Genomic DNA, 56091 nt, shown 5'->3' with positions numbered 1-56091 from the left:
ACTCGATAGAAGTGTCTAGGGGAAGCTAGAAGGCAGACTCCTGAAGGATGGTTTGGCTCTTCTCCACCATTGTCACCTATAACAATAAGACAAGAAATGAATTGGTAAGAATTAATATTAATTAAATTTTGTAATATTTGGAAGCGTAAAATAGGAATTTGAAATGAAGTTGTACTTACGTGCAACTTTCGGCAAGCTCATCCCCTGGCAGAACATAAACATCCTTAAAGACGTCTATCTTGAGGAATTTAGAATCCCTGAAACAAAAAACAAATTAAAAAAAAAAAAAACATTAAGACAACAGAAAATAAATTGAATATTTGTAAGAAATTGGAATTGTAAATATTAAACACTCATTACTTGTTGTCACGCCTTCATCCTATAGGAGAAGGGTCTCGAACCAGAATGGTGGATAAGAGCCTTCTTCTCCCAGTTGATCTTGTTCGCCTTCGCCTTCTTCTGTTAACATAAAATAAATGTATTAGTGTAATATTTAAAGAAAATGAAACAAATGCATAACTCAAAGTGGGAATAATTTAAAAAAATTAAAATTAAATAAGTAATACATATGTAAAAATATACCACATAGGCGGGCTCCAGAAAATGGTCGTCGAGCCACGCCCACTCGTCCGATTGATCTTTCAACTTTAGCAGGCAATCCTTCTCTAGAGCGACCTCTGGATCATCAAACAAGTCAAAATGTTTGTGGAGGTTGCTCTTCCACTGCTTGTACTGCTCATAAAACAACCTGTCCAGGTAGCTGTTCATCGACTCGTTTATGTCGTCAAAATTGTAGTCTGTCCACAATTTACCGAGTATTAAATTAAAATAATAATAAAAAAACCAAAACTAAAATTAAAGTTAAAGTTGAAAAAGGAAAAAAAAATTAATGTAAAAATAGTGTTAATCTCAATTTACTACTGCTTAAGTTTCTTGGTTTTCAACATTTAGTACTTCAAGTTTTTTTCATCCCAGAGTAGTACCTGAAGTCAAAATTTTGGGACAATTTCATACATCCGTTAAGGTTGCTATTAAGTCAGCCATTAACTGGTGACGTGACACCCACGTGGACAATAACTGGGCATCATGTGAATATAAACAAAGTTAAAAAAATTAAAAATTAAAAAAAAGAGTAGAAAAGAAATATTATTTTCTCCCCTTTAATCTCTACCATCACGAAGAGAGTCTTTCCACTATCCACCATCTCTCCCACCGACCCACCCATCCCTTCCTTCTTCTTCTCATCTCTCTCTCTCTTCCACTTTTTTCTATTTCACCTCTCTTAAGTTCGGGAAGGACAAAAGGTACAATCGTCGATGAAATCACCGACTGGTGATGGAGGTGGATGGTTGCTATGTGATGGGAGCTCGCGTTAATGGCGTGGGGAAGGGTAACGGTGGATTTTCTTCCATCCCCTATCTCTTTTTCTAGGGTGACTACGGTCAAATCAACGGAAACCCTACTTGCTCTTCTCGTTGCAGCCCCCCAGTTACATCCATGTCAGATCTCATCTGCAACTTCTCGTTCAGAACCCTAAAACTGAAGACGAAGTAGCATGAGCTCCTGATGGTGGAGATCCAAGGGCGATGGTGATAGAGAACTTGGCGGCGTGTTCAATTAGAGCGGGCTTTGTAGGGAAATTTAGGTCGGAATCGAAAGTGGGTTACTGGACGTAAGGCGTGTGTTGGGAGGGTTGGGTTCTAGCAATAGGTGGAGAAGCATGGGTCGGCGGAAGTTCTAAAGGCACAGAGCTAGCGTTCTCTGACGGCACAGTAAAGGGGATATTAATGGTCATGAGTCGGTGAATTTCTTCCGCGAACTAGAAGGACTCGACCTTGAGTCCTGGTACAGGGGATACTAAGGGTGGAGATCAAAGGGGGAGAGAAGAAGATTTTTTTATATATATATTTTTGGTACTTTTAATTTCTATTTTTTTTTAAATTTTTTTAATTTTTTTAATATCCACATGGGCACCACATTATCAATTAAATGCTAACTTAATAACAACATTAATGGATGTATGAAACTGTCCCAAATTTTTTACTTCAGGTACCACTTTTGGGATGAAAAAAACTTGATGTAATAAATGTTGAAAACTAAGAAACATAAGGGTAGCAAACTGAGATTAACCCATAAAAATATTAACTTGATATATAATTGAATAAACCAAAGTTAGGAACTTACCGACAAATAGTTGTGAAGCAGGTAGGGGTGGGTTCGATTTGAATCGGTTCGGTTTTTTGTCAAAACCGAAACCAAACCGAATTTTCGGTTTGATTCGGTTTGGTTCAACTTTTTTTGCTATTTTTATTCGGTTCAATTTCAGTTCAGTTTCGGTTTTTTTAATTATTTTTTTTTAATCTTTTGTCCGTTCATGCAGAAATTATGCACAAAACAAACTGCAAGTCAAAACCTACATAAAACCAAATTAAAGTCAGATCTCTAATGGCATGCAACACTAAGTAAATATAATCAAAACAAGTTGAAAGAAATTTCAACCCGAATCAAGTTAATGTGATATTTGGTCCCAATCTTTTGTTTAATATATACTTCAGATATAAATAAATATAAAAAAAAAGGAAAAAAAATAAAAAAGGCAAATGAGAAACAAAATATCAAAAACGCGACAAACAAATATGAGAAATATGGAAAACCCCAAAATATGAACAATAAGCAAAACCCCAACAAAATAATTAAAAGAAAAATCCATTTTAATTCAGCAAAACCACAATATAAATCACATTTGTTTTGATTCAAAAATTACCTGTGAGAGATTGGAAAATTCAGATTAGAATCTTCCAATTTGGATGGGGTTTAGATTCGAAAGGGGCGAGGGAAAATCATGGTTTGGAAGAAGGAATCCATGAGGAGGGCATGAGAAGACTGGAGAGAGAGTGTGTGTGATTTGGAGGAAGAGAGGAAGAAAGGAGAGAAAGAGAGAGATTGAGAAAGCAGAGAGGAATAACGCAGAGGAGATGAGAGAGAGAGTTTGAGAAAACCAAGAAGTGAAATGGGAGTGACGGTGAGGGTTTGTAAACTTTAGAAATTTTATAAAGCATTAAATATTAGAATACCTATAAATAACTTACTCGTACAATTATAGCAACACAAAGCCTACAGTCAAGTTGACTTGAAGCAACTATTTGCAACCTAGAAGGAAGGGGTTAGAATCCTCACGCCACCAGGTTTTGAGTATTTATATATGGTTTTCATATATTGGCTCAGTTTAATTTTCGGTTTGGTTTTTTTTAGTTTCGGTTCGATTTTTTGAACCCACCCTTAGGACCATGGTCTTCGTCTCCACCGAGATCTCGCGCCACAATATCCACAGCATAGGGCACTCACTCTTAACGACATGTCCCACGTCGTGGGCCAATGCACTATGTAGCTCCGCTGTAGGTGTAGCCCGATGCCTCTTGTCGTATCCTGTCGTGATACGATCGTTTGTCACCTGAGTGACCTGCTCCGTCTTAAGGTGTCGGTAAGATCCCCGAGTGTTTTTCTTAGCTGCAAAACAACAAAACAAACATCAAACATACAATTCAAAATTTACTGAAATTTCGGCAGAACCTCCCCTACATTTATACCAATTCCCAAAACCTGCAAACAGTAATAAACAATAAAGCACAGACAAACAACATTGTCAACAATTTTATAAGGGAGGAAAATTGGATTTAAATCTTACACAAGGTTATAATCTAAAACTCATATTTTTTAAGATAAAAATCAAAGTTTTGTAAATATATTTAACTAGTCATTTAGCTAGGTTCAGATTTTTCTTCTCCAATTTTTTTTTTTTTTTTTGGTTAAAGTGGCTAATAACTTCATTTCATTTAGCAAAATTGAATGAATTTTGTTATTTTATTTGGGCGTATGGCCTTAGATGCGGATGCAGATGCCATGTCGGCAGTCTGGACACGCCGATGAATATGACATGCACTAGGCGGAAGCGTCACTGAAGATGTCGGTGATTCCAGCGCCTGTGCCACATCAGGTCCTCCTGACGCAACCACTGGAGGCTCCACTATCAATGGAGCACTCCTCGCAGTAGGAGGTGGTGGAGGTGGTGCGGGGGACCTATTGCTCGCAGCCCTCCAGGTAGATATAAGGCGAGACATCTGCAAAATTAAAATTAAATTGTATAGGTAAACAAATTAAAAACTAAAAGCGTAATTACAAAATAATATTATATAACTATCTTGTACAAATTGAAATTAATCCACTAGATCCGTAACCTATTCTCCTAGAACCCTAACCTAATCCGGTCACTAAAAACCAACCCTAACCTTAATTTAATAAGTAAGATTAACAATTAAAACCAAATTTTATAATTTTCACAATTTGTCTAAGTATAATTAAAACTAGAAGTATTAATTTTAAAATTAAAATGCTCTAACTATTATTTAGAAAAATAAACTAAATGTAATTTTAATATAACGTTCCCTTAACCCTAACCCCCCAAATTACATTCTCTATTAAATTTCCCCTAATTAAAAAGTACCCCTATTACAAATTAAGCCCTAATTAAAAAAATTAACCTTAATTATATTTCATTCCCCTGAATTAGAAATTTTCCTTAACCCTAATCTAATCTGTGCCTACCCCTAACCCTAATCCCCCAAATTACATTCTCTAATTAAATTCCCCCTAATTAAAAAGTACCACTGATTACAAATTAACTAACACACCCCGACTCGGAAAGTCGACTAAGACCCTGAATCGAACTGTACTGGCCGACACTTGGAAGGTCACGAGGCCATAAAGTATGATAATGTATAAAATATGAATAAATTAAAATCTAAAAAATGCTAAGTACACGAGTGCACGATGAGTGGATTTGGACCCATTTCACTCGTGATACAGGGCATAGGTATAGTACAGTAAGGTAAGATAATGATCATACCATTATAACAAGACATCTGTATTGAAAAGTGCCACGAATCCAATTTCAATTACCCAAGGCAGTAGCCCCTCGTCGTTATACTTGTATAATTTCCCAGAAAATAACATGCGTGACTATAACTCTAAAGTTTAACCAAAGTAACAGTCTCACAGTTATGCCGTGTCAAATATCTCAACAAGAATAAGTAACCCAGGTGAAATAAATCAATATGAAATGGTATGTCAGCCGAATCCACTTATTATGGTCTGTATGGCTAAACCAATAGCTCATCAACATGCTAGCAAGAGTCACCTCACGTGACCTGTACGACTTATCCATATCTCATCAATCAATGCTAGCACATAAGTTGGGAATCACCTATAGTGACTTGTACTACTTATCCATATCTCATCAATCAATGCTAGCACATAAGTCGGGAGTCACCTATAATGACCGGTACCACTTATCTATATCTCATCAATTAATGTTAGCACATAAATCGAAAGTCACCTATAGTGACCTGTACGACTTATCTATATCTTATCAATCAATGCTAGCACATAAGTCGGGAGTCACTTATAGTGACCTGTACGACTTATCCATAACTCATCAAACATCCCTGCACACGAGTTAGAACCACCTATAGTGGTATGTACGACAGGCCTCTGCACCTACCTTGAGTCTAAGGTGAGCGTAAGGTGCGGGAGGTGAACATCACGTGAATGACTATGTCCTGGCCACAGGCGGGAACATTAACACCAAGATGCAGGTTTATGAGCTCTCAATGCATCTCAATATAACATGTATAACTCATGGGCAACCTGTATGACAGTGTCGAAGTTTCCTAACACATAAATGTAGTCATGCCATAACTCCAACAATTCAACTAATACCATAAACTCACCTAAACTTACCTGGGTGTCTTGCATCTTCAAAGCATTCACAATAATTGTGTGCATGTAATATACATATGGATATACCATGATGCAATCTAATACTCAACCATGTCATAGCATTTTCGATTATATACATATATATAATACGCCCGAACTATTTATTTTCGGGGATAATCATCGGTGATAAGACCAACTAGACACTAGTTTAATTAACTATCACTACTTATGTTTCCTTACTTTAATTTCTTGATTCTTCACACATTGATTTATAACCAACATTTAACCACCAACACATAAGCTTAAATCTCACATTTTACACCAATGTCCCTCACATTGTTCAATTCCCCAAACAAAGCTATTGTCTCAATTATTTAATCTCACTTCTTGTATAGCTGCATCTAACGTCTGATTAGACTGCCTACGTACCCCAAATAGGGATCAAGCCATTTGTAGTTCACACACACGAATATCGAGACGTCACGAATGATCCTCACCTAGAACAATTATTCAGTCACGTCTCAGAACTCTTATCCATAGAACCCATAATTTACATAAAACACATCCCAAGGATTTTCTAGAATGATTTGAGATCCATTGACCAAAAGTCAACCTTCGGTCAAAGATCAACGGTATGGTCCACGACCCTACGTAACTCAAATCGAAAAATCCGTATCTCGGATTTCCGATCCAAAACTTGATCCAAATTATACTTCTAGAACATAATAATAAAGTTTCATTATGATTCAACGGTTGGATCTCCGCCAATTGCCAATTCAAGTGGCGGTCAACGTTTTATTGTACGAATTTACAATTCCAATTTGGGAAGATTCGTACATCGGATTCCCAATCCATAAGTTCCTACATTCTTCAAATATTACATACTACAATGTAACAAAGTTTGGTGACGATCCAACGGTCGGATCGTCGATTTATATAAATACCTATTAACGTATCGTAAAGAATTTGGGTTCCAACGATCAACCTACGTCATTCAAATATAAAAAATGAATTCAAGAAATTTAACATAGCCTAAAAATAGCATTGGTGGCCCACTGGCCATGTGCCGCTGTACCCGCCGCCGTGGGTGGCGGTCGGCCGCCCAGACTTGCTGGAAAATCCAACTATTTCTAAAAATTCTCAAAAATTATAGAAATGAAGATCTCAAAGAGTAGAGAAAACTTTACCTGCAGCTAAGGCCAATTTGGGCGGAAAAAGCCCCAATTTCTCTCAAACTTGTCGGAAACCCTAGAAATGGGTGTTTTCAATTCGACTCCAAAACTGTTCCAATGCCCCAACCACTGCATGGGCTTTGTTCCAGAGCTCAAGGGGATGCTAATGATGGTGGAGATTGACGAAATTTCATTCAAAAATGGCGGATCGCCGTCAATGATGTCTTCGGCATCATGCTTCTTCTTTCACGAAATTGAACTCCAAGACCCTCAAATTTGAGCTAATGTGGTAGATAGGGAGTTGTGGAGTAGATTTTGGGTGAAGGAATGGTGAAATTCGACTGAAATATGGCGGAAATCAGCCGGAATCAAACTGGGTCACCGCCGGGTACATGGGTCGGCGGCTGAGCCCGTTTCTCCCTTATTTTCTTATCTTTCATTTCCCTTATTTCTTCTCTTTCTGATTGGGCAGTTTCTTCCTCTCCCTTCTCCTAATTCATCCAATCCTCATCTCCTTCTTTCTGATAGGGCAGCATCCCTTTCCACTTCTCTCTTTTGGTTCTCCCTTCTTCTTCCTCCCCGTATACCCCCTTTTCGTTTCTTCCTCCCTTTCTTTTCCAACCACCCCTAATAATAAATATAATAATAAAAATATGAAATGAATGAAATAATAAATAACAGTCTTTACCAACATACTTTTGGAATATAGTAAGGTAATCGTTCATACGTTTCATGAACTAGCGATCAACGAAAATCAATACCTTCGCTACTAGGGTATTCTCGTAAATTCACATGTTAAAATTTATAAAATCGTAAAAATTAGGGATGGGTTTTCACATTAACCCTAATTAAAAAGTAACCCAAATTAAATTCCTCCCAATTAAAAACAATATGCACTTATAAAGAACACATAACACTGTACGTGACGAACCACTTGGTTGCGCATTGAGGACTAGAAACTCGTCGTGCAAAGTACGAAATAAATATGCAATAAATGATACTTCAACGCCGCCGACCATCGCTTTGCATGATGAAATCTCGTCCCGCACCTGTTTGCGTGACCAAAATTTCGTCGCCTAATTAAGTGTTGAATACGTAATAAATATGACGACTTGAACGCTGACTGACCGTTTCATAGTGTTTTTAGCAACAATCTTTTTGCTGCGTAAAGATTTACGCAACTAATTGTACATATTTATTTTATTCCGTCTCAAAAGCAGTTTTTAAAAATATTAATGTCAATATTATAGTATTTTGAAAATCTGTTCGCGAGACGAAACAAAATAAATACAGTCCATATAAATTTATTCTTCCAAATACTAATTGAGTGTCATTATTTAATAAACCATAAGGACCCTAATAAAAAAAAAAAAAAAACTATTCTAATCATCCGCTGGTCCAGCCACTCATTACCGTTCTCCGTCACGCTCAACATTAAACTTCAACTCCCGAAAACGATACTTGAACACGATGTCAATGTACTTCATCAATTTTGCGTCACTTTTGTCAATGTCCCAATCAGGCTGATATGCAAAAATAAATAAATTATACATATCACTAATATGTTTTATCTAAAGAACTAAAATTATTATTTAACTAATTAATAATTAACACGTACTGCTAACGCATCGATCATGACCATCTTTATTTCATCTGGGATGCCTCTCCAAGATTGCCAATTCATTTCGCATCTGTCACGCACCAATACCCCAACGTCGACCCTAAACTTTTGACCATATCCGACTTCTCATATCCTAGTAATTCTGCAGAAGTGTATCGAACGAATGTCGCAACTCTCTTCTTCTTCTTGTCTACCAACAAAATAAACACTTATAATAGTCTACTTAAATATTTAATAAATTTACACAACCAACAAAAATTAGTATGTATTACCTTTCCGAGAACCTTCACCCTGAACTCTTTTTGACGAATGACCACCAGAGTCTGCCATCGTGTACAAAAAAAGAAACAAAAATTGGAATAATAATTCGGTAAAAGTAAAGAGTTTTCGGATTGAATTGTGAAGAGGAAGAGCAAAACTGTCAATTTAAAGGAAATATGGCTTCTTTGCACGACGAAACCTTCATCATGCAAAACCATGTTGTAAATACCACATTCAACACTTTGGCTAAACAATTGACAGTTTAGTAAATGTTTGAACCTTTGCGCGACGAAGAGCATTTTTTTGTTTTGCAAATAGTTTTTGCGCGACGAAACAGGGCGTTGCGCAAGTTGTTTAGCCCATTAAATTTTGTCCAACAACCTAGCGCGACAGAGTGGTATATTCATTGCGCTAACCTATTTTATGCGACAAAATTCCTTTCGTCGCATAAAGTTTTGTCTCGCAAATGGTTTTTTCTACTTGTGTAACCCATGTGGCACTTTATATTACTCCAACCAACTCTTCAATCAACTCTTCAAATTTTACTTTTCACTTCAAAATATTAATATCTTAAGTTTATCTAATCTTATGGGGCCCAAGTTTTATTTTCAAACTTTTAGAGATTCATTTTTCCTGCCCAACATAGTAAATATAACTTTGCTACTCAATTGCTATATTTGGTAGTTTCATTTTTTTTTTTAAATTACAAACGTTAATACTATTTTAAATCTTCAAAATTACCCTTTTGTAAATATCTCATTTTTCTATCAGCTTACGGTAATCCACACTTATAATTTGATTAAAAAAAAACTAAAAAGGTGAATCAAATTCATGTGATATTTAGTTATGTCTCAGAGATGCCTATGTATTGCATGGTTTGAGATACAAAATTTTTGTATTACAAATAATATACAAGTACAATTGTCGAAGATTCATGCAAAGAGACTACACAAATTATTAGCAAGCCATCGCGTCAGCTGCGTGTCATTTGCTGTCCATCTGTTGGTACTTGTTAGTTATGAAGTTGCACTCGATTGCACTTAATTCCGGTCAATTTCGATTGCTTTATCTTAATCATTGATGTGCAGAATATTCATATACCAAAATGTTGAAACATTTTTTGATAGGTCCAAAATTTTGAAAAGCCGACGGCTTTAGTGGATTTTGTTTAATTTTTATTTTGAGAAGTGCTAATTGGACACAAACAATTAATATTTGATCAGATTGTTAATCTTACATACAATGAAATGACTTATTTCTAGGAGAAAGTGTCAACAACGTTATCAATTTTGTCTCTACTATTTAGAGGAATCAGACGGTTTTCGTTTAATATTTTTAACATTACTGCTAAATTAGTATGAGTTCAATAATTGTGAGAGTCATTCTTCAACTAGTTTATATCACACTCAAATTTTTTAACACACTCTGAAGTGAAAGAATATGATTCTTATACAAACTCAATATATTAGTATTACACTAACTTTTTCCGGCCTAATGTAATATGATAACATTTTTTTTTTTTTTTTTTTTTTTTGGGAGAGGGCGATAAGGATTTCGAGGAAACAAGGGCTGAGAGTGGTAAACGCTTATGTAGATTTACACTCAAATTCTAAACCCTCAAGTAAATGAGAAGTTAGTACCAATTTGCAAACGCTTTTAGTAGGATCTTTATGAAAATCCAATCGTTCACGTACATGTTCGTAATCAATACGTTTATCTAGTACGTTCCAAAATATGAAGACTATTTTAACAGTGATTGTCGATCACATATTTGTAAACTCATGTGAGTGACTAATATCATAATTTGTTGTTTGTTTGTCAAAGATGGAATAATTGAAATGTAGCAATAGTATTGCAACTTTATTCTTGGATGTAGACTTTTAGGTTTCTCAATATTCCAAGATGCCCAATAAATTGACAGTCTAGCAAATAGACTGAGTTGCTTCATTATTGAGAAGCCGTCAAAGAGAGAAATCATGATTCAAGCCGAGGCTGGTTCCATGTTTTTACCTAGATTGAAGATATCTACGGATCACCTTAGATTCAATTAAAGCTAGGCAACTATAAAACCATTATGATGAAGCATTTTGGAAAGAGAAATTTTATTTGAACTCAGTTTTTTGATCTCTACGCCCAACTAAATAAATTTGTCTACTAAACTTCCAAATATGTCCTTGAATAAATAAAAAACAAAAATTAATTTTATGCCCCTAAGACCATCTCCAATGGTTGGGCTAAAAGCCAAATTTTTTAGCCTAGAAACAACTTTTCTGCTCCAATCGTTATGGCCTAAAATTTTAACCTGAGATTATTAAAGAATGAACTTAGGCTATTTTTTTTCTTAAATTAAATTTAAAAAATAAATAAATATGTAGACTATCGTAAATTAATTTTATGAACATTTTAATCTAAAAAATTTAAATTCCGATAAATATTGAAAAATCACTAAATTTTCCACAAATCAAGCGTTCAACTTTCACCAATCTTTCAACCCTGGACTAACGTTCAATTCACCAACCATTCAACACCAAATTTTCAATTCACCAACCGTTGAACACTAAACTTTCAACTTTCATCAACCGTTCAACACCAAACTTTCAACTTTCACCAACCGTTCAACTTTGTTGATAGTCTTCCACCGATTATAAACACCACCACCATCCCGCCCGCCGCCGTTGCAGTTTTCTTGAAACTTTGCAATGATTTTATCTCACAAAATTTTTTTATTTTGATTTGTGCCAACTGCACCATCTTCACTAACAGAAACCCATGCCAAGCATAAAGCAACATCTTTCTCACAGGTCCAATTACGACCTCTAATATGCTCTCGCCATTCCTGGGCATTTCATTTCCCTTTTTTTTCTTTACCTATTATCCCTATATTTAGGCATTTATTATTCATCTCTATGCATTTTTATTGTTTGTTATAATTTTTTTTTAACATGGTAGAATATTAATAAAAAAGAAAAATTTGTCATATTTGATTATTTGAAAAAACCCAGCTCATAATAAACATTTGTTTGATTCTATAGCTATGTCTAGTTACCTATAATATGGACATATTTTGTTTTATAATGTATTTGATTTTTTGTATTTCTTAATACATTTGGAATGTAAATGTACCAAAAAGGTTATCTGATAGAGAAATTTGATTTTGTGGTACATTTGGGATTTTTTGTACACTTCGTTTTTAGGTACATTTGGATTTACACTAGATCCACTAGGATTTACACAATCAGATTCATAATCTAATAAGACTATAACACTCCCTCTTGAGTGTGTAAAACTCAAGTAAATGGCGTATCAGGTCTTCAGCGATAAAGTAAGTACAGTTGATGAAGTCGTCGATACAATGAGCGAATATGAGTCTCAGATCAACAGAAGAAGGCATAAAAAGGTAAAACTCACAAAACCTCAGTATGGTAAAATCCAAGGTGGGAGAAAAACTCATAGACTAAGGAGAAATGTGAGAAGTTACATTGAGTCAAAACTATACGTTTTCTAGACGCAAGTAGAAGAGCTCACAATGGTATGATCAACCCAGGATGGGTGCCTCGTCAAAACCTAGTTAGGTAGCAAAAACTCAGTGGAAAAAATGCTCCTAATTGTAGGGAAAAAAAGTACATTAAGATCAAGTGAGTATACTTCTGGATACTCTTCCTGAGTTTGACAGAACTTTCAAATGAGAACTAGAAGCATTGCATATAATAGTTAGGCATACCAATTCCTCGGACAAGGTTATGGAAAGTTGACTTCGGTAGTGACATCGTGTAGAGGTCGGCAAGGTTATCTGGGATCGGCTTGCATGACTTTAATCTCCTGATGCTTTGCTGATGTAGATGTAGATGCAATATGTCTTGGCATTGACTTCGTTGATGTATTAAGGCTTGGCCGGGTTGATACATGTGGCATGGTCTTCATGGATCGTTGTTGGGACTCAACGATATGTGAAAACACAGTAAGTACTTCGAATATGCTTAACCAGAACTCATAACCATGTCTCACTTGTGGCGTAGTGAAGTATGGTGAGTCTTGAAATGATTCGAAGATTTCGCAACCAAGGTCATATTGTGGACCTCCAAGATATTGTGATATCCCTAACGGTAAAGACATAACCATTCAGGGATTTTGCCTTGTACGAGTTTGATAAGTAACCAACGTCAGCATAACAAACAAGACAAACATCATTCTGAGGATCAGGGGATTGGATCCGTTCAAGATACGTTGGGATTTACCCTCATAGTACCTTTAGGGTATGCCTTTAATACCAATTAAGTGGCTGTATGTAGGCGTGGTGCTGTATCTTTACCAATAGATCAACAGCGAATGAGATGTCATGTCTAATACAACGAGCTAAGTACAACAAAGCACAAAGTTGAACTTTAGATATGGAATTTCGGATTCCATAACCTCTTCAAGGGTCTCATTTGCATATAACGTATAGACGATCACATGTATACTTAAAAGTAACACCTCCAGGGTGTAGTTTGACTGATAGACCAAATTATCCTTAGAACAATGCTTCAATTTCAGGTCAAGGCATAAACGAGTTTTCCCAAGATCCTTTATCTCAAATTCCATCTTTAGGTGCGAGGCAGTTTTCTCAAGCTCTTTCGGAATCTTAGTGAGATTCATGCCATTTAACATATACTGTAACTCTAGCAATTCAGAATAAGACTTCACAGTTTAACACGCAAGGCATAATTTATATCCCTAACTGATCAAATAATCACTTAAACGAGTATACCACATCCGTCGGATTGCTTCAATCTATAAGTGAACGCCTCAAACAAGTTAAGAGGGTCTTCCGTGGTTTGAAACTATTTGAATCAGTCCATGTAATTCTTTGGGAACTTACATGTAAATCTCCGTATCTATATCCTATAAAGAAACACTAACCACATTTCATAATGCCACAATCAATCACAGGGCGTTTAAGAGAAACCTTGCGTCGTAAGACGTGCATCATATCGCACAATTTCATTCATCTCATAACGCTTCATTTCCTACTTGTAACACAACAGGGTTACTTTAGGTAGTGTAGGAACGATAGGTCCAAACACACTTTGGTAAGGAATTTAACCTGGATTGTAATTTCAGTTGTCCAATCAGTTCTACGTTGCCACTTTAATCAACGAAACATGGTTCAATATTGTCGCTTTTCATTTATGTCGGTAGCTACCATATAAGTGAAAACATCATCAATGATAATCTCATTCTAATTCCATTATCTCATCCAAACTAGTAAACTAGACTAAGAACTTCAAGTTTTGGTAGTAATCTGGATTAATCTCATGAGATGGAAATGATTTGAGACAACGATTGAATATGGATTCATTGTGTGTCGTGCCTTCCTCTTCTAGGGAAGTGAATCTTATAAACCAAGTGATCTGTCATTCTTTAGACCAAGACAAATTGATTGGCTATTCGCCGGTGTACCAGACCGTCCAACAGAGGCAGGACACCCTTCAAGGATGTTGACTTAATGTTCGCTAAGTACATATATCCTTGCAAGCATGTTTGCAGCTGGTATATGATCTCGTCACTTTAGCTAGATCAAAGGAATAAGTCTGGAGCAACATTCTGAAAGTCAGAATACATCGCATGTGCTTATCACACTTATGCTGTACGGGGATCGAGATAAGACATAGTGGGCAACGTCCACGTAAATTTGCGTCGTTTTACAGGAACGTTGACGAACTTATCTTCCTATAACAACGGGAAAACTGTCTCATTAAAGTGACAATCCACAAATGAACGATAAAGAGATTGCGTGCAAAGGCTCTAAGAGAGCTAATATGTCACATCCCAGACCGGCTCCACTGAAGCACGATATTGTCCGATCTGGGCTTACTATTCCATTACAGTTTTGTTTTTGGGAACTCACGAGCAACTTCCTAGTGGGTCACCCATCCTAGGATTTCTCTTGCCCGAACTCTCTTAACTTCAGAGTTCCGATGGAATCCGAAGCCAGTGAGTTCCCAAAAGGCCTCGTGCTATAAGGAGGGGAGTATATACATATAAGGCACATCACCTCTTCTTCATTGGTTGATGCGGGATGTTATAATCCATCCCCTAAGGGGCTAAATGTCGGCACAATCGCACCACACGGCAGAGTGGCTCTAATACCATTCTGTCACATCCCAAACCGGCTCTGCCGGGGCACGATATTGTCCAATTTGGGCTTACCATCCCTCATGATTTTGTTTCTAGGAACTCACGAGCAATTTCCCAGTGGGTCACCCATCCTAGGATTGCTCTCACCTGAACTCGCTTAACTTTGGAGTTCCGATGGAATCCGAAGCCAATGAATTCCCAAAAGGCCTCGTGCTATAGAGAGGGGAATATGTACATATAAGGCACATCACCCCCTCTCTGTTGGTCGATGTAGGATGTTACATAGTGTGAAGGAGAATCATAATCGACAAAGGTTCACATTCTTCTTTGAGGACCAATGTCGGTATGTTGTGGGGGCGCAACTTGGCACATGGAATGCACACCCAAATGCATAAATACGAAAAGTGTCAGGTTCGTACCCGGTAACCAACTGTAACGTCATATAAGTTAAATGGCAATGGGCCGCAAGGCGGACCAACATAATTGTGTACAAGATTCCATAGACCTAGGCATAAACCAAAAACTTGGTACATTTACCAAAATCCGAGCGATCATTGAAATTGTGCTTCATGATTGCTAGGCGAGGCTATTTGGGGTGAACATAGAAATTTGATGTTCAATTATAAACCCAAAAGACATGCAATACTTTATCGAAACATCGTCGATATAAACTCTTCGACATTATCCAGTCTCTCAAACTTTATGGGATAAGTATGGTGGTGAACCCTTAATCGGCCAAGAGGTTTAGCAGCAATGTGTGTGGACAAACATGTAACCAGTTTGTCGATTCATCAACCAAAACCATAAGTATTTATATGTTCCGCATTTTGGTTGGATTAGTCCACATATATTCCCTTAAATCCACTGTCAAAAGAGGGTCGTTTCATATCTTTGCAAGGAATGATTAGAAAATCAATTTCCCTAATGAGCAGGCTTGGCAAGGTGTGCTTAGAAGCACAAGATCCTTACTTCAAGTAAGGAAATGCATTGTAGTATCATTGTTCAACCTAAGTGTCCTAAAAGGTCATGCCAAAACAAGTAAACTGCTTAATCACCAGGCTCCAAGCTGGCCACATGTGATGTGTTCCCAGTTAAGAGACAACCCATTGGCCCCAAATCAAAGTTTCACGGTCATTTTTGGAGGTGGTGCAAAGATATTTCACTCTATTTTTGTCAGTGGTTTCATTCATGATCATTGTCATCTCGAGTATCCTTTAAAACTCAACGACATGGAGAATTTAAGGTCCTTTAAATGGTAATTCAGTACCATTTATACAACGAGAAGCGTGCCAATGCTCTTAATTAGGTTGGATAAACCTGAAGTCGTTGTTAGAGATGTGATTTAGGTGTAAAATTAGTGTGCGTAGTCTCGCATTCATCTAGACAACTAACTTTCTCACATTCTTACCTAATCATGTGTTTAATTGAATTCGGTCACATGTATACAAGAAACATGATTCAATTAACTCATATTCGAGGACAATATCAATAAGATTATCCATAAGTAAACCAAACACTAAACGTGAATCCAAGAACATGGAAAAATGTTCACAAAGTAAATGGTTTACTAAGGGATTCGGCCAACAAGGCCATTCATATCAAAATTCTGCTCTTCCAAAGATGTTTGGTGGAGCACAATTAGTCTCATGTATTGACTATGAGAATGGTACTCCTTAACGACATTGGTATGGGCACGAATAAGTGCATAACCAATGATCTATTTCATTGAGACGGAAGTAGATTCTGCAGGGTTAAGGCTTGGGAATACTATCATTTCTTCTTGAAGTTTTAGGTCTTAGGTGCCAAAGATCATGCTTTGGGCATAATGCCACACTTTGGCAGGCCCTGATTCTACCATTTGCTGTAAAAACAAACTCAAAATTGGATTATGAGAAAGACAGACCCCGAATTGGGTTTGGTAGGGTGAAGCTGAAGGGGTCTATTTGGTAGGTCTCTGCCAAAGTAGAGTAGTACTATTCGGTGCACCTCTACCGAAGCAGAGCATGCCCTTCGGTGCATCTTTCCGAAATAGGGCATCACCATTTGGTAAGCTCTGACTGAACTAGGTCGAGCTATTCGGTAGACTCCAGCCTAACTGAGTCTATACCGTTCGGTAGACTTCAACCGAACTGGGTATATACATTTCTTTCACGTTTGTTGTAGTAATCAGATCCGAGAATTTGGTAAACTTCCATTTTTTCACTGCTGCTTCAGAAGCGAGTTTGAAACATGGAAGGACGAGAAAAATATTCTCCAGTCAAAATTCAATCGGATTTATAAACTTTAGAATCGTACTCATTCATAAACGTAATCATGTTGTGCTTCAAGCAATGTCTTGTATGATTAGACATTATGTAGGAACAAGCCAAGGAGCCATGGAATCCTTGTTCGAGAGGTACTTCCGTTTATAATGCTTCGGGCATAAGTCTTCAAATGAAGATCATGGTAGAGGTTTATCCAGCTCTTCCATGCCATTGTTGGCTACAATGGTTTCTCAGCTTCTTGATAGTCAAGTGGAGATTCACGTCTTATACCCCACATAAAATGGTTTCCATTAGAAACGTCCAAATAAGGGAAATTGAACTTGTGATGGTTCAACAATCCATTGAATTAGAGGGAACAACATTGTGATTGGTGCTATGGAAATGAATCATCCATAAGCATCAAAGTTAGAACATTCGAGTTCTAAGACATGGTTTTCATGAAAAACGTCGGGCTTTCATAGGTGTATTTGTTTTATGAAAACTTCGAGTTTCAAAGGCACTAAATTTGAAAATACAGGTTCTATTTGGTTTATGAACGTTTAGTTCATAAAAAAGAGGTTCCTGCAAGAACACAGAATGCAATATGCTGATTTAAGTGTAGTGGATTTGAGTTGCTTCGGAAACTTAAGTGTGAGCGCTTCGGGACTACGAAAGTGAGTCAATGGTTCAAAGAAAATAAATAAAATATTGAATCGTTAATGGCCAAAAGTGATCTTCAAGTCAATGATCTTCAAGTCAATAATTTTGGATATCTTGTCAGACTAAGGGACTACAGGTCATTTTTAATTAATTCAATAGATCGGGACCATTCGGGGTCGATCGTAGAAGCAAAAATAATGACTACGGGTCATATTCACTTTAGATGGCTTCGGGCCAAATAATTAAGAAAATATAGCCTAGTGTGGCTTTAACCAAAAACGTCAAAAAAATATTTGGGTATGGTTATGAAGCAAGAATGCTAAAAACAGGATATTGGATTAAAAAAAAAAATCATAGCTCAACACGTGTGGGTTGGTTGTGTGAAGCACGGCCTTGCAGCAACTTACAGGCCTTGGTCTACATAACATGGCTGCACAGCAGCCCATAAAAGCACGCAAGTTGTAGACTTGCAGCAAAGGAAAACAAGCCTAATAGGGCTGTGAAGGAAAGACACCTCAACCTTAGTTAGATGTGGGTCGAGTGCGCAAGAAAAGCCCAGCTGCACTAGCTTGGTTTTGGCATGGGCCGCAGTGTGATAGGCCTAGCGAAAAAAATTGCTAGTATGTGGGCCAAAAGTTGCAGGCCTTCAGTAAGGAGCCCATGCATATGCCTGATTCTCACACATATGCAGCAAACCCAAAAAGGCTGCTGCCTTACTGTTCCAGCGTCCAAGCCTCGAGCTGCAGGCTCAGCTTAGGGTAAGGTTAGTGTGGTGGTGTGGCTCCAAGCTGCGGCTCAGCCGTAGATTTCCCAAATTTGAATTTCCTCTTTTTATCTTTTCGAATTCTAGGGTTTGTAAAAAGAACCAAAATTGCTTCTATTTTCTTTCAATTCTTTGACTCACAAATTCCACATAGCGATTTTATAATTGCGTAATGCATGAATGTATGTATATATATTGACAAATATATGAAACATATGTAATATATATATCCGAAGGTAAATATAAATGTAGGGGGTTCATGCATCATGGGGAATGTTTTCATGCTTCATGATGTTTTCAAATATCTTCTTTTATTTTAAGCATACCTGATTGGCAGAAAACAACAAAAGCCTTAGAATTTGTAGAAGATCCTTCTCGAAAAGCCGGAATTGCATCTCCAGTGCGTTGTATCACGTTCAACATAGAAAAATTAAATTGAATCAATACCATGTAGATCAATTTAATAAAATAATAAATTAATCATAAAAAGAATGATTAAAATGTAATACTCTCCTAATTGAAGATCAAACTCTCTTTAGCATAGCGTCAAGAACGTGTTGTAGGCATAATTTACTAAACAATTATGGAGACCATAAAGAGAGGGGTGTGGCAATAATAGAGAGAAGAGAAAGATGTGTAATTGTGAGGTATGTTCTATTCCATCCCATTGTGCCTTTATTTCTAGTAGTAGGATAAGTAAAATCCTTGCTCTTTTAGGATTACAACTCTTCATAGGTAATCAACTCCTAATAGGAAGATAAAAGATATTACTAGATCCACTAGGATTTAAACAATCACATTCCTAATCTAATACGAGTGCAACATTATGAGACTTTTAAATAAAGAATTGATAAAATTTTATTTAAGACTTATCATGTGGCGAGATTTAATTGAATTTTAATGTTACTCAGCAAATCTAGTGGCAAGCAAAGCCATACACAACTTTTCCACATCAATAGAAAATAAACACGTTAATCAATACTTAAATAATAATTTAATTGCCACTTAGTACTACGATCTAGTAATATTCTTTTTTACTTGTAAGTAAAAGATTTTAAATTCGATTCTCGTTAAAAGAGAAGTTAAACCACGGATTTCGTTTGCTATTCAACATCACACATTTTAAAATTTTTTGGTCAAACGAAATCCATGCTTGTGACGTTGCATTGATCCTGCATCTTTTGTTTATTCTTGCAAAATCCCGACTTCTGTGCCGGGGTGGCCGTTGCCCTTTTGATCAATTCAAAATGTATTATATCCTTCAATTATCTAGAAGGAAAACTGCTATTTGTCTTCGATCTGATAACACGAAATGTGCTTACAGCGTACGTCAAGCAGATTAATAAATGAGAATAAAATAAAATGTGTACACCGTAATTATGTGAGATACTGGGACCTTCAATTTGTTATATAATGGGGTGTTTGATGCAGAATGAAAAAACAACAATTGTAGTCTTGGTAGACTGCAGGAGTGAAACTGATAGAAGGCTAGAATAATAGCAGGCAGTGGTTGAATTGTTTTCCGTTTTCTTCAACAGCAAAGAAACCAAAATATATACAAATATATCAATCCAATCATGTCCTCTTCTACGGCATAGAAAAAGAATAATAGCAGGCAGTGGTTGAATTGTTTTCCGTTTTCATCAACAGCAAAGAAACCAAAATATATACAAATATATCAATCCAATCATGTCCTCTTCTACGGCATAGAAAAAGTAATGGACAAGGATTGTCTTCCTTCCCATTTTCGATATTCTCTCGTGCTTTTTTATTTTGTGTGATCACGGTTAAGTGACATTAACATTTTATATTATTTTTTTATAGAGATAATAAAACAAAAATGAATAGTAATATAAAATATTGACGTGGTTTAACCGTGACTACACAAATAGAAAAGCACTGAAAGTGGGATGACAAACAATCCTTATTCAAAAGTAATCCACCTAAAGTGGGATTTGACCAAACTAATATAAGAAAGTAAATATTCTATAGTAATGATGATATATTACAAGGATTCTACAACATATTACAAGGATATTTCTTAATAGAACTCCCCGATTTTTCCATGCGCATGAGTACTAGCTACAAGGTATGTGTTATAGGCGGTGCAGGCTACATTGGTTCTTGGCTTGTCAAGCAGCTTTTAGAAATAGGATACACTGTCCATGTAACACTCCGCAACTTGGGTACGTGCGCGATGTTTATAATTGTCAGATTATGAATTAGAATCGTTAATTCACACTCCTCTTAGAACATAATACATTTCTTGTCTCTCCTGCTTTCTATTTTTGTGTCTCCTAAAATGAATTTTGCTTTTATGATATATTGACAGATGATGTGGCCAAAGTGAGCCTTCTGAAGAGCCTTCCTGATGCTGATGCTAGATTAGTGCTGTTTGAAGCTGACATTTACAACCCAATTGGGTATGAGCATGCAATTGAAGGCTGTGTGTTTGTTTTCCGTGTAGCAACTCCCTTACAACACACTGAAAATTCCCAGGTTTCCCCCTTCATGATCTTGATATACAGTCCTATAGTTTAGCACATATTTGATCCGAAACCTATTTTCAAAAGGGGTAATTTGCTCGAGATCACAAATATATTTTCAATATTAAGATTGGGTCAATCAACCTTTTGTGGTATTGACCTTAGCTCTGCTACCCTTACTTGAAGAGAAGAAGTGCTCGTTTGACAGTTTGGACTGTACTGACTATTTCTGTTGGATAGGATAAATACCGGATAATATTGACTAAATTAATCGGATATTTGGTGCAGTATCAGACTATAACCGTATTATTCATACTGTATCGAATATAAATATGTAATTATCTAAAACCCAAATACTTTTCAAATCCTAAACTTCAAAATAAAAACAAATTAAAAAGCCCCAAATTAAGCAAAATCTAATTTAAAAAAAAAAATAAAAAATTGCCCAGATGAAATATTGTTCAACAGTCAGGGTGCAGACAACCAAATGAACAAAAATAAACAAATTAAATGTTGAACAAAAATACATAAAAATACCAAAAAATTGCCCAGATGAAATATTGTTCAGCAGGCATGATGGTAACCCGCTTGGCATGGATGGCGCATAGGTTGGTGTCCTCAAATAGACCCACAAGGTAGGCCTCAGCAGCCTCCTGCAGTGCCAACACCGCGTGGCTCTGGAAACGCAGATCAGTCTTGAAATCCTGGGCAATTTCACGAACAAGCCTCTAGAATGGCAATTTCCTGATCAAGAGCTCAGTACTCTTCTGGTACTTACAGATTTCACGAAGAGCGACAGTACCAGGAGAGCAGCAGTCCGGCTAATTAAATTAATCTGACAACTATTTAATACGAGAGGACACCAAGCGGCCATGTTCATACTATTAGTCATATCCGATCCCTTATACGACATGCCAAACGAGGCCTTTTTATTCATGAATGCTAGAAAATGAAATGACCATGGACTTATGTTAAAGTATGAAACTATTTGTTGATCTAAACCAGCTTTCCTATTTTTCCTATGTTAAAAATTTGATATTTATATATAATGTGATCAAATTACTGCAAAGCAGTACAAGAACATAAAAATTGATATTTATATATGACGTGATCAAATTGCAAAGCAGTACAAGAACATAACTGAGGCTGCCATAGCTGGGGCAAAGAGCATTGCAGACTGTTGTCTTAAATCAGGAACAGTTAAGAGGCTAATCTACACAGCATCCGTGGTGGCTGCATCTCCACTGAAAGAGGATGGGAGTGGCTTTGGAAACGTGGTGGATGAAACCTGTTGGACTCCTCTCGGTCTTTCATTTGCTTGTTCTAATGCTTATCGTAAGGTACATAAATTTCATAGCATTTTCTCTTGGATTTTTCTTACTTTTAGTTTATCATTCTCACGGAGTCGATGTTGGGGAGAGAAGAATTGAATACAGAGCCTCAAGTACCGGGGTAAATGCTCTTAACCACTTACGTTACAAGCCCTTGCAAATTTCCTAGCTAATCATATATTGCTCCTCTAAACTCAATGTTATGCCAAATGTTTCTATTCGGACTTTTATGGTCTGCCTTACGCTATCTTTTCAATTATAATTGCAGGCCTATGAGGATTCAAAAACACTTGCAGAGAGAGAAATCTTGAGCTATGGGAACCAAAAAAATGGTGGACTGGAGGTTGTGACTCTGGCCGGTGGCCTTGTTGGGGGTGATGCGCTTCTGCCTTTCAGATCCTCGAGTGTGGCTGTTTTTATTTCTCAGCTTACAAACAGTGCAACCGAGTACTAATTACTCAGATTTCTGGAGGAATTGGTTGGGAAAATTCCCATAGTACACATCGATGATGTGTGTGATGCCCATATCTTCTGCATGGGAAAACCTTCAATAAGTGGTAGATTTTTGTGCGCAAGCTCAAATGTTTCATCAGCAGAAATTGCTACTTACTACCAACAAAACTACCCAATATTTCACTAAAAGAGAATTTAAACCACGGATTTCGTTTGCTATTCATCGTCACACATTTTAAAAGTTTTTGGTCAAACGAAATCCATGCTTGTGACGTTGCATTGATCCTGCATCTTTTGTTTATTCTTGCAAAATCCCGACTTCTGTGCCGGGGTGGCCGTTGCCCTTCTGATCAATTCAAAATGTATTATATCCTTCAATTATCTAGAAGGAAAACTGCTATTTGTCTTCGATCTGATAACACGAAATGTGCTTACAGCGTACGTCAAGCAGATTAATAAAAGAGAATAAAATAAAATGTGTACACCGTAATTATGTGAGATACTGGGACCTTCAATTTGTTTTATAATGGGGTGTTTGATGCAGAATGAAAAAACAACAATTGTAGTCTTGGTAGACTGCAGGAGTGAAACTGATAGAAGGCTAGAATAATAGCAGGCAGTGGTTGAATTGTTTTCCGTTTTCATCAACAGCAAAGAAACCAAAATATATACAAATATATCAATCCAATCATGTCTTCTTCTACGGCATAGAAAAAGTAATGGGCAAGGTTTGCCTGTCCTTCCACTTCCGGTGTTCTCCGTGCCCTCTTATTTTGTGTGATAACGGTTAAGTTACGTCAACATTTTATATTATGTTTTTATAGAGATAATAAGACAAACATGAATAATAATATAAAATGTTGATGGAGCTTAACCGTGATCATACAAATAGGAAGGCACTCGAAGTGGGAGGGCAGACAATTCTTGTCTAAAAGTAATCCACCTAAAGTGGGATTTGACCAAACTAATATAAGAAAGTAAATATTCTACAGTAATGATGATATATTACAAGGATTCCACAACATATCACAAGGATATTAATGATGATATATTACAAGGATTCCACAACATATCACAAGGATATTTCTTAATAGAACTCACCGATTTTTCCATGAGCATGAGTACTAGCTGCAAGGTATGTGTTATAGGCGGTGCAGGCTACATTGGTTCTTGGCTTGTCAAGCAGCTTTTAGAAAAAGGATACACTGTCCATGCAACACTCCGCAACTTGGGTACGTGCGTGACATTTATAATTATCAGATTATGAATTAGAATCGTTAATTCACAGTCCTCGTAGAACATAATACGTTTCTCGTCTCTCCTGCTTTCTATTTTTGTGTCTCCTAAAATGAATTTTGCTTTTATGAAATATTGACAGATGATGTGACCAAAGTGAGCCTTCTGAAGAGCCTTCCTGATGCTGATCCTAGATTAGTGCTGTTTGAAGCCGACATTTACAACCCAATTGAGTATGAGCATGCAATTGAAGGCTGTGTGTTTGTTTTCCATGTAGCAACTCCCTTACAACACACTGAAAATTCCCAGGTTTCCCCATATACAGTCCTATAGTTTAGCTCATATTTGATCCGAAATCTATTTTCAAAAGGGGTAATTTGCTCGAGATCACAAATATATTTTCAATATTAAGATTGGGTCAATCAACCTTTTGTGGTATTGACCTTAGCTCTGCTACCCTTACTTGAAGAGAAGAAGTGTTTTTATTCATGTATGCTAGAAAATGAAATGACCATGGACTTATGTTAAAGTATGAAACTATTTGTTGATCTAAACCAGCTTTCCTATTTTTCCTATGTTAAAAATTTGATATTTATATATAATGTGATCAAATTACTGCAAAGCAGTACAAGAACATAAAAATTGATATTTATATATGACGTGATCAAATTGCAAAGCAGTACAAGAACATAACTGAGGCTGCCATAGCTGGGGCAAAGAGCATTGCAGACTGTTGTCTTAAATCAGGAACAGTTAAGAGGCTAATCTACACAGCATCCGTGGTGGCTGCATCTCCACTGAAAGAGGATGGGAGTGGCTTTGGAAACGTGGTGGATGAAACCTGTTGGACTCCTCTCGGTCTTTCATTTGCTTGTTCTAACGCTTATCGTAAGGTACATAAATTTCATAGCCTTTTCTCTTGGATTTTTCTTACTTTTAGTTTATCATTCTCACGGAATCGATGTTGGGGAGAGAAGAATTGAATACAGAACTTCAAGTACTGGGGTAAATGCTCTTAACCACTTACGTTACAAGCCCTTGCAAATTTCCTAGCTTATCATATATTGCTCCTCTAAATTCAATGTCATGCCAAATGTTTCTACTCGGACTTTTATGGTCTGCCTTACGCTATCTTTTCAATTATAATTGCAGGCCTATGTGGATTCAAAAACACTTGCAGAGAGAGAAATCTTGAGCTATGGGAACCAAAAAAATGGTGGACTGGAGGTTGTGACTCTGGCCTGTGGCCTTGTTGGGGGTGATGCGCTTCTGCCCTTCAGATCCTCGAGTGTGGCTGTTTTTATTTCTCAGCTTACAAACAGTGCAACCGAGTACCAATTACTCAGATTTCTGGAGGAATTGGTTGGGAAAATTCCCATAGTACACATCCATGATGTGTGTGATGCCCATATCTTCTGCATGGAAAAACCTTCAATAAGTGGTAGATTTTTGTGCGCAAGCTCATTGTTTCATCAGCAGAAATTGCTACGTACTACCAACAAAACTACCCAATATTTCAAGTGAAGCCAGAGTATGTAGCCATCTTTTTTTCCAAAGGTATTTTTTCAAATTTTTTTGAGATTAAATTTCGAGATTAATAGGATTCTGGAATTCGGTTTCAGGTATTTGGATGGACCAAAAAGAGAAATTGTGTGGGGTTCTACAAAGCTTGAAGAGAAGGGTTTTGAATACAAGTACTGCACCAAGATGATATTAGATGATTGCATAAGGTGTGCGAGGAAAAGAGGTGGCACTGACTTCCAATGACTACTGATCCAGGCTTGTAGCTTTTTATGTACACCATCAGAATTGAATTTCGAATAGCAATTTGAATTTATATTTAAACTTCAATTTATATTTGAAATTAGAGACGGTCTTACGATAACACTTGGTAAGAGAAAAATAAAATAAAATTTGGTTTGTGCAAAGTTACATTAATATTTTTTATTTTATTTTGTGATAGAAGATCAAACTATATTTTCACCCACTTTTAATTGGCGATTTTTTTTCCGGTTGATAGGTAGTTTAAAACTTTAAATTAATTATGCGAATTTAAACCACATTATTACTAACTTATTATACGCTAATCTTTCGTTAAAAGAATAAAATCTTTAAATTATCAACAGGATCTTCTCCATATCCTTTTGAAGAGGATCCTGAAGATCCAAAAATCTTATCCGTTTATAATACATCGTACGATCAATTTCTATCATGTACTATTTGTATTTAATTTTAAATAAAAATATTTAAAATGATTTCTAACCACACAATATATGATAAACAAATATGAATCACTAATCTTCGAGATTCTTTAAAAAGGATCTGGCAAGGATCCGGATTCTTTAAATTAGTGTGGTCACTTAAATTCAACATTATTTGTTCACCACCTAATTAGTAATTTAGTTATACGGGGAAATAGTAGAAAACTAGAAATTGGTACCGCGTTGCTGCAAGATTAGAAATTATAAGAAAAATTATGTCATAGACGATTAATATTACTTACATTAAAAATGTTAGAAAATTTCAACAAACAAAAGATTTAATTGATACAGTCCACAAACAAACAATCGTAGAACTTTTGTCTCTACATAGGAAAAAAATCAGTCATTCACGGAAGCACCTAAGGTTTCCCTCCATTACTCTTGATTGTCAAGAAAACAACCTAGGCAAGGAACACTATGAAATATTAAAATACATGCAATTAATTCATACATCAACATGTTTATACTATATATATATATAAAAAAAAAGGATAAAGTATGGTTACCTAGTTTTTTTTATTGGTGGAAAAGAATATGCTTTTATACCAGTTAGAGAGGACTTTTTTTCAGTGATTTAATTTATGTTATAACTAAACAATCAATCTAAAAACCAAGTTAACACCCATAGAATTATCGCCTGCATTCTCAAAAGGACCTAATTCACTTCTTAATTCTACCTAACATGCATGTATAACACTTCATCTGTAGCTTAAAACAATAGAACAATAATGAAAATGGTAGAAATCAGACATTAATTTTGAAAACCCGAACAAATACAAATTAGAAGACAGGACATTCAAGTAATTGGTAGATTGAAGACTAACCAGGTTGAGAGTGGAGCTTGATCTGTTCACTTCACAAAAAAGTCATAGAAAGTACGACTCTAAACACTCGGGTTAGTCTATGAACAATGTGTAGGTAAGCAAAACACTGGCCTATTTTCCAATCGAATAGATATTTATGAAAGAAAAAAGAGAATCAGGATGCCTATTCTAATACTCCTAAGCAGTAATTTGGGAATTTTCCCACGACCTACTATAAAAGTAGGATAGCCAAGAAAAACATTAAGCAACAATTATCTTTGTTAACAAAGAACAAGGAAACTTGGACCTTTTCTCTATGTTCCATAAATTTGGAAAAGAATGCAGGTGCATCTGTTTGAAGGATCACATGGCAACACAAAAGAATTACTAAAAACATAAGAAGATTCATGAGATAGCTCAATGCATGGCAACGGCATAAATACAGATTTCGGGAAACAATTGTCTAGTTAAGGAACAATCCCATTAACAACTCAAGTCTGAAATGCGCGCAAAGATAGAGACATTACTTAAAGTGATTAGGGATGTCAACCACTTGTGCCAGCAACAAAGGCCAGGGTCAATGAGATAATCAATAATCTTCCCACACTGCAAACGAATAAGTTAAAAACCCTTCAATCTAGCAAGAATTTATATATTACAACTCAATTAAATACACGACATTATTAAGAAAAAATCAGTAAAGAAAAAACCAACAGTCAAAACTAAATAACTTGGGTAATCACTGAAATTAAAAAGCTTCACAAACGATAAAGAAGGGATAGGGGTACAGACTACAAACCATGAAAAAAATTGGAATTACTGAAATTAAAACCCAAATTCCAGAAAGTCTAAATGTAAATTCACAGAAATCATTCAAACCAACTCCACATCATTCACGATAATTATTCAATAATCCAAGAAATTAAAATTGCTCACCTTGAATAAAAAGGCCCATAATCTCAAAACCACTGCCTCCGAAACCAAACAAATTACTTCATCATTCACCTATACCCTCAATGTTATAAATTCGAATAAAAAACCAATGAATAAAAGTGGCTACTAACCAGAGCATCCTTTGATCAAATTAAGAAATTCAAATAAAATTAAACACCAAAATCTGCAAGAATTTTCATCAAAACAAAGAACACTGCTCTTTTAACACCTTCACCAACACTCTCAACAATGTTGTAAAAAAAATAGTGTCTTTTCATTCCTAGTTGAAATAATTATTTCAAAATTCCAAGAAAGAACAAAAAATTAAGACTGAAAAGCGATAAAAAAATTTAAAAAGAAACGATTCGATAAATTTTGAGAAGCAGTAAAATTACTACACATTATCTCTCAAAACTCTCTCCAAACCAAGAAAACATACCCAACTGTAGTGATTTGAAAACAAATTGCATGATAGCTCAGTAGCTTACTGACATCTCTGACATACAAAGTAATGTCTAAAACTTGAGAGGTGAGTACAAAAACATACCAAGATAGCTCAGTAGCTTACTAAGAATCATGACAGAGAAAATATGAAGAAAGGCATGGGTAAGAACAACATTACAGAAAAGGCCACATCTTTTGGTGCATTGAAGGGCAAGGTAAAAAGATAGACACAGCGAAACAAAAGATTTGAAATAAATGAATCAAAAATTAATACAACTTCATATAGAGAAACAGTTAAAAAATTTGGAAGACCCCATATATAAATCATTTAGCTATAAACAGTATGCAGAAACATGGGGAAAAAAAAACTTAGAGATGCACTAACACCACAATTCATGATCATTATCCAAAATCCCCAAAGTAAACCTACGTTCAAATATACACCTCTCTATTTTTGATCTCTCTCCCTGTTCTTTGGTATTGTGATAAGATTTATGATAAGCAATGATTTTACCAAAATTTATAATAAAAAACGTCACAGTAGAAGTTTAACATCAGAGAAGGAGTAGATCTCTACCTTTGATGTGAAGATCCTACTATTCCCCTACATACTTGATTCCTTTTAAGGGCACCTGTTGGGAAAAAAATAAACACAAAACTTGTAACACTATTTAAACAAAAAGAGATTTCTCAATCAGAGAAAGCTTCGGTTTCATGCAACTTATTTTGTTAGTAATGCAATATTGGAACTTGCATTTGGTTCAAAGAAGTAAGGTAAATTGATAAAGCAAAAGGAAACTAAAAACAGAATCTATAGAAATTGGTTTAAAAGCAGCAATCAGTATGGCAATGAAAAATTTATACTGAAATCTCACCTTGTGAGATCATCCTGATATGTGTTCACTTCCTATTTTTTATCAGACCATTTCTCATTCTGTAGCTCTTGAGTTTAATTTCTCTTTCGACTCACGATGTAGATCGATTGAACCTACTTTTGTTTTTCCTAAAAATTTTTCACAGAAATACAAACCAGTGTTAGCGTTAAAAAACCTGCATTGGTTATGCATATTAACAAACTGATAGAAAACTTGTTACATAATATATATATATATATATATATATATATATATATATATATATATGGAATTGTTATTAGCACTCCAAAAATCTCATTTTGCACTACAAACTTTCTATAATTAGAAAGAAAAATACACTTGTGAGGAGTGTAGAATGAGATTTTTGGAGTGCTAATAACAATTCCCTATATATATATATATATATATATATATCATTAAAGCAGATGAGGGACAGTTATATCAGCAATAGTACTTGTCATCAACATGAACTTTTCATCCAAAGCGGTATTTAATTTCTTTAATTCTTCATCATCTATGATATACACAAACAATACATCTCAAAAGAACGAAAAAAAAAATACACAAAATGCGGTCAACATTGCTTTATAATTTCCTATCAAAAGGGTAAGAAAAGTTGGTTGATTTCATTTGTGAACTAAATTAAAAACAAACTTAAACGTTAATTTATGATGAATATGTTTATTTGATGATAAACCCAAAAGCTGATCTGTTTGCTGCTTGGATGTGGCCTGTGGGAGTGTAGTTTGGCTTCTAGCCTGGAGATCTGTGTCACAAATTTCTTTCTTTTCTTTCTCAAGTCTTGCACTCTTTTATTAATAAATTCATTTGATTAAAGCACCTACTTGATCAAGTCTTGAGTCTTGTTTGTATACCTGGTTTTGGTTAATCAGCAGAGGTTGAACTAATGAGTCTAAAGCAGCAGACCACTAACTTAAAATGACAAACCACAATTTCTCTCTCTCTCTCTCTCTCTCTCCCTCCCTCCCTCCCTCTACCTCCATCAGTTGTCAAACCAAACTAATAACCTATTCTCAACTTATCAAATCTAATCAGTGCAGAAAATTATAATCAAAACCAAATAAAAATCTAAACCCAAGCTCTAATTTCAATATAATCGGACAAAAAAAAAAGCAAATTCAAGTCCAATATAACCAAAAACCAAACAAAACTCTAAATCAGAAGTCTAAAATCCAAAATCCACAGGCTCTGAAGGCTACAATCAAAAGCCCCAAATCCAAAAAACCACGATTTCCTAAGGCCAAAAGCAAAACAAAATTATACACCATGATGGGGAATCCGAACCTACAAAAACAAAATCCCCAAAATCACGATACCCGAAATAACGATAACAAAAGCCCCAAATTTTAACAAAAGAAAATTACCCAGATGCACAACCCGAAGAACTCACCAAGAAACCCTAGCTCTTCTACGCAAGAAATTCCTTCAAATCAAACCGAAATACTGAACATGGTTACCTGAATTCAATAAAAATGAAAATACAATCAATTTACCGTTAGCCATCCTTTTTCCACCAATGAAAAAAACTCCAAATCAGCCCAAACGATCCCAAAGTCTAAAAGCCGTTCAAACCAACTTACCATCAAATCAAAGCCACTTCACAAATCCTCTTCAAATCCACACCGAAAATGACGAAAAAGAAGTGGAATGTGCGGAAGAAACAAAAGATCAGCGGAAACAAACTGAGAAAATCAAGTATAAGATAGAAAGAAATGAAAGCCCCAAGAAAATTCGAGAGAACGATAGACGCAAATCAAACTGAAAAAATGAGGACTGAGAGAGGCAAATGGAAAGGCGAAAGAAAATTGGAGAGATCGAATCGGAAAGGATGATCGTGGAAGACAATGGAGGACGCGTGGGCAACTGGTCAAATGAGAAAAGCAACGGCCAGAGCACTTTTCTAAGATTCATTTATCTTCTTATTCTCTTTACTATTTTATTTTTTTTATTTAAACCGTCATAGTTAAACTACGTTAATATTTTATATTAATAAAAAAATAATGTATAAGATAAGGAGAAGAAATGAAATAAGAATAGCGTGAAGAGAATCCTCCCCCTCTTTCCAAGATGGGCAACACGCGGCACCAGAAATAAAAAGGGGGGCAAAACCGTCAACTCACTGCATAATCCAAAAAAACCGAAAAATTACATACCAAGAGAGGGGCAAAACCGGTGAAGCACTGTTAATGAACAATACTTTTCCACGGGTTTTAGAAGTGTATAAAGTAACACGTCTCTTTTGGCATTATTATATTATGAGTGGGGAATAACCACAACGTGGCACTGCGGCGCAATGCACCATTATTCAAGAATTTGGAGTGTTCGGAAATTCCTCACGATGCCGTTTCGATGACGTTACTTCCGAGATTTAATATATTGCTGTATAAAAAAAGTAATGTTAGAAAAATTGAATTATTACTTAAATATTATAAATCGTGTTCATTTTTTTTAGTGGTACATCATGTGTTTTGCAAATTTAATTTGTATAAAAAGCACAAGACTAGATATAGTAGTACTTGGGATTTTGCTTAGAATTGCTGATCGAATTTGCAAATGGAGAACACAAGGGTTTGCGTTACTGGAGGCTCAAGCTACCTCGGCTCTTCACTTATCAAAAGGCTCTTAGAGAAAGGATACACCGTCCATGCAACCCTAAGAAATCTGGGTTCTCTCTCTCTCTCTCTCTCTCTCTCTCTCTCTCTCACACACACACACACACATCAAAAGGCTCTTAGAGAAAGGATACACCGTCCATCCAACCCTAAGAAATCTGGGTTCTCTCTATCTCTCTCTCTCTCTCTCACACACACACACACACAAAACTTGCTTAATTAATATTGTGGATAAATATTTTTGCAGGTGATCCATTTAAAGTGGGACTTCTCAAGGGTCTTCCTACTCTTGGTGCAGACAACAGACTGAAATTGTTTCAAGCAGATATATATAATCCTGATGAGTTTGAGACAGCAATTCAAGGGTGCAACTATATTTTTCACTTGGCCACCCCATTGCAGCACGAGCCCAAGGATACTCAGGTCTGTTCTTATCTTCCTCATCGTCTTGTCTTACTGACTTAAAATATTACAAGAATAGAAAAAGAAAAGAAAAAGGGGAGATCTAGATCTGAAAAGGTTTGAAAGAATTGTTAATTATTATTATTTCTACTTATCTGATCGAGAAAGTAAATTTATTTTGTGTGTTGCGAAAAGTTACTGGTTTTTTGTCCTGTGCCTTCCTCACTAGAAAATATTATTTTATGTGTGACAGTACTGTTTTGTGTTAATTATAGACTGGTTTGTTGCTGGTTAGAATGTTAGTAGAATAAGGAACACATCATTAAAACTAATTAAAAATAAATTTGATTTTGATGTCAAATCCAACTCCTAATCATAAAGGTTTCAAATCTGATCAACAAATAATACTTGGATTAAAATGATTTTTTATGTCAAACATGCATAATGACATCTCCTCTTAAGACTTGACATCTCCTTGGAGATGCTCTAATGCCACGCTTGTTTATTACTGGACTAGTTCAAAGACACTTCTGAAGCTGCAGTTTCGGGAATTAAGAGCATAGTGAGGTCTTGTATCAAATCAGGCACCATAAAGCGGCTCATTTACACAGCCTCTGTGGTGGCCGCATCACCAATCAAGGACTCTGGAAATGGCTTCAAACAGTTTATGGATGAGTCCTGTTGGACTCCCCTCAATCTTTCATTTGCCCTTGCCAATAAAGTATTGATTGTAAGTATATCAAATTTATTTCAATTAAGAAGCAAAATTTATAATTAATGTGTAAGAAAGTTGTTCTATCGTCAAGTCGCTTATGAAGAAATCTCAAGCATTGATGGTAAGAGTGGGAAATAAGTCAGTGGACCGCATTTCTTCACGTGCCGACGTGCAACTGACTCTAGCATGTTTCTTCCTTAATAATGGATTCCTCTATTATTTGTTAGTACTTTGCTTTTTTTAAAAGAAAAGGAAAAAAAAAACGAAAGAGTGGTTAAAATGTGTTTGTAGGACTATACACACTCAAAGAGCCTTTCAGAGAAAGAAGTGTTGAAGCACGCTAGTGGTGACCTTGAAGTAGTCAGCATTGCCTGTGCCCTTGTGGGAGGGGACACACTTCTCACTGCTATGCCTGAGAGCATGGGAGTGCTCATTTCACAAATCACAAAAGATAGTAGGAGATACCAAACCCTGAGATTTTTGGAGGAATTGCTTGGTAAAGTTCCAATTGTGCACATTGAAGATGTTTGTGAGGCACACATACTATGCATGGAGAAGCCTTCCATCAATGGCAGATTTCTATGTGCCAGTGCATATTTGTCTTCAGCAGAAATAGCATCTCACTGGGAAAAAAATTACCCAGGTCTCAGAATAGCTGAAGAGTAAGTTCTAACTTGCTACACAAGCTATTAAGAAAATTTTACAGTACAGGTGTTCTGTAATTCCAAAAAAGTTATCATGCACTCTTCAATTTGCAATTCCTCCTTTATATTTTTGCAAAGGTGGACCACATGATAACGCTTTTAGAGCACTAATAACAACTTCTAAAATCTACAATGGTTCCTAACAATACACATTCAGAACTTTACAAGATTATCCTATCCTTGTTTCAGGTTTGTGGAGGATTCAGGGAGAGACATTGGCTGGGGTTCCACAAAGCTGAAGAAAATTGGATTTGAGTACAAATTTGATGCCAAGGTGATATTAGATGACACTTTAAAGTGGGCCCAAAAGATGGGTGAGTTTGCTTCCAGCCAAAATACTGTTGTCCCCAAGTAATGACCAATGACAATTAAATAACTTGCCTCTGATCAGTGATCAGTCAATTGCAGCAGTTAAGAAGTTCATATTGTGATAATATTTACGGATTTGGTTACAATACTTAAATGTATTTAATATAATCTTTATCTCGAATGCAATTTTATTTTTTAAAATCAGCACTAATCCTCTTGGACCAAAGAATTTACAAATCAATGAGACTATAAGTGGAAAGAAGAAAAAGAAAGACAAAAGAGACACAGAAATGCTACCTCACGCGTTACTTCTACCTAGGCAGAGGAAAGCTATTTTAACAAACCTCATCTTCTCCTCTGCAATTTTTTTTTGGGGTTTTTTTCCTTCTCATGTGGAAAGGGAAAAAGTAAACATTTTAAGTCAAATATTCTGGGGGAAATTCCAAATCATCAATTGAGAAATCAAAATCCCCAATTGGTGAATTGGTAACTGAAGTTGGAGCTGAGATTATCTCAGTGAGACCAGATTCTGAAGTCTGCACATCATGCGCTAGTCCGAAACTGCTCATATGGCACGGTGACACCGCCAAGTAGTCCGACTCAAACGTTGCTGATGGAGATCCAAATATTGGAGCATAGCCATCGACCAAATTGTTCTCCATCATCGTTGAGCAGAAAATATGGTCCCCAACTTTTTCGGATTCAATCGGAGTGGAAGGGAAGTAGAAGGGTGAAAATATATCATCCTCTCTAGCGTCCAAATGTTCAGTTTTAACTCTAAGCCCTGCTCTTCCAAAACTGAACGACATCTCTGGTGAAAATTGTTTCGCTTTTTTTACTTCTAGGGTTTTATTTTGGTTGCCCTTTAACCCTTGCTTAACCCTAGCCAACTGAGAGGCTTTGTTACAAGTATGGACTCCCCTGTAGGTTAGCACGAAGGTTGTTGGATCTGCATCTGATTTCTGAACTTGCTTGGTAGCTACGCAACCCTGTGTTCCACGATGTGTGCATCTGTAGTAGCCTCTGCAATGCAAGAAAACAAAAACCCTCTTTATAAATTAATTTATTCTCTCAGTAAATGTTACATGTACCGCAGATTTTCATTGAAAGTGATATTTTAGATGGTATTTTTTTGATTAAATATCAAGAATCCAAATTTGGGCCAAAGTACAAACAGCTGTTTTGTGGTCCGTACATGATTTTGGTAATATATACGTCGTTGCAGGTAAGTTTTAGGCCGTCCATAGATCGGGTTTTGGACTTGGATCAGTGACCATGCCAAGACACATTTAAGCTAAAAGGAGCTGTACTGCTAGACGCTTTAGAATTTTATAGGCAAAAAACAGAACCAGTACTTGTATACAGACCAACTGGCAAAAAAATTTGAAGGACGCTTTTAGCAGCCACATATATTCACATTTGGATAAGTTCTAACTTCAAAGTACTTTTACTTCCTTTATATATGCAATTGTAGAAATAAAAATGCCAAAAGAAAAAGAAAAATTATCATCTTCTATAATTAGTGCATATAATTCTTAAGCAAAAAAGAAGAAAAAGAAAAAGGTGTTTGATGTCAAGGAATTTTCACGTCCTGCATATGTTTCAGGACACACATGAGCAGCCTGATGATTGACTGATGACATAAAGCAAAAGGGTTATCCCTCTATGAGCAAATAGATACTTGACTGATGGAAATCCAGCCACATCATGCTTTTATTTTTTTTATATTCTTGTTATCTTCTTCAATTAGAGCAGTATAACCGTGCTTTTACACTTAATTTTAAATTTAAGTCCTCATAGATTAGATCAAATTAGAACATCGCTCAAATAAAGAAATAGTAATTCGCACTTCAAAAAGTAAAAGTTCTCACCTTGGATGATTAGCTCCGAGGATATTCTTTTGGCCATATTTTCTCCAACTATAGCCATCATCAAGACTCCCATCTAACCCTGTTCCAGAGGAAACCTTCACTTCCTCGGTCCAGCTGGGCATTGTTTTCCTGCAGCACAAAAAAATCCCAACAATTTGATCAATATCCAATTTCAACAATCGAATTGAACTGATAAAAAAAACTACCCCTTCAACGAAATTAAACCAGATAAAAAAATTACGTCTTCTTGAAGACATTTTTGTGCTTGCAATCCTGGTTAGAGATCTCACTCAGTGGGCTACTATTGCCAAATGAAGTTGGTGATTCCAACATAGTTTCACGAGCTGTGATGTGTTTGGATTCTCCATCAGATCCATCCCCACTACCTGTGAGCAGTGAGAGTGCCTTCTCATATGAAAACAGTATCTTTGAAATCAGAAAATCTCTTGTTTCTTCTGAGGAGGAATGGTGGAGGTGGCTCATGAGCTGCTCAGCCAGCTCCTTCCCTTGCGTTAGCTCACTGGTTAGACTCTCCTGCTCCCGCTCCATGCTCTTTCTCTTCTCCATTTGCAAAAATGTGAACCCAAAAAAACAAAAGTAATAATGCGTGAAGCACTAGAAACACCAAAGCTACCAAATGAGATTGATGGGTAGTTTGCTTAAGTAGATAGAGAGAGAGAGAGAGAGAGAGAGAGAGGGAGAGAGGGAGAGAGGAAGAGAGAGAGCCGTGATGTGATATTATGGAGAGAAGGGAAATGTTGTGTGTGAATTTCTTAGTGAAAGTGTGAGGAAGAAGGGGTGGATATAAGGGGATGGAAAAGAGAAGGAAAAGAGACAGATTTGACCGAAGAAAACCAAATTAATTTGATTCTCTTTTGCCTTAAGCAAATAAGACTAGTTTTCTGGTTATGATCAATTTGTTAGGGTAGTGATGGCGAAATAGTAATTTTGAAAACAAATGTGTATGAAAAGTCTTCCTGACCAATTCAACCCCAATGAAATTCCATTAGACTCACATACTCTCTCTCTCTCTCTCTCTCTCTCTCTCTCTCTCTCAAAACTATAGTCGTAACCAGTGAGAAGCAACGCGGAAGAAGGTTTGAAGATTCTTGGTCCTATCCTCTAGGGTTTAATTCAACACGCCCCCTTTGCGCCTAACGTGGGCAATTTTTATTGGGTGATATTAGAGCGTTTTAGCAAAAATCCAACAAAATATTGCTCCAAGAGACTCCATAAATGGCTCTTTAAACTAACATTGTGAATAATCGCTCTCTAAACTTATAAAGAAGAAGATAGATTTTCACATTTGCGAACTATTACAGAATTATTAAAATTTTAAAACTCTCCAACTATTCAATTATTTCTCTCCTCTTAAAACTCTCTTAAGGAACTAATAAAATATTAAAGATTTATTAAAATACATAATATTGTTGGAGATGTTAATTTAAAAGGGTCTTTTGATATGAGTCCAAAGTAATTAAAAATTGGACCTATTTCAAAAGTAAAAAGTCACTAAAAATTAGACCTATTTCAAAAGGTGGCCTATAAAATTGGACCTATTTCAAATTTTCTCTAATTTTTTTTAAATTAACTAGCTAAAATAGATTTTTGATCATGTTCACTAGCTAATTTAGAGAAACGCTTGGAGATGCTAAGGGGTCATATGGATATTCTGTTTATGTTAGAATGTGAGCATTTAAGTCAAGACTAATTGTCACTATAAGTAGAAATGTCCATTGTCTTTCAAGAAATTACGGTTCAACTTTTTGAATATTGTTATTGACATTCCAAAACATCCTACACTGCTTTATTATAAAGCACAAACAAGCAAATTCACTCAATTTTTTGAGAGTGCTAATAATAACTAATGTGATTGGAAGCCCCTTTGGATAGAAACATATATTCCACTTTGGTTCTTCGTTTTTTTTTTTATAAAAGGCTCCAATTATAATGCCTTGGTTTTTGTTGATTGATTGGCATAATTACTTATGGCGTTTTCATCAAATATATGTATACATATTTTTCGAAATGGTGTGCTAAGATGCTGATAAGCTAGCTTGGTCAGATGAATTTTATTTGCGCTTAAACAACTTTTATCATTCAATGCTCTCAACATATATATTTATTATTTGGAGTTACGCTCTCAACATAGTTAATACTTGAATTGCCAATAATTTTCATTCATTTTAGGGGAAAGAAAAAAAAAAACTAAAAATGACGTATAGTAGTACGTAGTGTGAAAAGCTTTTGCTTACGTTGATGTGTTGATAAATATAAAACCCATGTGTGCTTGAAGCTTTATTTTTCTAATACTCCTACATATTAATTGAATATTACACATATAATATCTTATCATCTTCAACCCTTCAACTAGCTAGTTCCAAGATGTATATTGTAATATACATTATAAATATCATATTATCATCTATCGGTTCTTGTTTCTAGAGTTATCTATCTGTTTTCACACCTAATTACTGGTGTTCTTTTTCTAATGATGATGTGAAATTCTTGTTTGCAACCATATTTTCAAACATTAATTTTATTATGATCTAGCACACAAGGACGTGCATATATTACATGTACAGCGCCTTTGTTCAAAAGGGATCTCTATTTTTTGGGTAAACTGGGGACTAGTCGTGAATATGTGATGCCAATTATATGTCGAACTTCAACGATCCAAACCGTCTTTTTTTTAAATCTTCATTTATAAATTATACTTGCAAAAAATCAATTTAAGCCAAAGTCGTTTACTCGTTTGGCTGTCACGATAAAATTTCAATATTTCTTACAACATAGCATTCGTTAATTTCTTTGAACTTAATTAGATGTCTTAAACATTTTTTATTTAGAAATATTTTGCAATGATGATTTCTGAAGCCCAACTTGAAAAATAAACAATTTGAATCTTTGAAGTTCTTTGAGGAGTAGGTCCCATAACTAGTTTCTATTTTTACAAAAAAGTTTCTTTTAATTCAACCCTTTCATCTAGAAGATTAAATGCACATCACATCGCAACTTATCTATTCTATTAAGAAAACTCTCGTTGTCAACTTTTTTTATTTTTTTTTATTTTTTTATTTTACCCTTACTTTTGATACAAAATAACAATTATATCTTTATTTTTCCTATTTTATCCGCTTTTTTTTTTTAAGAAAATGACAATCATATACTTATTTTTTTCAATTTTACCCTCACTTTTGATACACGATATTTATATAAGGAAGACAAAACAATAATTATGTAATATTAAGAAAAAAAATGCCCTTATTAAGATATTTCATAATCATTGTCTTGTACTCTTTTTTAAAATTTTAAAAACTAATCACACATCTTAATCAAAAACAAAAAAGAAAATGAAATTGTTCACATACAAAGTATGTGCTCATCTTCTAGTATTATATAAGGCAAAGATTCATCAAAAAGATTGATTAACTAAAGTGAATCGGCAACATATACCATATTTTTTTATGGATCAAATCGTCAAGTTCAAGAATGTCATTTTGTAACCCAAAATATAAACTTCTGGATATTATGAGCTTCGATTTTTTTAACTATTTTCTCTCTGCTACCGTGCTACGTACCATTCTTTCTTTAAATCATTACATGCTAGAACCTCTTGATCTTATATCTAGGGATAAAATGTTCTTAGCTTTGCCCCCTACTTTCGTAACATTGCTAACAATAGATATGCCCCTTTGTTTAACAGAAGGGTGTGTGAAACTTATCTCTTACGCCACATTTTATCTCACACACTATAAAAAATAAAAAATAAAAAAACTACTAAACAACTGAAAATATTTGAGAGACCAAATTGAGTGTGAAAATCACAACCTTTCACTCAATTTAGATTTGAATGATAGTTGGTTTTCTTGAAGTTTTGTACTTTTGTTTGAGAGTGTAACATGCACACTCCCTTTTTATAAAAGTATCAGTTAAGAACATATTGACATGTTTAATCATCATATTTTGAACCATTTACCCTTTTTATAATATTTTTTTTTAATTCTAAGAATATAATTTGCCTTGCTAGTTGTCAGAGTGATTTGTCCTTTTGCTGATTTTTCTTTGTGTTCTTTTGTTCTTTTCCACGTACTTGCAAAAACGAAGAAAGTCAAATGTTTTTAATTTTAAGATAAAGCTGCGGGATTTAAATTTAAACTCAAGACATAGGATAATTAGTGGATACAATGTTATATTTCTAAGTTTAGTTTTCACCCATCAGTTTCAAATTAAAACTTTCCTTTCCCCTTTATAATAAATTAGAAGAAAAAATTTACATGACATATCCAGTTAAGTCGCTAATTCATTAAAGAGACAATATAGATAGTTAAAGAGTAATGCTAGACAAAGTTTTAAAAACTAAAGGACATAGAAGTTGATCATTAGTTTATTACTTAAACATTGATAAACATGCTTATTTTTATTGACGACATATCATTTAATTTGTAAATTTAATTTTTCTAGCATTACCCATAATTAAAACAAGAAAGAATATATATAGGTTTTTTGGGGAAAATTTTTTAAACTAATATGTGGGTGGAAGAGCATTTGTCCGAAACTAAAATTTTCTTTTATTCTTTTGATGATAAGCATGTGCTGATTGCTTCTATTAATTGTTCATTTAGCTTGCAATTTGCGAATCGCAAAGCTTAAGATACTAACATTAATGCAACTGTTTTTATTCTTTAACACCTGCAGTTGCAATAGTTCAATGCTGTATTCCTGTCGGTAACTTCTTGTTGCTCGCAACCTTCTTTACTAAACAAAATTAGGAAAAGGTTAAAATGAATACAAGATATCGGTGCGTGAATAAATGTTTTTAATTACGTGAGTTACACGCTTTTGATTTGGTTTATTCCATCAAAATATATATCAACATCACAACTCAAGTATAATTATCATGACGAAGTCTTCAAGAACTTTATTAAGATTGTGAGAATCTTTGAATCTACTATCAAAAAACATGTTAGAACAAACACTGGCTACCAAACCAAAACGAACTCATTTCAATTTACATTTGCTTTCTCGGTATTTAATTGATCACATGCATGCAAATTTAAGCATCCTTTTTCTTAGCTTTCCGTCCCTGTCAGTATTAAAGAGACCACAAAACTTATAAATTTCCAAGAACCTGCCAAGTCTTTGTGCAGAAACGAAAGAATAGTGAAATAAAACATGAATTTATTGGGGCCCTTCTAATGTTCTATTTTTCTTGTTCCGAAGTGGCCCCAGTTCTTTTCGCGTTGGTTGTTTCATTGTGAGCTCAATTTATTTTTATTTTTTTTTCCGTTTTTTTAAAGAAATTAACAGACATGATGGAATCACATTGATTATAATATATGTGCTTCTCTCTATGAATCATGCACTTCAAATTAGGTTAAAATAAAATATCGTTTGTATATTAAAAATAAAATCTTTTATAGGTTTTTTTGGGTCGAGGATAGTTTGTGGGATTGAATTATTGAACCAAGTCAAAAGCGGTGAGAACCCGACATATTCCCAGTGGACATGCCATCCTACCCACTCGGTTTCAAAGGACTCAGTCAGAGTGTTCAAGGGGTTCGTCCTACCTCTTTCATTTATAGGAGATTCAAAGTAATCAAATCCATTGATTCGATCTTCAATTATCTTTCCTTGCTTGATGGAACAATGCCTTTCAATTATCAAATGAAATGGGATCAACCAACTAGATTCATTATTTCTCCACACTGTCAATTGTCTTTGGGAGCAAATGGGATGAGTGGTTATTAGATTGGGTAATGGGTTATTAAAGGACTATCCACCTTACGAGTGCAACTTCTTAGTCACCCAAAGTTTGATTAGCAGAATAAAAACCTTGCAACAGTAGTCCAATGTCATCTAGCAACTTATACACTTTCACTTGCCCAAATCTAGTAGGAAAATGCACTTATTTTTTTATGGGTTGACTAACATGCTCTTTTTAAATGTTTAGTTGTCGTGAATAAACTTGATATATGTTTACTTTTGTGAGTCATTATTGAGTTAGTCTACTCATTAATTATTCACATCAGTTTATTTTTATTTTATTTTATTAAATTGTTACAAATATCCCTTTACTTATATGATTATCTTTTACTTAATTTTATGATTAAATATACAAATTGAATATTGTTTCTCCTTATCTCAATTTTTTCTTCTACCACATCACATGTCCGTGTAATCTATGTTGTAGGTATGGACTTATAAATGTATGGAAGATGAAATCTCTTTGAAATATTTTTATGGATGATAGATACATTAAGTTTTATTTATTTTCATATATACCCATATTACATGTTAAATATATTTATCAACATATGGTATAGGTATCATATATGATGACATCAATTTTCTTTTAACTATTTTTCATTGAAAGAGATTATATTTTCATATTCTTAGGTTCTATTATCACCACATGCGAATTTGAATTATATTATTGTTAACTCATTGTGAGGCTAAGCCCACCCGCTCCTCTTGGTATAGATAATATTATTTGTTCAAAAACAAATTCAAATTAAAAATTCAAGTAAAGTTGCATAAAATTAAGAAATTTAATTAAAACTTAAAAATAGAAAAACTACACTAAATCCAATAACAGCTCAAAATTTTGAACCTAAATCAAAGTATCCCTAATTTCGTTGTACCATCCTTCTAAAGTAAATACGGCGGGCATTCCTTGCTACATATAAAATAGATTGACAAAGTCATGTTGTGCTTTAACAAAAAATACTCCTCTAATCTAATCAAGGAGCAACACACTAATTGCCGCTTAGTACTATGGTCTAGTGGTATTCCTCTTCACTTGTAAGTGAGAGGTCTTATGTTTGATTCTCGTCAAAGGAAAATTTGAACCATATTATTACTAGCCAATTGTGAGTCCAAGTCCATCCCCTTTCCTTAGTATAAATAATATCGTTTGTTAAAAAAAAAAAAAAATACAACACACTAATTGAATAAAAATTTCTGCAAAGGAATAGTTTCGGAAGAATAATGCTATTTCGTAATTACTCCTTAATTTTAAAATTTATTAATTATTAACTTAATAATTGTCTTATCTCTGTCTCAATTATATATGCTATTGAAAGTGTTCATTTTGCATGGATCATGCATGAGCATGGATGTTGGCATGGATGCATCGATTCCAGTTAGCAACAAAGGAGGAAATTAGCGTGCAAATCTTCTCCACCCTAGCTATTCCCTAGTTGCTCCCTTGTTGTCAAAAGAGCAATTATGGATGTATGTTACTTTATCCTCCTTTCTTGACTTTAAGGACCAAGGGTGGCGTGTGTAATGTGCTTTGAACTTCTTAACATAATACAGAAAATACAAAAAGAAACTCTTCAATTTACAACATGGTATCAGAGCAGTGTCTTTGTTTAGTATGTCTCTACATATCCTTGTATGTTTTTTTAGCCAACACAAATGGCGGAAAAAGGTTTGGTAAACCAAGGGGCATAAAGCTCACTTGCTTCTCCTCCTTCAATCTCGAGGGTGATGTCAACCCTAATCAAAGGTTGTGTTCAGTTGTACTAAATGAGCTCAACTATCTCCCTTGATCAAGAGCAGTCACTTTGGCTCTTAGTGGAAGGACCAAACTCGGCTTCATCAATGGGGTTGTTCAAGCTTCAGAAGCCACCTCTTCAAACTACGATACATGACTGTGCAGAGACCAATTGGTCATGTCATGGCTACTCAACTCAATGGAGAGAAAAATTGCAGAAATCTTCAGTTATTCAGATCATCTCAACCCCTATGGGAGAAAGTGACGGACGTGTATGAAAATCAACACAACACAGCTAAAATATTCCAGCTCAAAAGAGATGTTGCAACTCTTCAACAAGAATCCAAGTCCTTTGTGCAACACCTTAGTGATCTCATTGGTATGTGGAACGAGCTAGATGTCTATCGTCCTCAGACTACAAATGTTGATGTGTTATTAAAAAAGGCCGAGGAAGATAAAATCTTCCAACTTCTTGCTAGCTAGAATGAAAAAATATGAAGACCTCACAAGCCATGTTTTGATGAGTTCTGAGCTTCCCTCATTCTCCAACGTATGTGTTACCATCCAGCGTGAAGAATTCATAAGGCGTGTCATGAACCATCCAATGTGATAGAAAGGCAACCATGCAAGAGTCTCGAGCCTACTCGTCACGCCACAAGTTTGGTGAGACAAGGGTTTCTAAAGAAAACAGCTAGGTTTGAAATGTGAGCATTGCATTGGGATTGGTCACATTGGATTGGCCACACCAAGGATAGATGTTGGATACTCCCATCAGAATTGAAACCAAAGTTCAACAAGGATAGCAAGGGAAATCCCAAGTTTTTTCAAGGCTTTTCATATAGAACAAACCATGCAGCAAGTGCAGCATCTTCATCAAATAACAACCAATTGGATTGCGTTTCTAATCCAGTTACGTTGTTGAATAATTTTGCTGCTAACCTTTCAAGAAAGAGAGGGAATCTTGAATATGAGGAAGCAACAGAAGTGGGAGCTGAGAACACATTGCCTTACTTAGCAAATTTGCTGGATTTCTGGCTAAGGAAGTAAACCATGGAGACACTGCAGATATACTTAATGCCTTCTCAAATGCTCTAAGTACAAGTTTTATACATGATTGCTGGATTATTGGTTATGGTGCCACTAGTCACATGACAAACAAAATTCAAAGCCTGAGTGATTTTAAAAATATGTCATCTAAAGTTTCTGTTGCCAATGGGAAAAGAGTCTCTGTCATGGGAAGCGGGAAGATCAATTTAGTCTCAAAACAAGAATGCACAACTCTTTATTTTCTTTCATTTCCATTTCAACTCATGTCCATAGAAAAAATTGTGGAAATTTTCAGGTTGACGGGCCGAGGGCCCACTCCAACAACACCGATACTGTCCCCACTTAACCACCTGCACAATCCTCAGGTGTGGGGTTTTTATCACAAAAGGCCTCGGTATTAATTAGAGAGAGGTATTTCTATTTAAAGCACTCTTCTCTTCTCCCTCTGTCCGATGTGGGACCGGGGGTTCCAACACTCCCCCGCACGTGAGACCCCACTTATGGGTCACACGTGAATTTCCACACATCGGCAACCACGTGGAGCCATGTCGGGACTCACCCAATCACGCGGGGCCAATGGGGACCCACCCAAACACGTGGCATCTTTGGCCTACGTGGACAATCACGCGGGGCCAATGGGGACCCACCCAATCACGTGGCAGTACGGGCCCGTCCCCTGGCTCTGATACCATGTGGAAATTTTCAGGTCGACGGGCCGAAGGCCCACTCCAACAACACCGATACTGTCCCCACTTAACCACCTGCACAATCCTCAGGTGTGGGGTTTTTATCACAAAAGGTCTCGGTATTAATTAGAGAGGGGTATTTCTATTTAAAGCACTCTTCTCTTCTCCCTCTGTCCGATGTGGGACTGGGGGTTCCAACAAAAATGACTCAAACTTTAAATTGTCTTGCAATTTTCTCACCTTATAACTTGATATTTCAGGACATAGCCACCAAGAAGAAGATTGGTGAAGGTATCTTTACTACTTGTCAAAGGATTTCCAACCATCAAGAAGACTACATGTTAGTTCAAATAAACCTCAAGATCCACACTTATGACATCAACGTCTAGCCCACCCATCTGATCCCATTTTGCTGAAGTTGTTTCCTAGTTTGTGTCAATCCCATATCAAGTGTGACATATGTCATTTCTTCAAATTTGCTAGGTTACCTTTTAGTTCCTTTTTGTCTATAGATAGTAAGCCTTTTGAATTTGTGCATTAAGATGCTTGGGGTCGCATTTTGAGTCCTTTGTTGGCTATAAGTACTTTGTAACATTTGTTGATGATCTTACAAGAATGACTTGGTTGTATCTTTTGAAGTCTAAAAGTGAAGTTGTCAATATGTTTAAAGACTTTTACAATCTTGTCATCACCCAATTTGGTTCCAAAATTTAAACTCTAAGATCGGATAATGGCATCGAATACAAGTCTAACACCATGTCACAATACTTGAGCACAAATGACATTCTTCATTAAACTAATTGTGTTGGCACACCACAACAAAATGGGTGGCCAAGAGGAAAAATAAAGAGTTACTCGAGAAAACTCATGCACTTATGATTCAAATGAACATTCCAAAGCGTTTTTGGTCTCAAGGTATGCTAACTACCGTATACCTATCAATCGACTCTCTAGTCGAGTGTTAGAATTCATATCCCTTTATGAAGTACTCAAAAATTGTCTCATTGACTTGTCTCATTTAAGGGTATTTGGGTGTGTGTTTTCCCATGTACGAAGCCTACACCATGATAAATTGAATCTTAGGGTAGTTAAGTGCATTTTCATGGGATATTTCTCCACTTAACGATGATACAAGTGTTTTAATCCTATTACTAACAAAATGTTTGTGTCAATAAATGTAAAGTTCGAGGAGGATAGTCCTTACTTCACGCAGGATAATAATTCATCTCAAGATGAGCTATTAGGTGATCTCTTTTCGCTGCCAAACCCTAGCCATGATAAGCATGTATGTCACCATGAAGCACAGTCACTTACTCACTCAGTCCTATCTATCTAGAGATTAAACCAATTAAACAGGAGGCCACATCATAATCGTATGATCACTATATTCGTTCTCTTGCGACATCACCAGACATTGTTACTACGTCTAAACCACATTCTCACATGAGACGTAATTTTTCTAAAATTAAAGACTTACGGCCAAACTAAATAACTACGTTACGTTTGCAGCTTGTCATCTTCTCTCAAATATTTTAGCTTATCATAAATGTTCACCCTCATATGCAGCATTTCTTGGTGAGATCTCTGAGTATCGAGAGCCAAATACTTTTCAAAAGGCCATTCTTCATTCAGAATGGCAAACAGTTATGGCAGAAGAGCTGCGTGTAGTAAACGACAACAACACTTGGAGTATTGTCACTCTTCCATAAGGCAAGAAGACTGTATGCAGCTGTTGGATTTACAAAATAAATTCAACTCTGATGGCTCTATCGAGATACACAAGACCAGATTGGTGGTTAGGGATTTCATTCAAACCTTTGGGGTGGACCATAAAGAAACTATCGCTCCAATGGCAAAGATGAATACAATCAAAGTTCTTCTTTCTGTCGTCGTGAATTAAGGTTGGTCATTATTCCAAAGGGTAAACTACGGTTTAACCTTCTGAACTATTTTTTTTGGTAAATTAACCCCCTAAACTATTTAAAATCAATCAATTAACCCCTTGCCATTAAATTTCATCCACCATTCTGTCAAATGCAAAGGAAAATTAGTCATTTCATTATCAGTTCTTACTTGTCAATGGTAACCACTAATAAAATTATGACACATGGACACAAAATAATGTGTAAAACATAGAGCATAATAAGAAAACATAAAAAATAAAAAAAACCAAACGTTTATATAACGAACCATTTCACATTGTCATTACACATTATTTTGTGTCCATGTGTCATAATTTTATTCGTGGTTATAGTTGACAAGTAAAAATTGATGATGGAAAACTAGTTTGCTCTTGAATTTGACGAAATAGTGGATGAAATTCTATCGACAAAGGGTTAATTGGCTAGTTTCAAATAGTTTAGGGGGTCAATTTCAACTGGGCTAATAGTTTAAGGGGTCAAATGGCAGTTTATTACCCTATTCTAAATGGATGTAAAAAAATGTGTTCCTTCATGGAGAACTTGAAGAGGAGGTGTATATACAATTACCTCCAGGTCACTCTCAATCATCCATTGAAGGCTTGGTTTGTAAGTTGCACAAGGCGATTTATTGCTTGAAACAATCTACTTGTGCTTGGTACTCAAAATTAAGTTCAGTCTTGGAAATGGTGGGTTTTACAAGAAGCAATGCCGACTCCTAACTGTTTGTTTGTATTGGCTCAGTGGGTGAACTTGTGGTTTTGATTTATGTTGACGATCGTATTATCACTAGTGATAATATGGATGAGATTACTTCACTTAAAAGGGATCTTCATAGGCAGTTTGCTATCAATGATCTGGGCAAGTTAAAATATTTTCTTGACATTGAGATGGCAACCTCTTCTAAGGGTTTGTTTCTAAATCAACGCAAATATGTGTTAGATCTCCTAAACGAGTCAGAAATGCTTGACAGTAAACCAGCTTCTACTCTTTTGGATTGCAAGTTCAAGGTTGATATGGAAGGTGACTTGCTTTCTAATGTTAGCTATTATCAAAAGTTAGTAGGCAAATTGATTTACCTTACTATTACTAGACCTAATATCACACATGTTGTGAGTTTAGTGAGTCAGTGAGTCAATTCATGCATTCACCCACTGTCAAACATATGCATGCTGTCAAACGAAAACTGCGATACATCAAAGGCTCTGTAGGACATGGAATTTTCATGCAAAATCATGTTTCCACAACCATTCAAGGTTACACTGATGCTGATTGGGCAGGCAACGCCCTTGATCGAAAGTCAACCACATGTTACTGCACATTTGTGAGAGGGAATCTAGTCACTTGAAGAATAAAAAATAGAATGTTATTGCTTGATCAAATGCTAAGGCTAAATACAGAGCTATGCAATAAACGGCTTGTGAACTCGTATGGCTTAAAAGTCTTCTTTGTGATTTGGAAATATCCGATTGTACACCCATGTCTCTTATGTGCAACAACCAAGTTGCGATGCACATCATCTCTAATCCTGTCTTCCATGAACGCACTAAACATATTGAAGTTGATTGTCATTATGTTTGAGCCCAAGTCCAATCTAAGGTTATTCAAACAATGTTTACCCACAGTTATGATCAACTGACGGACTTGTTTACCAAGGCATTGGCCTGTGCTCAATTTTATCGGTTTGCATTGATGCATGCATGGATGTTTGCATGGATGCATCGATTCCAGTTAGCAGCAAAGGAGGAAATAAATGTGCAAATCTTCTCTACCCTAGATGTCCCCTAGTTGCACCCTTCTTGTCAAATAAGCAATTACGGTGTATCTTACTTTATCCTCTTTTCTTGACTTTAAGGACCAAGGGTGATGTGTGCGTGTTCTGCATGCTCCCTTATGTTGCTGTATGTAATGGTGATATGCACTTCTACATAACACAGAAAATACAAAAAGAAACCCTTCAATTTACAACATGTACCTATATTATCTTCATTTGCATTTCATGTGTCAGAGACTATAAATCAAGGAAGTACTTTCCAACTAGATATTATTGTTTCTATTTTTACAAAATTAGATTACATATGCTTAACTAATAATGTAAATCTGATCATTTCATATTTTATTTTTCTCTTGTAGGCATTTTAGTTTTCATTAAATAGTGAATAATTGAAGTCAATTGATGCTAATTAGGTTTAATACATTTAAAACCCAAAACATTTCATTAGCATTTAAGTCAGTTGATGGAATTTCAGACAGGTGAACACCTTGGGGCTTGTGAGTTGTGTCACCTATTGGTGATCTTGGATTAATTAGTTAATATCCACTTTTGCTTCAATTTTTATTGTTTGAATCAAATGAAAATTCTTGAAAAAAAAAAAATCAATGAAAATGTAATTCAAAGTTCTAGAGGGTCGGTAAATCAATAGCATATATAAATGCAAGATTTTCCTCTAGTCACCAATTATAAAAGACCAGTACAGATTTGTTGCTAAAAAGTCAACAAACTTGGTTACATCAAGCACCATCGTCAATACACTAAACAAAAGTTCAAACTACAATCTCTTTGACTACAATTTGCACGACAAACTAACCTTAGGTCTACACAATCCCTTTAACTACAAAGTTGGGCGCGTTGCTGATTTCTTGATCTCACGACTACGGTCGAGGAAGAAACATATCTCGGCCTTCGGGTTCTAGACCTTGAAGACAAGGCTACAAGTTCTACGAAGTTCAATATCAAATTTGGCAGTTCAATATCAAAATCGACTTTCAATATGTTGTTTATCCAAATTGAAGATGTGTTGATGGAAAAACAAAATAAAAATCTCAAGATTGTTGAGAAGTTTCACGTAAAGCGAGAGTTTGCACATGACTTCACTCATTGCCACTGCCTCTGTATTTATTAGGGGTGGAAAAAATTCCCGAACCGAACCGAAAAAAATCCCAATCCCAAACCAAAATTTCTGAAATTTTCGGGATGCTATCCCGAACCGATCCCAAAATTTTGGTATGGGATTCGGGATTGACTTCTCGTTATTTCGGGAATCCCATACCGAACCGAAAATATATAATATTAATTATTATATATATATATATTATTCTTTTATATTTGATGCTAGTAGTTTCTAATTCATGCTCTGCAACCTGGAATGGCCTACACCTTGCATATTTTTCATGTTCTGTTTGATATTCATGTGAATTTTATTATTGCTACTGCCATAACTGATGATTTCAGAAGGCTTGATTCTTTTGTCTCTCAACAGATTGCAAAAAGGGTTTAATTAATTTGAATTTTGATTATGATAAAAACAGTCAGGCATGCCAGTGTTCAATTAAATGGTAGTGTGAATGAAATGAAATTCATAGTTCATGAATGTGTTCTTGAATTATATATTTGAAGAACAATTCATAATTTCATATTTCAATTTGGGATTCCCGATTTGTCCCAAAATCCCGAAAATATTTCGGGATTTCCGAAAATTTGGTTTGGAATTGGTCTTCAAATTCCCGTCCCGAAAAATTTCGGTTTGAGATTCAGAATACTAGTTTCGGTATGGTATCCCATACCGAACCACCCCAAATATTTATAAAGACGAGTACGCGACTGATAAGCTCTGAAATTCCACCACGCTACTAAAACTCTTCCACCGTTCAAGCTTCAGTCAAATCCTGATCTCTTTAGTGCAATTTGTATGCATGAACTAACAAACAATGCTCATCCAATCCAATCACCAATCCACGTGCATCCCTGTACCTAATCAGAACATAGACATTTGACCAAAATGTCTTTCATCCCAATCACTTCACTTCCACTCATGCATAGAATTCCACCCTTATCTCACTTGCTGAATACTTCTTCATCTGATACCTCGTGCATATCTCAATATTCCCTTGTTATTCAAATCAATTGGGATTTAGATAAATATTAGGTTTAAATAATTTAATATATTACTAAAAAAAAATAATATCATGATTAAAATCATAATATAATGTTTCAATAATAATTAATAATCATCTCAACCACTTTGTCATTCAACGTTCTAAAATTCTGTTCATTCAACGACCTCGATTACTTGAACCGATAATGTAAACAGTAACATATTACAGACAAACAAACTCTCAATTGAGTTTTCCTTTACAAGTCAAAAAGTGGTAGTTTCATCTTCAGAGGAATAATATTTCCAAATAAGTTATTGGGGTTAGCTTAAGTGACAGGGAGGTATGAGCATGTGGAAAGTTGTTCATATGAGAAAGTTAAGGATGTTTACAGAAATTTAAATGGAGTTGGGCTATTTTTTTCATTGTCAATTGAATTAATTTTGGAGTGGCACCTTAACTTTTTTATGATATCAAAACAAATTAATTTATAAGTTCTTCAAATCACCCGATATGTGTTTGACTGAAGTGCTAGGATGCGTGAGAGATGTGTAGAAGCATCCCACATTCAAAAGTTACAAAACGAAAAGTTACGAAACCTTGTATAACTTTATAAAGAGTTGAGCTACTTTCCAATTTTTAATAGATTCCTAATTGGAATCTAATGTGTATTTAAACTAACTTAAGTAATAGATTAAATTAAACCAAATTATACTTGAAAGTGCATGTAACCAATAAATCATGCTAGACCTAATTAAACAACTAAAGGATAGATTGAATTGAACGGATTAAAGACTAAAATTAACAAGAAAAGAAAAAGACAAATAAATAAAATAAACACATGACACACATGTTTGAGAAACAATGAAGCCCAATGTTGTGAATCCACCAATGACAATCTTACTTTCTTTCCATGACAATGTTCACAAAACTAGTATTGAGACTAGCCTAGGCAGTTTTTGGGTGGGGCTATCAACAAAACACCTATGCCTAACAAGAGTTGGCTATATGCTCATCTAGGTGTTTGAGAGACATGCTTGAGGCATTGTCGAACCACTATTGCTCTTTGTCTCCTTCGGTGTTGTCTGGTTCTGCTTTGCACGCAGCAGAGCCGCGTTTAATTTTTTTTCAAAACACCCAGGCCAAAAACTTCAATGACTCCACCGTCTACAACTCAGGTTCAACGCCTGCATTGTCTGAAACTCCACTGCTTGCATCATCTACAACTCAGGTCCAAAGGCAACGCAACAATCGATCCCGCCAAATCATGAAAACCTCGCTGTCGATCTGCGCATTCTGCATTTTCCTTCATGAATCGATCGACAAGTCTTTCAGGTTCTGGTTGGGGTTCAACCAGGTTGTGCCCAGTTCCTGAATTCGAAGGAAGAAAAAAAAAAAAAAAAAGTAAAGAGGAGAAAACCTCTGGAAATGAAAAGCAAGAGAAAAAAAAAAGGAAAAGAAAAGGTTGAGAGAGAATTTTAAAAATGATAAAATAATATTTAGATTTTAAAAATAATTTAGTTCGTGACTTAGTCCAACACTGCATCAAATGTTCCATTATTCTTATACCAGTTAGTCCATGCTAAGCCAGTCTAGTCCGAGATAGTCTGGTGTAACAAACGCACCATAAATTTATAATCCTAACCCTAATAAATTATTTAATACGAATTTTGAGGCCATTGAGTTGGATGAAATATTGGCTAATCTTCCTGCAGACCCTGGACATAGACGTCGAATGCTTGATTATCCACCTAATTATCATGAAGCAATTCATAGACACTATCTCCAAAATGATCTTTGTCAACCTAGAGACCACATCATGCCAAGAAAAGTTAGCGACAAAAGATGTTTTATCATCAGTTGGTTTGATAAGTTTAAGTGGTTGGAGTATAGTATATCAAAAAATGTTGTATTTTGTTGTTATTGCTATCTTTTCAAATGTGATTTCGATCAAATGGGTAGCACCGGAAGTGATGTCTTCACTGAGAAAGGGTTTACAAATTGGAAGAAAGGACCCCAAAATTTTTGAGTCTACGAGGGAGGTGTTGGAAGTCTTCATAATAAAGTTGTACAACAAGCTATATGGTAGTGTATAAGCTTCTTGCATGGCTTTGGTGTTACCAGTTGCAATCGCTTCGGTGGAGAGAGCTTTTTCTACTATGAAGATTATGAAAACACCATTGCGTAAAAAAATGGGAGATCAATGGTTGAGTGATAGCATGCTTGTTTACATTGAGAGAGATATATTTGCTTTTATTGATAATGAGCCTATTATGCGACATTTTCATGATATGAAACCTCGCCGACAACAATTGTAATTTGTTTGTATTGATAAATTATGGAAGACATTACTATATAATAGAATTTGGTTGTTGCTATTCTTTTGAACCTTGCAATCTTTTAACTTCGCCCCTCCCCCCATCTATTCCTAGCTTCGCCATTGGATTTAGGCAGGCTTTTTATAAAGCTCATACTCGTCTTTCTCACAATCTCACTTCGCGAAGGCATGAATGATCTTTAAGATCATTATGGTGGTTGCTTGAGGTTTAAACCTTGGATTATAATTTAATTAGGGTTGGTTTTTACTATTATTTGAAATAAAGTGAACTACCAATTTAGTCATTACATTATTACCTAAGTGAAAATTAGGTCCTTAAACAAATTTTTTTTCCTTCTAAAAAATCAGCTCTTAAACTAATAAGAAATTGCTAATTACCTCTCTAATATTAGATTCAAGGCCATTAGATCAATTTTTTGTCAAATTTAAGGAGAAATTAGGTTCTCATCCCTCTTTCTTCTATTGCATTGATTAAAAACTTATTTCTTTTTAATTTTTTTTTATCAAGGTCCCTAGCTTTTAATGAATGTCATTATTTTAGTTATACATTATTTACATATTAACTGACACACCCCGACCTAAATCGAGACATACTGACCGTCACGTGAGAGTGATATAGCCATGTGTGCAATGCGGAAGTGATAATGATACGAATATGAGGGTAATTAAAAACCAAACTAGCTAATTTACACTAGGTAAGTAAATAAGTGTGAGTGAAGATGTTTAAAGCACGGATACACATCATCAGTGCATAGATAACCTAAGTGCAGTCCAGCAAACAAAGTGTTAATTATACAAGATGTAAAGGAACCCTACATTGTTTGGAGTCTATCAAAACCATCGTAGAGTCCTCGTGAGCCATCAACATGAACGTCTAACTAAAACCTGGAGAGGTGCAAAACAGAAAACATGAGTGGGCAAAAACAAAGCTTTTAAAAACCATTTCTCTTTTCAAAAGTAATAACCTCTCACCGTAAAACCCGTATAATTTCCCAGAAAATAGTAATACATATGTATTTATAGAAATCAAGCTTGATAGTAACGAAAACCAGGTATATGCCATGTCACTATCTCAGCAGTAAATATGTAAGCCAGGTGATATAAATCAATGTAAAAGTGATATGCCAACTGGAGTCACCTAATGTGACATGTACGACACTAAACCTGCACACGAGTCAGAACCACCTAATGTGGTATGTACGACAGGCTGGGTGTAAATAAGTACACTCAAGTAAAGGCTGTGCGACGAATCCCAGGTCACTTACGAGTCGAAACCACCTAATGTGGTCTGTACAACAAGATGGCACCTGACTTGGATCCAAGCTGAGCGTACGGTGTAGGAGGTGAACGATCACGTGAAGGCTAGGCCCTGGCCACAGGCAGAGCACTAACATCGGGGTGCAGGACAATGAGCTCTACGTGCATCAACTCATAATCAACTACCATGCAACCATATTGTCAATATATACTCACCTGAGCTTACCTGGGCCTCCGCAGCATCATGCAATATTATGCAAAACTATACTAATGCATATGCTAAAATGTAAAGCAAACATGACATGGCATTTTAAACGAAATTCTATTTAAAATAGTTTCTGGGAAACACACACACACACACACACACACACACACATATATAGAAAACCAAAAGCCCACTCACTGGTATGTAGCAAGGTCGTAACCCTCGAGTCTTGCCTAGCTGCGCTCGTCCTCCGAAAACATCTCACCTGACGCCGTTAGTATATTTCGTCAAAGTTGACGGAATATTCTTTGTGGCTACTGCCAATTTTCAACTGCAGCTACTTTTCGTGGGTTCACCTGAATGCCCTGAGCTGATATTACATGCCCCAAAAATGCCACTTGATCTATCCAAAACTAGCATTTGCTGAACTTAGCATATAATTGGTGCTCCCTCAATTTCTTTAAAACCAAAATGAGACGTCAAGTATACTCTACCTTAGACTTAGAATACACCAAAATATCGTCAATAAAGACAATAACGAACCTGTTGAGGTATGGCTTGAATACCCGATTCTTCATGTCCATAAAAGTTGCGGGTACATTCGTTAACCTGAATGGCATCACTAGAAATTCGTAATGACCATATCGAGTCCTAAAAGTCATTTTAGGTACATCTTCACTTCTGATCTTTAATTGATAATACCCAGATCTCAAATCAATCTTAGAAAACACGCAAGCACCTCGCAAGCTGGTCAAATAAATCATCTATTCGTGGCAACGGATAACGATTTTTAATCGTTACCCTATTCAGCTATCAATAATCGATACACAGCCTCAAGGTCCCGTCTTTCTTTCGTACAAATAAAACTGGAGCTCCCCAAGGTGAAAAACTATTCTGAATGAAACCTTTATCAACCAATTCCTACAACTGAGTTTTCAATTCCCTCAACTCCGTGAAAGCCATTCAATAATAAGTTAAGGAAATAGGATCCGTACCTAGGAGTGAAGGCTGTGCGATGAATCGCAAGTCACCTACGAGTCGAAACCACCTAATGTGGTCTGTACGATAGGCTGGCACCTGACTTGGATCCAAGCTGAGCGTGTGGTGCGGAAAGTGAACGATCACGTGAAGGCTAGGCCTTGGCCACTGGCAGAGCACTAACACTGGGGTACATGACAATGAGCTTTATGTGCATCA

The 56091-nt window shown here is 35.7% G+C and overlaps 2 protein-coding genes, 1 long non-coding RNA gene and 3 pseudogenes across 6 annotated transcripts; 3 read left to right on the top strand and 3 right to left on the bottom strand.

The window, feature by feature from the left end:
* The first annotated feature begins 20677 nt into the window (after window positions 1–20677).
* On the top strand, window positions 20678–23207 carry LOC137721346 (NADPH HC-toxin reductase 1-like; annotated as a pseudogene).
* LOC137721008 (histone H3.3-like) lies at window positions 21506–21972 on the bottom strand (annotated as a pseudogene).
* Window positions 23208–23993: 786 nt separating the features above from the next.
* On the top strand, window positions 23994–26489 carry LOC137719450 (NADPH HC-toxin reductase 1-like; annotated as a pseudogene).
* Window positions 26490–26523: 34 nt separating this feature from the next.
* On the bottom strand, window positions 26524–31386 carry LOC137720582 (uncharacterized). 4 transcript variants are annotated; one of them, XR_011066546.1, is made up of 5 exons: window positions 31036–31386; window positions 30846–30912; window positions 29435–29562; window positions 27710–29191; window positions 26524–26780 (listed from the first exon to the last, which is right to left on the bottom strand). It is a non-coding gene; the product is annotated as an uncharacterized lncRNA (long non-coding RNA). The 4 variants fall into 4 exon arrangements; XR_011066545.1 differs by having other exon boundaries at window positions 26524–27788; window positions 28119–29191; XR_011066544.1 differs by having other exon boundaries at window positions 26524–29191; window positions 30820–30912.
* A 526-nt stretch (window positions 31387–31912) lies between these two features.
* Window positions 31913–34260, top strand: LOC137721293 (NADPH HC-toxin reductase 1-like). Its single transcript, XM_068460398.1, has 5 exons — window positions 31913–32120; window positions 32315–32490; window positions 32987–33199; window positions 33476–33846; window positions 34078–34260. Exons 1-5 carry the CDS (start codon window positions 32009–32011, stop codon window positions 34241–34243), a joined length of 1038 nt encoding a protein of 345 aa, XP_068316499.1. The 5' UTR covers window positions 31913–32008; the 3' UTR covers window positions 34244–34260.
* A 353-nt stretch (window positions 34261–34613) lies between these two features.
* On the bottom strand, window positions 34614–37001 carry LOC137721292 (probable WRKY transcription factor 53). Its single transcript, XM_068460397.1, has 3 exons — window positions 36310–37001; window positions 36069–36197; window positions 34614–35220 (listed from the first exon to the last, which is right to left on the bottom strand). Exons 1-3 carry the CDS (start codon window positions 36633–36635, stop codon window positions 34614–34616), a joined length of 1062 nt encoding a protein of 353 aa, XP_068316498.1. The 5' UTR covers window positions 36636–37001.
* Window positions 37002–56091: the final 19090 nt, after the last annotated feature.

Source organism: Pyrus communis, chromosome 16, assembly GCF_963583255.1.
Source record: "Pyrus communis chromosome 16, drPyrComm1.1, whole genome shotgun sequence".
Taxonomy (NCBI): Eukaryota; Viridiplantae; Streptophyta; class Magnoliopsida; order Rosales; family Rosaceae; genus Pyrus; species Pyrus communis.
This window is presented reverse-complemented; position numbering and strand designations above follow the sequence as displayed.

Bases quoted from the DNA above. Each gene is read 5' to 3' on its own strand.
- LOC137721293 (XM_068460398.1), top strand. From the start codon at position 32,009: ATGGAGAACACAAGGGTTTGCGTTACTGGAGGCTCAAGCTACCTCGGC. The intron at 32,491-32,986 runs GTCTGTTCTTAT...TTACTGGACTAG, and splicing joins ACGAGCCCAAGGATACTCAG to TTCAAAGACACTTCTGAAGC. The intron at 33,200-33,475 runs GTAAGTATATCA...ATGTGTTTGTAG, and splicing joins TTGCCAATAAAGTATTGATT to GACTATACACACTCAAAGAG.
- LOC137721292 (XM_068460397.1), bottom strand. From the start codon at position 36,635: ATGGAGAAGAGAAAGAGCATGGAGCGGGAGCAGGAGAGTCTAACCAGT. The intron at 36,198-36,309 runs GTAATTTTTTTA...TTTGTGCTGCAG, and splicing joins AAAAATGTCTTCAAGAAGAC to GAAAACAATGCCCAGCTGGA. The intron at 35,221-36,068 runs GTGAGAACTTTT...CTTGCATTGCAG, and splicing joins CTCGGAGCTAATCATCCAAG to AGGCTACTACAGATGCACAC.